The sequence below is a fragment of the Scardinius erythrophthalmus genome (assembly GCF_964197995.2).
Source record: "Scardinius erythrophthalmus genome assembly, chromosome: 17".
Classification (NCBI taxonomy): domain Eukaryota; kingdom Metazoa; phylum Chordata; class Actinopteri; order Cypriniformes; family Leuciscidae; genus Scardinius; species Scardinius erythrophthalmus.
In genome coordinates, this window is record NC_138237.1 from 37,319,165 (window position 1) to 37,391,253 (window position 72,089).

General features: G+C 37.7%; 2 protein-coding genes across 3 annotated transcripts; one reads left to right on the top strand and one right to left on the bottom strand.

The window, feature by feature from the left end:
- The first annotated feature begins 5,828 nt into the window (after positions 1 to 5,828).
- On the top strand, positions 5,829 to 59,479 carry camk2a (calcium/calmodulin-dependent protein kinase II alpha). Of its 2 annotated transcripts, XM_081389946.1 has the most exons (19): positions 5,829 to 5,999; positions 7,718 to 7,812; positions 27,631 to 27,690; positions 31,443 to 31,497; positions 32,611 to 32,676; positions 33,078 to 33,150; positions 34,540 to 34,642; positions 38,415 to 38,498; positions 40,146 to 40,240; positions 40,326 to 40,448; positions 40,712 to 40,795; positions 41,845 to 41,887; positions 45,176 to 45,216; positions 48,420 to 48,452; positions 48,773 to 48,821; positions 51,316 to 51,391; positions 53,059 to 53,153; positions 54,631 to 54,872; positions 57,434 to 59,479. In XM_081389946.1, the coding sequence occupies exons 1-18, from the start codon at positions 5,938 to 5,940 to the stop codon at positions 54,861 to 54,863; spliced, it is 1,470 nt and encodes a 489-aa protein (XP_081246072.1). In that variant the 5' UTR covers positions 5,829 to 5,937; the 3' UTR covers positions 54,864 to 54,872; positions 57,434 to 59,479. The 2 variants fall into 2 exon arrangements, with proteins under 2 accessions (XP_081246072.1, XP_081246073.1); XM_081389947.1 differs by lacking the exons at positions 5,829 to 5,999; positions 7,718 to 7,812; positions 27,631 to 27,690; ... (8 more) ...; positions 41,845 to 41,887; positions 48,420 to 48,452 and having other exon boundaries at positions 45,049 to 45,216.
- A 3,257-nt stretch (positions 59,480 to 62,736) lies between these two features.
- On the bottom strand, positions 62,737 to 71,560 carry sra1 (steroid receptor RNA activator 1). Its single transcript, XM_081390578.1, has 5 exons — positions 71,471 to 71,560; positions 68,597 to 68,713; positions 67,442 to 67,650; positions 66,127 to 66,235; positions 62,737 to 63,415 (listed from the first exon to the last, which is right to left on the bottom strand). Exons 1-5 carry the CDS (start codon positions 71,493 to 71,495, stop codon positions 63,234 to 63,236), a joined length of 642 nt encoding a protein of 213 aa, XP_081246704.1. The 5' UTR covers positions 71,496 to 71,560; the 3' UTR covers positions 62,737 to 63,233.
- Positions 71,561 to 72,089: the final 529 nt, after the last annotated feature.

A 72,089-nucleotide genomic window follows, 5' to 3' on the forward strand; every position in this document is an offset into this window, starting at 1 on the left:
CAAGTGAGAGGATTTCTCGGCCTCACAAGCTATAACAGACGATTCATTCCAAATGATGCATAAAAAGCAGAGCCACTTTTTAAAGAAAGGAAACCCTGTTCAACTGGGGCGACATTTGTCAGGCTTCGATGGATTACTTGAAAAACAGCCATACGTCTGAACCCATTCTGTGCCTCCCAGATTTCTCACGCCCATTCTTCATCCACACTGACGCTTGTGACTTGGGCCTTGATGCAGAAGGAGGACATGGGGCGAGGTGTGGTTGTAGCTTTCGCGAGCAGAATATTGCACAAAGCGGAAAGACCGTACTCAACACCTGAGAAAGAGTGTTTGGGAGTGATTTTTTGGCTCTGAAACATTTCAGACCTTACATTGAGGGCCTTCATGTAACCAATTATACTGACCACAACAGCCTGAGGTGTTCCCAACCCCTCTGGGCGACTAGCAAGATGGTCCTTGCACTTACAGGATTTTGACTCTATCACGCAGCCCACTGCCACATTGTGAGGGCCCTATTGACATTCTTCTGCCGCATGCAGTCATAGCTGGGTTGGATCTACGCAGTCTCTCCTCGGTCACGATTACAGACAGAGCACAGTTGAGGCCGTAACAAAATGGTGGGTGACCCAGTGGTTGGCGGTCTTCTTTGAAACCTTGAAGGGGGCGGTACAGACGAAGAACATGTCATTAATGATGGTCTGCTTTATTTCATGGACTCTAAGGCTGCGTTTTCACTTGGCATTAACATGCGGCCTGTATCCGGATGATGTCCACATACACATTGAAAAGACAAGTGTAAACGCGCTTCTGATTGGAATGTTATCCGATCAGCTTGTCCAGGTTCGGAGGTAGTCGAGGACACATTGTGATCGGATCTCAGTGTAATGTAAACGCAATCCAGCCATCGTGTCTGAATTCACAGGTGGACATCACACAAAACCTCCCCACTGTCATTAATATATGAGCGGGGCACAACCTAACGCTTTTTGACTTTCTCCATTTCTGTAAACCTGTTCAGAATATTTATGTTTTCCCACATTAATTTCACACGTCTAGTGCATTTATGTAGTTTTGTTTTATTAATACAGTGTATACTTTTTTCTTGATATACCCCAAAAGAATTGAAGTGAAATGTGACAACATGCCCTAAAGGTGGGGTACATTGTAACATGACCATATGACAGATTAAAATGCTATGATCTAATCAAAAAAAAATACAAGACAAACTAAAATATTTTCTAACTTTTTCATATAAAATAATGGCAATTTTTAATAATTAAAAATAAAATAATTTTTGAGTGACAACGAACACACCGGAAAACAAAGCTATACAACATAGTTCAAATCATTAATAATTTCTGAACATTGACTGTCAGTCTTTATTCACCTTTTCCTAATGTTTTCTCAATAGAATTCATAAAAGTATAGAATAGAATAGCATAGCTCTAATAGGGGCTCATTGTAACAAAGTGTGACAACATGCCCCATCTGCACAACTGGGATTTAAACCCGGCGAGTGTCTTCTGCTAGTTATAGAAGCATTAAAGAACCATATCAACTGTTAAATAACATATTGGAGATTAAAATAATATCAGATTTGAGATGATAGAGATGAAAAATGTAAATAAGAAATTTACTTTTGCTATGGTTAAATAAATGTTTAGTGATATCTTCCAAAGATTTCTGAATTTTGGCACATTTTTTTCTCTATATTGTGTTGATATGGCAACTAGAAAATACACCAAGTTTCGTCATGCTAGCATGTGTGGAATTAGGCCTATTTGAAACAAGGGTGTTACAACTAGCCCAAGTGTAAACCTAAGACAACCTGCACCCTCCACCCAATGAAGTAGCTTAAGTTACATGTACAGTAATGTACACAAATATCATCACGATCATCCTACAGCTGGCCACCTTCATTTTTAAAAACATCAAAACATTATTACAGCATTTGTAGCTGCAGGTTAAATGCATTCATGTCCCTCTGAGCTGCATTAAACGGTCTGAGTAAATGCATCTAAACGCCTCTTCAAATGCAACTTCTGTGTTTCCTCTGCACTGCAAAGATGCATTTTGTTGATACTGATTTCATGTGATTGGTAACAACCCTGTAGTGTCTTATTATTCTAATTGAATATATTAAATGTAAAAATGAACACAAAAGATTATGCATATATTTATGTAGGTTAGAAAACAAACTTTATAACGATAAAATGGCGATTAAAGTTAAAAATAAATTTTAACTTTTTGGAAAAAGATAATTTCTGTCACTGCTGCGAACTGACCACTGTACAGAATATGAAGAACAACACTTTGGGGGTCAGCTGTTCACGGCAGTCCTAAACCTGCCAAGGAACCAACACAATAAACACACTATCATTATCGAGAAAATCCCAGAAAATAACGAGATAAAAAATTTTGTTAATATCGCACACAACTAATGGACTCCAACACCTGCGAGGACTTCAAATTCTGAATCAACATGCACCAGTGCAAAACAATTCTATATATCCAAATAATTTTTTAACAACATGTTTTCATTACATTTATGAGCTCATTGTTTTTGCCTTAAATGAAAACATTGTTTAAATTAATACATCACTGCTTGATTTGTATATGTACATTTCTGAAATACATAACTTGGACACAGTCACCTCTAGTAACAGATCACTCTAAATTGTAATGTAATGTACACTTTTCTGTAACGCTGCTTTGAAACTGTGAAAAGCTCTATACAAACAAATCTGAATTTAATTTAATTGAAAATTTAATTATTTGTGAACCACTGGCCTGGTAACCTGACCCTATGAGCCACCTTGGGTAAATTGTGTATTTTTATCCACTATTTTTCCCTCTATATCCTGTATCTCTTTAATATTTAGATAGAGAAAATGCCAGACATCATTAAAGGTGCTCTAAGCGATGTCATGCGTTTTTTAGGCCGAAACATTTTTTGTCACATCCAGCAAGCATCTCCTCACTCTCCACTAGCTGCCTGTCCCCGAACACACTGTAAAAAAAAAAACGCGGTCTCTGTAGACAGCCCAGGCTCCACAAACGGCAACAAAAACAAACTGGCCCAGCCTGGACCACGAAACATAACAAACAATGTTCCAGCCAATAACTGACAAGATTGATTTGGGGGTGGGGGTTGGGGGGTTATGGTGCGTTCAAGTCATCTCGTAAAGATCGTATTTACGAGTTGAGCGCACATGAACGCCACCACAATGTTGTAAATACGAGTGGGAAGCTCGGGATTTTCTTTAATCCCCGATCTTTACAAGTTGTGGGCGTGTCACTGAGAAACATGGCGGAATACCACGAAACTTAAAGGTATTTAGCAGTGATATTGCTAGACTTTTCTATTTACAGCGCAGTAAGCTAATTTCCTGCACAGAATATGATGGCATTATAATATAACAATGTAATATGTAATGATAAAGTTTGCAAATTAATTAAAAAGATTAAAAACCAAAGCACACCTGATGCACATTTCTTTGTTATTAATTTTCTAGAACTAGAGTTTAAGAACCTTGCTCTAATTGTGCAGTTAATTAAGAGAAAGTGCACTGCCATCTTACTCCGACGAAAGTGACTTGAATGCACCGGCCGTCGTACCCACGACTTCCCACCTCGTAAGTACGAACTTCCCAGGAGGACTTGAACGCACCATTAGTGTGCGAGGACATGAAGGGGGGGTGTGGGGGGTGGAGGAGAGAGAAGCATGAAGAGGGCGAGGGGCGTTAGCTAGAGGAGAGATGTCCTAGATAACGACAGCGACTAACGTTAGAAATATCCTCTTGAATTTTGATATGGCCGACACACGACCAAAGAGACGACGCTCCGATGAACAAATAGCAAAGAAGTATATTGTTAGAAGGAAGCACGGGAGGGAGGGGGAGGGGACGGGATGAGGAGGAGGGAGGGTCGAGCTAGCCTCCGTTTTGTTTGACAATACTTCGAACGTCAACAAGAAGTAGGGATGCGCGGTATACCGGTACTGCAAAAATACCGGTATATATTATATTTCAAACGGTACAATATCATAATTTTGCTCAATTCGGTATTTAATGCGCTGCTGTTTCGAAGTTCACCGCTAGGCGGCAGTGCGCTACCCAAACTGACGCGGGTCACGCAAACGGTGACAACGGAGGAACACGATGAAACAAACAGATGAAGCTCATTCTACACGCCCGAAATTAAAAAATAAAGAGAGCAGTAGGACTAGGAGTGAAATATAGCATTACTTTGCCTACAAAAGTAATGAGAAAGGTGAAGCAACAGACCTCAATGCACCACTCTACAAACACTGCTTTAAATTTGCGACGGGAGGCAACACATCAAATCTGGCTAACGTTGAGCACTTGTCACTTGATCATCCTGACTTGTTCAAAGAGTTCAGAGATCGACAGGTGAGTCCATCATTCAACTGTTTTAATTTAGACTTTTATTCATAGCGCACATACATAAAAGCTTATCAATTAAATATGACACGGTAAACACGAAAGCTCAAATGTGCTTGCATGACACGCTAGAACCAATGAAGTTTAGGTCTCATAATTTTTGCACTTTCAAACAATCATATATTAATTGAATTTGAATGAATAAAGAGATTAGTGATATTAATTTTAGTATTAGTGATAGTAAAATGAATGGCATATCACTGCTGCTGTGGCGAGTGCGACCCCTAGAGGAATCTAAGGAATCTAGAGTAATAGTAGTAATATGGATATTACTAATATGAATGTTAGAGTAACACTTTACATTTAAGCTACATTTGTCAACATTCATTAGGTAACCTGACCTAACCGTATTATAGCATTTATTAATCTAGATCAATCAGTAATTATTATTTAAATATACTAATACATGTTTAGCATGTTAACATTACTTTATATGCAATGCATTAAACTAATATGAACCCAAACACAAACCAAACAGTAATCAAACCAAGATGAATAAATGCTATAAATGTTGATAATTCTCTGTTAATGCATGACAGCTAAAAATTATTCATTTCATTATTCTATTATTATTCTATATTAATCAATTATTATAGATATTAACCTATTTTAATTGTATCATTTCAGGTTTCTTTCTTTCTTTTTTTTTTCAAAATCAAAATTTAATCTACTGTAAGTTCCCTGACTGTTTTGTATTTATTTATTTATTTTAACATTTTGATACTTTTTGTTTGCACATTCAGTACTGCAGAGTTTCAAGCAGTGTTTTTTAATAAAATTGTTTCAATTCACTTAAATTTTGAGGCTGGTTATTTGTCACCTGTGGTATCGATTTAGTATCGATACCGAGGTATTAGGTTCTGGTACCGTACCGAAACCAAAATTATGGTATCGAGCCATCCCTAACAAGAAGTGACGTCGTCACCCGACATCGCTCAGAGCAGCTTTAAATCTGCATGCAGGGGAATTTCTACTTATGAGTAATAAGGAATCACAGGCCCTACTAATAACATCTCGAATTAGTTAAAAGATATGCTGCAAAGGTTGCATTTTAACAAAGGAATTTCAACTGATTACTAATATAAAGAAGTGAACTTTCCCCATCATTTTATCCGAGAGCCTTTCAAATAGCTATTTTGGACATCTATTCATACAGTAAAAGCAGACTGCTGTGAAGTAACAGTGTGATGCACACTGAAGGTGTGTGGGTGTGTTTTACTGTCTGCATGGCTTCATGTGTGTGAGCATGTGAGGAGAGGAGGAGGATGCGGCTGCCATGGTAACGAGGGCTGTGTATGGAGAAGAGCAGCCAGTCGCAGGCAGCCACAGAAAGATCTATCTTTTTTTTTTTCCTCATTCCACTTCCACTTTTCCGATATAGAAAACGATCTCCAGACCAGGCGTTTGATCGCGCTTCTGTTCCTCCTGCCTGACGACACTCTCATCAGACGCAGGAAACACACACACTTCAAGGATGGCAACCATCACCTGCACACGCTTTACTGAGGAATACCAGCTGTTTGAGGAACTGGGAAAGTAAGTTGGAATTGCTTCATTTCTTTAAACCAACGTGACATGTTTAAGCTGGCCCAAGATGTTATTTTCAGTCAATAAAAGAATGCAATGATTTTTTTTTTCTTTTACAAATCAGCTAATGTTAAGATTTTTAATTGTTAAACATCTTGTCCCTTAAAGAATAAGGACAACATATCTGGAAAATGTCCTTGATAGATTCTAAAATGATGGAAAATCCACTTTCCAGTTTAAATTTAAACCAATTACAAGGCAAATTTTGGTTTGAATGTTTTAGAATATTATGAAATCAGTGCAGTCAGAATGTGTGGAAATGATCCATGGGTATGTACTAACTTGAGAACGCACACAACGCAACTTACATTACATAACATAACAAGGCAGACATTGGCCGAGTGAGATCCACTGAGGAAATTACCTAAAAGTTCAGACGCAAGATCTGATGAGCAATTCTAGCATTATGCATTAACAGTACAGTGAAACGATCTTATGCTCACAGAGAGCGCATGCTGAAGAACAAAAATCCCTATCTAGTGTCTTTTTTTATTTAATTGTAGTCAGAGCCTAATTAAGTTGCAGTCGGCAACCTAACTGGGTTTTGCAAAATTCAGTGACTGCTCAATGCAAAAGAAGAAACATAATATACTGACTGCACACAACTCATTACCAACATCGAGATTAACGTTCATCTTTAAAGATGGCAGAAGAGAAAGTCAGAAAATGCCATATATATGCTCTCAAATCAAGAAAATAAGTATACAGTGCACTCGCTCTGGAAAAAATGCTGTAGTACAGAGTGGGTGGATGGAAAGAGGGAAGCAAGCAGATATATGTATACACACACACACACCCACACACAGTATATTGCTAAGTAAGACATGTTCCTGGGTCAACATATTTTGTTGATCCTGGAACAACATACCTGTCCAAAAATGTAGTCCTTACCCCTAAATCTAACCCTACCCATAAGTTATTCCTAAAATCAGAAGGAAATGATTGATAGACTGGTGTAGAAGCACATAACCCTTGTTCTAAAACTAAACTTGACATAAACTATAAATGTGTCCCTCAAATCTGACTGGTTGATTGGAACGTTGCTCAGGGATTAAATAATTATTATTTTTTTTAATTATCCAGGAACACATTGTACTTGGTGAAATCAGATTCACCTTTTATATATCTATATATCTATCCATCTATATCTATAAAACACAATACAATGAAATGAAATTGGTGAGTAATTGGACCGTTACACACTATAAAATGTAGATATTCCTATATCAATGCATGTAGTGCCAGTAACAATGCTCTGAAATGTTGAGGCAGAAGTACAAAAAAAATCTGCTTGATTCCCTCTTTCCATCCACCCACTCTGTACTACAGCATTTTTTCCTGAGCGAATGCACTGTATATTTGTTTTCTTGATTTGAGAGCATATAACACCTCTACAGAGATGGGTCTTCAACTCCATCTGGCCTTGTGCCCACTGCTCTACTCCCACATACACCCTCATACTGAACACACACACACACACATCTTTTTCTGTGGGCAGTCAAACCGCTTACATAATTGCCTTTGTGGGTGGCAATTCAATTCAGACATTGAAATATTGCATAATTCAATATATTACTGCTTGCCTATCAGGTAAACCTGCCTTTCTTTCTTGAAGTTTACATTCACAGAAACATGCAGACATTGCTTCCATGTTCTCTGATTTTTAGGGGAGCCTTTTCTGTGGTGCGAAGATGTGTGAAAGTTCTCTCAGGGCAAGAGTACGCTGCTAAGATCATCAACACAAAGAAGCTGTCGACTCGGGGTAGGTGCACAAATTAGTTCAAATGCATTAATACCCGCAGGTCTGTAAGCAATCAACAGAACATCAACTGTGGACTCGATTTACAGTTGATTTATTGCCAGTGTATAGATGATCTGTAGTCAGTCTAAAGACCCCATTTACAAAACTGGTGATTTTTTTTTTTTTTTTTTGATTGACTCATTCTGTGTTATCTGGAACAGGAATTACTTAAAGCGATAGTTCACCCAAAATTTTTAATTCTGTCATTAATTACTCACGCTCATGTCGTTCCAAACCTGTAAGGCTTTCTTTTATCTTCAGAACACAAATGAAGATATTTTTAATGAAATCTGATAGATTTCTGTCCCTCCATTGACAGCTACAAAACTACCACTTTGATGCTTCAAAAAGTTCATAAAGAGATTATGAATTGAGTGGTTTGGTCCAAATTTTCTGAAGAGACACAATCGCTTTATATGATGAACATATTTAATTTAGGCTTTTATTCACATAAACATTTATCAACTCACACAACAGTTACGGTAAACGGAAGCTTAAGCATGTTTGCTTGAAATGTGAGAACTATTGAGGTTCATTCTCGTGTTACGCAACACGTTTGAGCTTTGGCAAGAACCAATGAGGTTCATTCTCGTGTTACCCAGCACGTTTGAGCTTTGGCAAGAACCAATGAGGTTCATTCTCGTGCTATGCAACACGTTTGAGCTTTGGCAAGAACCAATGAGGTTCATTCTCGTGTTACGCAACACGTTTGAGCTTCTCAAGAACCAATGAGGTTCATTCTCGTGTTACGCAGCACGTTTGAGCTTCAGCAAGAACCAATGAGGTTCATTCTCGTGTTACGCAGCACGTTGGAGCTTTGGCAAGAACCAATGAGGTTCATTCTCGTCCTATGCAACACGTTTGAGCTTTGGCAAGAACCAATGAGGTTCATTCTCGTGTTACGCATCACGTTTGAGCTTTGGCAAGAACCAATGAGGTTCATTCTCGTGTTACGCAACACGTTTGAGCTTTGGCAAGAACCAATGAGGTTCATTCTCGTGTTACGCAACACGTTTGAGCTTTGGCAAGAACCAATGAGGTTCATTCTCGTGTTACGCAACACGTTTGAGCTTTGGCAAGAACCAATGAGGTTCATTCTCGTGTTACGCAGCACGCTTGAGTTTCTACAAGAACCAATGAGGTTCATTCTCGTGTTACACAGCACGTTTGAGCTTTGGCAAGAACCAATGAGGTTCATTCTCGTGTTACGCAACACGTTTGAGCTTTGGCAAGAACCAATGAGGTTCATTCTCGTGTTACGCAGCACGCTTGAGTTTCTACAAGAACCAATGAGGTTCATTCTCGTGTTACGCAACACGTTTGAGCTTTGGCAAGAACCAATGAGGTTCATTCTTGTGTTACGCATCACGTTTGAGCTTCAGCAAGAACCAATGAGGTTCATTCTCGTGTTACGCATCACGTTTGAGCTTTGGCAAGAACCAATGAGGTTCATTCTCGTGTTACGCAGCACGTTTGAGCTTTGGCAAGAACCAATGAGGTTCATTCTCGTGTTACGCAACACGTTTGAGCTTTGGCAAGAACCAATGAGGTTCATTCTCGTGTTACGCAACACGTTTGAGCTTTGGCAAGAACCAATGAGGTTCATTCTCGTGTTACGCAACACGTTTGAGCTTTGGCAAGAACCAATGAGGTTCATTCTCGTGTTACGCAACACGTTTGAGCTTCTCAAGAACCAATGAGGTTCATTCTCGTGTTATGCAGCACGCTTGAGTTTCTACAAGAACCAATGAGGTTCATTCTCGTGTTACGCATCACGTTTGAGCTTCGGCAAGAACCAGTGAGGTTCATTCTCGTGTTACGCAACACGTTTGAGCTTTGGCAAGAACCAATGAGGTTCATTCTCGTGTTATGCAGCACGCTTGAGTTTCTACAAGAACCAATGAGGTTCATTCTCGTGTTACGCATCACGTTTGAGCTTCTCAAGAACCAATGAGGTTCATTCTCGTGTTACGCAGCACGTTTGAGCTTCGGCAAGAACCAGTGAGGTTCATTCTCGTGTTACGCAACACGTTTGAGCTTTGGCAAGAACCAATGAGGTTCATTCTCGTGTTACGCAGCACGTTTGAGCTTCGGCAAGAACCAATGAGGTTCATTCTCGTGTTACGCAACACGTTTGAGCTTTGGCAAGAACCAATGAGGTTCATTCTCGTGTTACGCAGCACGTTTGAGCTTCAGCAAGAACCAATGTAATTTTTCAACAATTTAATCAAGGTGGATGTTTAACTGTTCCTTTCTTATTGTGACCAGAGGTTTCGTGATAGACAACTAGATGTCTAAATTATTAGAGTAAGACTGAAGATCTTGGAGTAGCCTAGGTACTGTATATGCATTTGTCATTTAAAAAAAAAAATTCTGTACAAATGGTGATTGTTGTATGATTGTCATAGCTGTAAAAGAAAGGCTTTTTTTCTCCCTGGAAGCTGATATTGTAAAAGCTGAAAGTCAAGTAGAGCAGTAGGAGGCAGTGATATACCCTGAAGGCAGCCGCACACCTCCTACACCATGTTGCCAAGCACACATCATATTATATGCTTCAAATAGTAGCTACTGTACTTGCATTGTTGTTTTAATGGGTTTTTAAACAATAGAGTGTGCATGAGATCCATTATTGCTTCTAACAGCTTCTTCATCAGCCTTCAATAGCCATCCATTTCAAGCACATCATATGTGTTTTTTTTTATTACTTTATAATAGTAATACATATTCTGTGAAGGTATATTCTATTTTGGACCTGTTTCTGTGCATGTAAAAACAGAGTACATTTGGTGAGAAAATTATGTGAAAATCTCCTGAAGAGGGGAAGAAAAATCATTCTGTTTTTTTTCCTCTTCAGAACATGGCAGTGGTAGCAACAAATACTGGCATCCTTGCACTCAAAAAAATAATTGCATAATATCTTCCAGAATTAAAACATAATTTGGTATCCGAATATGTATGCATGCAGTTGAACAAAACAGAATTACCTAATTCCACAGAGAAATCCTAAAATGACCTCGAAAATATTAATGATGCCTTTTAGAGCAAAGATATTCTTATTTACTTTGGAATTTAACTTTCTTTTGGTGAGTTGAAAGAATCATGAATTCAGCCAGTTTGAATAGAGAAAATGTTTATCTCATTGTTTGTACTGCAATGGGCATGAACAACAGAAAGAAAACCAGAGAATTATCTGATGTCGTACGCAAGATTAAGATGGACAATCTCAAGGCTCCAAGAGCATCTCCTGAGACCTTGCTTTTCCTGTTTCCACGTACTTAATGTTAGCAAGAAGGCACTGTAGCTGACCGCACTGGACGAGGCCACAAGAGGAAACTTGATAGAAGATTGCAGTGAAGAATCAGTGGTGGAGAAAGCACTTTAGTCCGCTGTTTTTTGCACCGGCACACAGCTTGCGCCATCACTCAAAGAAAGAGAGTTATGTGGTAATGGAAACCCAGGAGAACCACACTGACTGGCATAAGAAAGCCAGACTGAAATTTGCCAGAACACACCTGAATGCACCAAAATATCTACCCACGTCTCGCAATCTTGCAAAACATTCCCTAAAAGTTCTCTAAAGGTGACGAAAATCCCAAACCTTTACAGAACAATAGGGATGTTCCTACCTCTTGTGGTTATGAAAGTGCTGCAGTTCAAGGTTCCTTATATGATTTTATTGGGATGCTCCATTTTGGTTATTTTATGGTCACATAAGAACGTTACAAAGAGGACATTTGGGATGTTAACAGAACGTTCCCACGTGGTCCTCTGTTGGTCATATAATAACATTCCCGATATGTCTTCATTGGGATGTTCCATACACTAGTATGTATCGCGATGTATATCGGCTACAATACTCCAAGTAAAAAGTGTTAGTCTGGAGCCCTGAGCTTAGATAAACACGAAAATGACTGAAACCAGCTGCCTATTAGTGGGTACTGAATAATACCCAGTACTCGGTACTACTGTTACTACTGAAATGCTGGGATCGTCACATGTAAAAAAAAAAAAAAAAAATCAGTACCGACTTGGTACCAAAGTACTGTACCTTTACTTGTGACAACCCTAGTCGAGACCTAGAGGGAAGGTCCTATAGTAATGGTCCCCTAAACATTCCCAGAACGTCTTGAATGTTCGTCTTGGAACATTCTGGGAACGCAACCATGCGACGTCCTTGATACCGGGCACATTCTGAGAACTTTCTGGGAACATTACATTTCCAAATAAAATGTGGTCCCATAAATGTTCCGTAAACATCGTGAATGTTCCCTGAAGGTCCGCCAAATAACGTCCCCTAATCCTTTAAAGGGATAGTTCACCCAAAAATGAAAATTCTGTCTGTAATTACTCACCCTCATGTTGTTCCAACCCCGTAAGACATTCGTTCATCTTCGGAACACAAATTAAGATATTTTTGATTAAATCTGAGAGTTGTCTAACTCCTCCATAGGCTTCTAAGGGACTGAAACTTGCTGGCCCAGAAAATGTATTAAAGACATCGTTAATATAGTCCAAGTGACTCCAGAGGCTCAATCTTAAGTTTATAAAGCGACGAGAATACTTTTTGTGCGCAAAAACAAACAAAAATAACGACTTTATTCCACTTTTCATTTACTACTCTCTGGGCCTTGGGTCTTTTTACGTAGTGTTTAAGCGTAGCGCGTCTGTGTTGTACGTCACCACTTATCACACATGACCAGCGTCGGCCAATAGTGAGCCTACGTGGTGACGTGCAACCAAGCGTGCCGCACAAGCCCTGAAAAGTGAAGCCAAAACGTCTTGATCGCCGCCCGGTGATTGGTCCTAGTATAGGTCATAAGCCCCGCCTCCCCATGTTATTCAACGGGACGCGAGACCAACTAAACAATTAAATTACACTTCAAATATCTTTTTTCCAAAGGTGGTTTCTTTCATTTGCTGTCGTTTTTATCACGCTGATGTAAGTTCTAGTATCTGTTTCCAAAATAAGTTGGTTTTTAGTTAGTTACGTGATGCGGTGGTGTAACGTCATGATTGACAGCTGTGATTGACAGGTTCTCCGAGCGAAGTAGTCACTGAAGCACCAACGGACATTTTTTTCGGGATCTTCGGAGGACTGAGGAGATTGTATTTACTTTATTTTAACAAACCTCTTGTCGTACTGCAATGAATTTTTAAAAAAAGTGTGCAGAATGCACTTTCCCTGCGAGAGTGAGGGTGGAGCTCTGGTGGAGCGTTGATTTCGCGGCTTTACTTCCCGCTCACTACTGCGCAGGTCTGGTCCCGAAATCGCTACTGCGCAGACTCAAGTTACAATATGTCAGCGCCATATCGGGACTCTGGCGGCTTCAGTTCTCACCAATGGAAGAGAGCGAAGGGGCGTCGTCCATATTTTTTTACAGTCTATGCGTGCAACACAGACGCGCTACGCTTAAACACTACGTAAAAAGACATTACATTACTAGGCGACTTCCTTGACACCAGCGGGGATGTTTTGAGAACGTAAAATTTCTAGCGGGTATGGAATAATGTCCTGACAGATTTTAAATTAGAGCTTTTGAGTTAACCATGCCATCACAGAAAACAAAATAAAGCTTTCAAAGAAAAGAGAAGGTTCCCTAGCCTAGAAATCTAGACGCACCCTAGCGGCAGCAGAATGTATTTTGCAGCCAGGGCAGTCTAGCAACTCTCCATTGACTTTCGAGCTGCAAAAACCTAAATTGGGTCAGGCCAATCACGTCGTCTATAGAGTAGGCGGGGCGGGCTTAACATAATAACGACAGAGTTGCGACGGTTACCTGCCACTTGAAAACAAAGAATGACGGCTGCTGCTGGAGAACATCTTTTGAATCGGCTTTGTCCGTGACTCTGGAGGACTTGGAGTTAAGTTTTTCTTTGAGAAAAGAGCAAAGAACGGCACTTAAGTCATTCTTAAAAAAAGGAAGATGTGTTCGTAGTTTTGCCGGCCAGATATGGCAAAAGTTGAATCTATCAACTAGCTCCGCTGTTGGGAAAACGCTCTGGTTGGTTGAAGCGCTGTCCTATTGCATGCAGAGGTAATTTGAAAGACAGCCGTTTATCCCGCCCCTCGGATTGAGCCGTATCTATGGTGAGTTGCCAGACCCAACATCTTGATGTAGGTCTGGCTTGCCAGGCTAAAGGTTCCCTACAGTCAAACATGGAGGTGGTTCACCAGTGTTTTGGGGATGCTCTGCTGCCTCTGGCACTGGCACTGAGTGTTTTTGTGTGCATGGCATCATGAAATCCAGTGAAAAGGGTATTTTGGGGCACAATGTTGGACAGAGTATCAGAAAGCTTGGTCTCCCTTGAAAGTCAAAGGTTTTTATGTAGGGCAAAATGCACCCAGGAATCACTCAAGACAAAATTCTGCGCTGTTTGACAATGAGTCTAGATCTAAATCACATTGAAAGCTTGTGAAAACGCCAATTTAATTTGGGGGAACTGCTGGAGCAGTTTGCACAAGAGGAGTGGGGCAAAATTACAGTACAGCGGTGCAGAGAGCTTGATGATCATTTTGGAAAGTACTTAATTGCAGTTATTTTGACCAAAGGCTGTTCTACCAAATATTAAAGGGGTCTCATTATGCTTTTTCACTATTTCAACATTAGTTGGTGTGTAATGTTGCAACGGGTGTAATGCATAAAACGATCTGCAAGGTTTCCAAGTTTAAATCCACTCCAAAGGGAGATATTTTATTTAACAGAATCCACTTTCCAAGAACTACAACGGCTCTTTTGGACTACAACACAGTCCGGGCTTTGTGAAGTCATAATGTTACTCATTTAAATAATCCCCGCCCAATGACTACGCAAAAAAAGGGGACAAGTCCTGGTTGAGCTGCTATTGAGAAGACAGTGTTGTCGTTGTCAAAGAGACACGTTTTTTTTCCACCCTGTTTCTAAAACTCATTTCGACCTTCCTAAGGCTAATAAACTTATTAGTGTTGATATAGTGTTTACTGGAGCTTCTGTAAGCTCTCGCTTTTGTACGACTGTTCACCGCACCTTAGGAAAATTAACCATGGTTTTGTGATCGATTACTGTTTGTATACCATAGTTTTCCGACAAGTTATCATGATTAAATGGTGTATAACGTATCTCAAATGTATAAAAAAAAAAAAATTATAAAATTTGTTTTTAAATCCGTGCTTGCTTGAAATCCGTTCTAGACAATCCTCTTGTTTGTTAACATTCTTAACTTTGAATCAGGCTTTAATTGGTTTGAATTTGACACCATCCTTAATATTTACACCTTACCACATTTCCTTAATACCCGCTAAACGCTATTAATCACAACACACTGGGCCAGCCAACCAATCACAGCACATTACAGAAGGAGGGGCTTCATCGAAACAGGAACTATACAGCATGTTTGAGACAGACTAGGAAGAGGGGAGCTGTAATAATGTAAAATATATAAAAAATAATGTGTTTTTTTAACAATCAAATATAAAAGCATATTCTAGTACACCCTAAAAACAAAATCAAGACTTCGTAAAAGGGCATAATAGAGTCCCTTTAAGTCTAGGGGGACCAAAAATTTGGTCAGTTCTGTCTATTTCCTTATTTAAATCCATTAATTAAGTTCTGAATAAAAAACAAATATCCTGTATTATTGACAGTCAAATAAAGAATTGTGGAGACCAAATACTTTGTTAAATTTAAACTTAATTTTAGAAATAATTGTGTGTTAAACAGGAAAAAAATTGCATGAGTGTCAATGAGTGTCAAATTTAGTGACATTACAGAGGCTTAAATCATAATCATTTCACATATAGATCTGACCAAGCTGTGTCAATAATAAGGCACACTTAAAATTGCCAACATTATGTTTTCGGTTGACTGAAAGTGGATATCATGGGCTCCAGGGCTGTGTTTCTCAAAAGCAGGGGTCACCAAACTTTTTTCTCTGGGGGCCACATTATCGTTCCTGACTGTGATGGGGGGCCGGGGCCGGGTCAGCTATATAACATAGAATTGTATGACCCAGACTAAAATGACCACCAGCAGGCCTCATTGTGTAGTAGAGATTACTAGCCTGGCACAGCCATCCCCACTACTATATCCACACTACTATATCAACACTTGATTCCTGGCACATATTTGTTTATCTTTACTAGTGGTTTGCAAAAGTTGTAATCGAGTCTTCACACTTTGTTTTATTTAAAGTTATTCTTCACAAATAATCGTTGGTCCACTGTTCTTTGAAAACTCTGCACTCTCTTTTAGGGGTGGAACGGTACACAGAAGTCACGGTTCGGTTCATACCTCGGTTCAGACATCACGGTTGGGTACAATGAAGGGAAAAGCAAAACAAAAATGCAGAAGGCTTGTGCATGTCTCAGGCTGGACCACCAAAAGAAAAATAAATGTCTTAAGCCTTGTATTTTTTTTAAATAAGTTTTATTAATAAAGTAAAGGCATAGAACCAGTTTATTTGTAGTGCACTGACAATAGTTTTATATAATTAGTTCATTAATTCAATTAATAAAAATACCTTGATATGTTTGGTAATTGTACCTGAATTAATTGAAAATTAATCTGCTACATTTCAGATTAATATATTTGTTTTCCTTAAAAATGTAATTAACAGTATCTTAAACACTTTGCAGTTTGAATGATGTCCTGCATAAACTAAATGACGGAGTATGTTTTTATTTTTCCACTGTTCGATCACGGCCGCGCCACACACACACACACACACACACACACAAATATAAGTAAACACTTTACGACTTTTCGATCGCGGCCACACCTCTCTCTCAACATATTCCAGCATTGCAATCTTTACACCGCAGCCTGCTTCAGAGCTTCAGAACTAAGGCGGAGCTACAGATTAGGTGTCCCTAAGAATCCGCGTATCTAACAGTAGTTCCACATTACATTAATTAAATTGCACGCAAGTTTTATTTATTTTTATACCGTGTATTCTCCGTGTAAATATATGGACCAAACTGTGACGCCCGTACCATGACGTACCGTCCATGACGACTTTTGGGGATTGCCTCATAGGGCCGGTTCAAGTAGTGGGGGCAGAGGGGCTGGGGGGCCAGTCAAAGGGGGGTGGCGGGCCTGAGTTGGCCCGCGGGCCTTAGTTTGGTGACCCCTGCTCAAAAGCATCACAATCTAAGTTGATTGTAGAGTCCATTGGTTCTAATCTACTTTAGAGAAACGAAGCCCTGTGCAGTTTCCGCAGTGGTTATTGAAGGTAAACTAATTTTCTAAGATGACTAGATCAGTAGTTAAGACGTAACTTTAACCTTACCTCTCTCACGCACCCTATTAAACCAGTTACAGCGCACATAACTCGTTCATACGCCCTAGTAGTTGATTTATGACTTATGACGCATGATTCAATATTTATAAACCATCCCTGTCAGTCATGGGGTTTGGACAGATCTGTTCTCTCAGTCAATCAACTTTAAAATGAATTGAATTGAACATTTTGTTTTTGATTTTTGCAAAAGGTTTTTTGCAACCAGGGCAGGTTTCTGTGCATAAGCTCTGATGAAATCCTGCAGGTAACTCTGAATATTAAACAAAATGCTTTATATCTTTATATTCTATAATTTATCTTGCTTTCATCTCTATTCTATCCTGTTTTCAGAACAATCTTGGCACTTTGCATTATAGCCCGTCTCATGTTACTGCATCCTTAAGACGAATCACTTTGCTGTTAAGATGAATTACTTCACTTCCCTCATTTGTATGGAACCTTTGATAGAAAGGTAAATAAATGTACTGTAAATGTAACGAGAAGTATTCATGTGTCAGAGGAAAGGTGTAATCTACCTGACAGGTGTTCACAGGATCACACTTCAGGCGACAAATCAAACCCTTATGCAAAAACATCTTATGTAAGGAATAATTGACTCCAGACAATTGAATTATTGAAAAATATTTCATACTCTGCTGCCACCTCAACATTTTTTTCAATAATTTAAAGGTATGGATTGCTTATTCTGCTTATAGGTACGACGGTTACCACACCTTTCAAAACAAGTGTTTAGCGGTCTTTAAAAAATCCACATTAAATTCAAAATAGTTAACATGTTTGGCAGAGCTAATGACTGTCATTTTGAAAGATGTCTAGCTGGATGAGAACAAAATTTGTACCAAGTTTGGGGACTGTAAGTTAAACAGGCTAGACCATTTTAGTCACAAGATGGCGCTACCGAACCAAACTTCCCCATTTCCCGCCACACTCATTTCTTAACGACGAATTAGATTTAAAGCAAATCAATAATCTTTTTATCCAAGACATCAAAAGTCCTTTTGCAGTTTAACATCAGCCATGTCTAATATTTTTTCGGACCAATTTTGACGTGATTCGGATAAATATTAAGTCTGTCGTAAATTAAATCCAAACTGGCCAACCTCCTGTTGGATAGAGTAGTGAATGTCAGTGTAAAAGTGGAGTTAAAATACCCACAGTGCCATCATGGGCCTTTTTTTATCTTAACCACATGAAACAAAGGAAGAACAACGATTTCAGTCATTTTAATATATTTTTAAATAGCACTTCTGAGGTACGATCACCCATGTGTTTCTAATGTTAAACAAATCAGTGTTTCTCATTCTGTAATATCCATGTCATGTTCAAGAGCCATAGTGTTACAATCTCACTCATTTTGGACTTTGTTTCTGTTTGCACTTTTCCCCTGTTGAGTTTGTTGTCATGGTTGTTAATTTGATTTCGTCATTCAGTTCAGGTGTGTCATTAATTATCCTCGTTTGCATGCATACTTAAGTTCCTCTGTTTCTGTTTATTGCTGTCGGGTCTCGTTTATATTAGATGTGTTGTGTGCTGTTCTCTTTATGTGGATTATTGCTTGTGGATTTATTAAATACTGCCTTTTGCATTCATTATAGTGTTTGCGTGCACTCTACTAGGGACGGGCTAATTAAGCCTCATGAAGCTCTGAGGCTTTCCCCTGATTGTTCTGGGAAAAGATTCGAAGCGTCATGACTGTCGAAAACCTTACTCTTACTGGAAAGGTCACTCAGGGCAAGAGAGAGAGAAACAATCAGAAATACACACACACAAAAATTATATGTCAGCTACTAATAAAACAGGCAGTTATCCCCTACCTACCATTAATGCCAATAAATATTCTAATCTTCAAACATCGATATAGATCTTAATCTTCAAACAGAAACCTACAGAGGGTACGTATGCAATTAAATCTGGAAGAGCAGCCAAGATATTAGTGACTCCCCCGCAGCCTCAGATGTGCAGTGCCTACTTGTATGATGCTGTGATACTGTTCAAGCTCAACTATAAGAAAAATGCATTGCTATCCCTAATTGGGGAAAAACTGAACTGCATTTATAAATATTTACAGTTCGTTTTTGAGTCACCCCCCAGTTCTTGCATAGGTTGACCAATCGGAAGCCAAGGAATTGCAGTCCATCGACTGAAAGAACCCCCCCACCTGCTGAAGATTTCATCCTTAAAGATGAGACAAATTCACAGTGTTTCTGTTTCGCAATGGGAAATGCACGATACACTTTGTGAAACAGTCGGCCATAACTAAAGAAAGTACTACCATTGTTGCTTTTCGAAAAGTGGCCCATCAGGTCGACCCCAAGCATATATCCTGGCTCTTTCTCTTCTGTCGAAGAAATCCTTGGGGTTTTATAGTTGGGGGTTTATACTACTTCCATTTAGAACACGTTTCCAAACATTGTTACGAACAGGGCTTGACAAACTTGTTGAGAAACTCGTTCGTCTTAGCCATTTACCAACTTCGGGCAGACAACACTGAAATGTTCACATTTCTCAATTAATTCCTCTGTCTCCCTAGCAGAGACAAAACTAGGAAATTCTAGGTTAATGGGGGTCTAATATTGGAAGCGACTGGCATATTTGAAGGTGTCATTCTCTGAAGAGGTTGCTACAAATGGAAAATGGATCACTGGGGTGCTGGTTTTCCTGAGATGAGCCACTTCCTATTTCCATTGCTCACCCCTTCTTTGTAGATGATGTTTCACAACTCCTTGCTCTAATTTGGCCAGTGATTCATGCATAAATGTTCAGAGTATACAGTATATCTTCAAATTGCTGAATTGCATTGGGTCGCCTTACAGCGAGAAGGTCCGCAGTTTGAATCCCAAGTGAGCCAGGTGTGTGTGTTATTCCTGTGATGGACTGGCCATCCGTCCAGGTTGTTTCCCTGCCTATACGGCCTGAAATACTGAGATAGGCTCCAGCATCCTCACAACCCTACATAGGCAAAGCAGTTTGGAGAATGAATGGATGGATGGACTTAAAGTCCCGCCTGTAGTCAATAATTTTATCCCTTAAAACTCATCTTTGAAAAAAAATCTTCATGCCTTAAAATATCTTGAATGTAACTCGACACCCTTGCCTCATTTAGTATACACGGTTCTATGAATATGCAATTGAGCCCCGCCTCCACTCACTCACTCAGCTCAGAGATCCACTGGTTGACGATCACACGTTGATCTGATTGGTGTTTGTGACGTCAGAAACACCAGCGATTTCAAAGCGTGTGTTTGAGACTGTCTTTGGTTCACTGCAGTTTTAAGGAGGAAATACTCAGCAATGCTGTCGACTTATGAATTTACACATGGTTTGTCTTAAAGCATATTAAAAACACCACACAGACACATAAACAACATTAAAAGCAGGATTTTCACCACTGGAGGACACCGTATCGTAATGGTCTGATGAGACTACACGATATGTGTCAAGCTTTAAAGATTTTTGTAGCTGTAGGTGATTCTGTAATTTACATGCATGTGTTTATAACATTCTGTCTGATCAAGTATAGAGGATCAGTAAAATTGTAAATGTTGCATTTAACTGATCATACAATGTTGTGATGGTATAGATAGATTGCTGCTTTATATTCAGATCTACTTAGCTAGGTCAATATTTAGCAAATATCCCACATCATTGTTATTGACATATAGTAAAAAAATAAGAAGAAAAATGTGGGGGTGTAAAAAGCAACAGTTTCACAAATCTTTTAGAAAAAAAAACAATTTTAAAAAACATTTCCATTCCATCATCATAAATATAACAAACACAAGATATGTAGTAGAAGCCTAAGTGAACTAAACCAGAGAAAGACTTAGGGCCAGACTTTTTGGTGCTGTTAAAAAAACTAATATCAGGATGGATTTACTAAAGACACACAGTGAAAAATTAGTGCAGCTGACCTTGCATAGGCTATACATTTGTTGAAGTTTCCCTTTCAGACACAAAATTTATGTGAGGAGAGTATTTAAATGAAACGCACAAGGTGATTTATTTAGGTTTGCGCTTGTCAATTTACTGTTATTTGCACCGTTATTTAATGCCCAAAAAAGCATGTCTTAAACCAGACGCTAATTTGCGCTGCTCTCTGTAGATTGTGTTGGTCATTATGGAAATGATCCGACTGCATTTGTGTTGTTGAATTGGCGCGTCTTCAGTAGATCACACGCAGAACTTTCCAATCCCATCTGCACTGTTATGGGATTATAGCGCTTTCACGCAATAAAAACCGTTTCATGCATTTTGGCCGTTCGTTTACACGTCAATAGCGTTTTGGGTGCCTGAAAACGCAAACTTTAGAAAACGGGTTTCAAAAGTGTATAAGTTTTTGAAAACGGTCTCCTTGTATACAGCAAAAACAGGAATCTCTGACGTCATGCACATGCGTATCACATGTTCAGTCTATAGTGTTTCATTGCTGCCATCTACTGGCCTGGCAGCAGAATACAGCATTTTTTGCGGATCCGTGTGAATGGGGATCGTTTTGACAATGGTGTCGTCTGTACGTGGAAAACTCAAATGGAAAACTTCTCCATTTTAAGCATATTGTTGTCATGTAAACGTACCCTTAGTCTGCCCTGAATACTTCCCCTTCTCTGTATAGTCAAAGTAACCAGCTGTCCACATTCCACACTATTAGTAGTGTAACTGAGAACTGGGGAAACCAAGAGGGAAAAATGAGCTTCCCAGCCAGAAAACCCTGACACTGATTGCGTTGTGCCGAGTCGTTGACAGTAAATGACACCCAATTCTATTTGTGACATACTAAACGCTTGCTCTACTTTCAACAACATAACAAATGGATGAGGAAAGACTTATCATAAAATGACCTTATTGGAATGAACATTCACTTCGACACATCCAACATTTTCCTTGCCCCAGTCACTTTTTACTTGCTTGCATGATCTTATCATCAGTGGGTTCATGGGAATGCATCTCAGGCCACAGGCAGGGAATACCTCAGACAGATGGCCAGTTCGTCACAGCTCTCTCTCACACACACACACACACACACACACACACACACACACACACACACACACACATTAGCACAGTTTAGTTTCTCCCCTTCACCAATGCTGCATGTCTTTGAGGAAACTCCTGGCTCAGTCGGGACTTGGGTTTTCCTGCTGTGAGGAAACATTGCTGTCCAGAGAGCCACCATGATTTATTCCTTCTTCAAGAAGAGTTTTACCAATTTGCTTTTTCCAAATTTAACCGAGCATGTTTTCAAGAAAAGTCTAAACACAAGTCTTGGTGGCTTTAATGTATTCTCAAGTACAGATTACTTTGGAAGACTCTCAAGCATTTTTTTTTTGTTTTGTTTTTTTGTGTGTGTAAAGTAATGTGTATAAAATGCTTATTTTAAAAGGAATACTTTATTATATTATATATATTTAGTAATGTTTACTATAAGTATTTGGTAACACTTTACAAAAAGGTTCAATTTGTGAACAAAACCTTTATAGATAATTTATTAATCTTAGTCATTGCACGTCATTATACAAATCAAAAGTTGTATCTGTTAATATTATTTAATGGACCTGTGCTCAAAGCATATAGACCCAACCAATATTCACACAGTGCTAGTGTTCGTATTTCATTAAACATCTGCCTTTATGATGTTAATGTGTGAAGAAATACACTTAAAGACAATTGTTTTCAACACAGATGTACTTTTCTAACAAATCCAATCTCAGATAACTGCATTAGTTAAAGTCCCCCTGTGGTCAAAATCCAGTTTTTAATGTTGTTTATATGTGTAGTTTTTAATATGCTTTAAGACAAACCATGTGTAAATTCATAAGTCGACAGCATTGCTGAGTATTTCCTCCTTAAAACTGCAGTGAACCAAAGACAGTCTCAAAAACACACTTTGAAATCGCTGGTGTTTCTGACGTCACAAACTACCTTGTAACCAATCAGATCAACGTGTGATCGTCAACCAGTGGATCTCTGAGCTGAGTGAGTGAGTGGAGGCGGGGCTCATTTGCATATTCATAGAACCGCGCATACTAAATCAGGCAAGGGTGTCGAGTTACATTCAAGATATGTATGACGATTTGTTTTTCAAGGGAAAAACGTTTAATTATGTAATTTTGGTGATCAAAGATGAGTTTTAAGGGATCAAATGATTTACTACAGGGGGACTTTAAGCTGATTGGCTCATTGGCATGTAAACCCAACTTGGTTAGCTATATTAGTAAGAGTTTAACTCAGTAACTTGTTAACTTGGTTGTCCATAACAGACCTTAAGTTAGCAAACGTTTGCCAAAACCCTGCTATTATCCAGGAGAAAATCATGTTTTGTGTTTTTTAATCTTTGGATGATGCTAAGACACTAATTCATGCATTTATTTTTTTCCTGTCTTATTGTAATATACTGGTAGCTAATACAAAATGCAGCAGCCAGAGTACCAATGAAACTAAAAAGGACAGAGTATATTACACCGGTTTTAAAGAAGTTGCATTGGTTCCAGTTCACTATAGGTTATTTTATTAACTTATGAAACACTGCATAATCTGGCACCTTTATATGTTACAGACTGTCTGTCAAGATTCCAAATTCTAGTTTAAGATCCTCTGGTCCTTTGGCACATAGGCTTGTACAGTAAATCTTAAACAGTCTGGTGGTGTTTCTTTCACCCACTATTGTCTACCAAATGAAGCGAGAGAGGCAACTAGCATTCATATTTTAAAAGGCAGGTTAAGACAAATCTTTTTTAAGTTGCTTATGGGTATATTGATATTGTGTAAAATTGTGTGAACGTGTGTTTATTTTACCTTGTGAACCTTTTATGGTTGCTTTGGAGTATTTTTATATTTATATTGTGTGTAATTGTATTGACAAAATTTGTTTTTACCTTGTGAAGCACTTTGAGCTACCTTTTATGTATGACAAGTGCTAAACAATAATAGTTTATTATTATTATTATTATTATCAATAACTTGATAGTAAGAAACCTGTATTAACCTGCACCATGACTTCAGAAAGTTAACTACTGAATGTCTTAATAACTGAGTATTGTTGATCTCCTTCCTTAAGTAAAATTCCCTAAAGCTTCGGAGGAAAAACTTCCATTGGACAAGCCTATCTGTATTTTGCTGCTCTCTTAAAAATAATTGGTACTAATCGAAAACCATGTGTCGGAAGCGATTGACGAACACACAGCCTCAAAAGGACGGCTAAATGTAATCCACCGGAGAGTTCTGCATTTGTGCATCATCCAAATGAGTAGGATGACACTGCAGTGATTTCAGCACTTCTCTGAGGAAATAACCTTATTGTGCCCACCCAAATCAAAGTTTCTTTTCAAAGTAGAGATATCTGAATATTCTTCCAAAAAGTTAGTATTATGAAATAAAAAAATGACTCTCCGATCTAAGCACTGATATAATGTTTCGCCTAAACTGACAAATGTGAAAAGTAACTGAAGATTCCACATTTTCCACACAGCTCCAGATAAAAAGTAAAGTATGCATTTTCTTTGAAACATATAATTTTTCTTATGATTTCGGTCCTGTTGTATTTTAAATTAAAAGAACAAGTGCAGGCTTAAAGGGTGATGTGATGATTGAGAGGTCAGTCTGGGTCAGGGTTAATATCTGATCTTATGTTGGCCCAAACTATGCAAAGTGTTTGAAAATGGGAGAAGGTTGTGCTTAATTTCTCAATTTCCAGCTAAACTCCAGTTAAAGGTAAATGCACATTGCACATATCATCCCCAGGGCCAAAACTCTGCAGATTTGAGGAAATTAAGTGAAATACTAAACAGAGATAAGTCCTTGCAATCTACGAAAAAGTAATATAAAATCTGACTGACTTTAAAGGATTAGTTCACTTAAGAATTAAAATTTCCTGATCATTTACTCTCCCCCACGCCACCCAAGATGTTCATGTCTTTCTTTCTTTAGTCGAAAAGAAATGAAGGTTTTTGAGGAAAACATTCCAGGATTTTTCTCCATATAATGGACTTCAGTGTAGTCCAACGGGTTGAAGGTCCAATGTGAGTTTCAGTGCATCTTCAAAGTCTCGACACGATCCCAGCCGAGGAATAAGATTCTTAACTAGACAAACCAGCGGACATAAAAAAAATTAAAAATAAAAACATTTATATACTTTTTAACCACAGATGCACGTGTTGCACTAGCTCTGCGATGCGCCGCACATTACGTAATCACGTTGAAAGGTCACGCGTGTTCCTTTTCACGTTGAAAAGTTACACGTAATAAAACTAAACAGAACATGACTGTGACACTGTGAGGTTTGATGGATGTTCAAAAGAATAATTAAACATACTAGAGCAGCAGTGATGGCAGTTGTGAAGAAAAAGTTTTGTAGAACTCGACACAGAAACCGTATGGCCCTGGGGTCTTATCATTCTGCATATAGTTTAATTGATTCCTCTATTTTCTGGGATTGTAGAGCAAAACTTCCAACATAGAGTACTCATTTTAAGGGAATTCTAATGTGTATAAATCTAAGTATTATTTTTGAAAGGTATAGGTAATTTCATGGGGATCTACTGCTATATTTTGAGTTGTTTTCCTAACATTAGGCACTGTATATGCTGAGATGCCACTTTTGATAAACAAAGGTGTTCAATGAGAATTCACTCCCACACACCCATATTTAAAATATTTGTATAGTCCAGGAGTGTCCAATCCTTATTCTGGAGGGCCACTGTCCAGAAGAGTTCAGCTCTAACCCCAATCAAACACACCTGAACCAGGTAATCAAGGTCTTACTAGGATTACTAGAAAGGCAGGTGTGTTGAGGCAAGTTAGAGCTTAACTCTTCTGGACAGTGGCCCTCTAGGACCGATTTTGGACACCCCTGAACTATACAAATATTTTAAATATGGGTGAGTGGGGGTGAATTCTCACTGACCACCTTTGTTAGTCTTGACCTATAAACAGCTCTGTGTCTTATGTATTGTTTGAAGTCTGTCACATCCTTCCCAGACAGCAACAGCGGCTCAGATCTGGGCCACATCTGGTACATGTGGATTCAATGCATACCAGATGTGGGCCGGATCAGGGCCGACACTATATTACTGCTGTCTGGGTTGTTGTCACTTACATATACCCGTCCCTAAAACATATGTCATTATTGTGATTTAAGAGTGCTTAAAGTTGCTGCTATTGTAGAAACCTGTGCTGCATGAAAGGATTGAGATGTTAAGATCTTCTTATGTAAGTGTTGCATAGCAAACATTTTCATATACTGTGGAATGATGGGTTTTAAAGCATGGAAGTGGCTTTAAATCCACTTCCTTCTGAGGGGAATAAAATTGATTTTTTTATCTTGGCGTGATAGTGATGAAGGATGAACCTGTTCCTTGTTTTGTGTTTGGACTTTTATGTTGAAGTTCTTTTGACATTGTTCCCTGCTAGCTTTGTATATGGACTTTTAGTTCGTAATGTTGTTCTGTTCCTGTTTCCTGTTACCCTTTGTGATTCCCTGATTGTTCGCACCTGTCTCTTGTTAGCCTGATTATTCCTTGCGTTTAAGGCAAGGTCGAAATGGGAATTTCCTAAATACTTGAAATGTCCCACTTCTGACCTCTGTGAGTTCCAGTCAATCACACTTCACATATGTTGACCACATGATTTTGCCATATCACAATAAGAACACGTTGTGTAACATTATATCAAAGCTGATGAAAAGCAAAAATTAAGGTATCAGTATATAAACTTAAAGTCTTAGTGTGTTCTGTGATTGGTTGGCTGGCCCAGTGTGTTGTGATTGGCAGTGCTTAGTGGGTGTTCAGGAAATGTCACGGCACTTACCATAACCGCAAGTTTTATCTGTCCGAGATCCGCCCACAAAGTTACTTGCGTTTCGCGTTTGATACTTGCGTTTCAGATCGTTAAAATAGGGTCCTATGATTGTTAAAGATGCCGTCATCTTGGAAGTGGCATGAGATGACAGGACTCGCTAAGGAAGGGATTGATTGATCTGCCCTGAGTTCACAGGTCAAACGGCGTCCCACATGTTGTTTTCAAGTAGGAGGTGGAAAAAATCTGAATTCCAAGTTGTCTGGAGGGTAATATACGCCCTTGTGTTTCCTCTGTTCAGGGTTAAGTGTTGTCCATGGATGCGTTGGTGGGTGTGCTCAGTTCTGGTTCTTTTTTATTTATTTTTTCATTTTTTGTTATTATTAAATGAAAAATGAATACTACATTTGGGTCCTGCTCTACCTTGAGTTCACCCCAACCTTACAGACTGTGCCATATACTTAAATGCTTAAGACCAAAACAGACCACTTTAATGAGGTTTATAAGAAGCGTGACTTGCTTCTTTAATATAAATGATAACTTTCACAAAAATTAAGAAACTTTACTTTCATGGGGTGTACCATCTTTTCCACTGCACAGTAAAAAAAAAACGATGTACTCTTTTATATTTTCCATTTTGAATGTTGAAAACTAGGAAGTACTCATGCTTTTATTTTAATATATGTGAAATATCTCTTTATATATATATTTTAGATCACCAGAAGCTGGACAGGGAGGCTAGGATCTGCAGACTGCTGAAGCACTCCAATATTGGTAAGTTATCAAGCCATCTAAATGAGATTGTAACATAAACTTGTTTTTATATGAAGCCAATTGAAGGCATGATGAGTTTGAGGATCTGAGACCATTTTCTATTATCATTTGTAATGCTGAGGTAAATGGAGAGTAATAATAACTAGCTACATTTCGTAGGACATTAGCCCAATAGGGAAATATGTAGAATTAATTATGATCAATAAAAGCATTTGGATCGAGTAACTGATTTGGGGGATTCCTGACAGAATCAGCCTCAGACATCTGACTATCAGAGTGAGAATGTCTATAGACTATAGGATATAACTCTCTTGGCCATAGACAATAACATGCTCTAACACTTTTAACTTTCACATACTTTAGCTGTGATCGGCATGATTAGGGACTCTAAACTCTTAAATTATTCTAAATCACACACGCAAACACAATTTGTTAGAGTGTTCAAGCTGAAGCAGAGTGGAAAATCAAAAGCATGAAGCTTTTCACCTTTGTGAAAAGGTGATACTTAATGTATCAATTAATAAGACGTATTGTCTGTTTGAAAGAGAGTCCTGATGCAAGTCCTGTGTTGATGAGAGAGAACCAGATGAAAAAGGTCTTTGGTGAATGGAAAGGCAAAGCCGCAGCCTGGCACAAACAAACATAAGGGGACCTTCGAAGACTTCTAGCTCAGCATTCATGTCAGAATTTTAAAATTCTTCCTTTTCCCACTGTATTCATAGCCAGTGATCTTTTAAAGTGTGTGTATGTCACACCCTCAGGAGCTGAGTGAGCCCGTCAGGAGTTGTACTTTCAGATCGAAAGTTTACCATCCTTTGTCTTTTATCAGGGTGCTTTGCATATGAAATTGGATTGGGTGTTAAGAGAAAAACTTCTTATAATAGTAACCGAGTTAGCAAAATATAATGTCAATTAACATACAGGAAATTAAAATTGCAGCTCATAGATGCTAAACATGTTATTGTCAGGATGTTATGTTTTGTTGTTTGTGTTTGTGTTTGTGTCTGTCTTGCCAATTGACCTAGTCCCCTTAGTAGGCCTATGTGTCAGTTTGATTCAGTTCACCTGTTGTTGATTAATTAATTAATTAGTTCCCTCAGTTGGTTGTGTGTATAATGATGCTGCATGCACGCCATGTCGTAATTATAGTAGTTTCAAGATGACAACACGTGACGTTATATTTGGAGCTGTTCACGTCCTCGGACTGGGAATTAAGCGTTTGCCTAAATGACACATGGTACAAGTAGGAGCTCTCAAACAATTCCCATCTTACAAGTTGTAATTATGAGCTCTACGAGGACGTGAAAGCTTTTTACAAGTTGAAATCATGTAATTGCGGTAATTGGCGTGGACGCACCTATACTCCCTGATGTGTTCAGTTCTTTGTCCGGTCTCGTTGATGTAAAGTGGTTGGTTTCTTGTCTCCTGAGTTTCTATGATCTGTGATCTGAAGAATTTTTGGATTAAAGACTTTTTGTTTGTGTGAAATACTCCTGTGTTGTGCGCTTTGCTTTGTACATTTCCTAAAGAATATGTGTGTATTGCTTCAAAACTCACTGCCACATGTTGACTCATATAGTTCCCTTTTCATGTGTATGTAACAATTGTGTATGAGTCTTAGTAAAAAGACCACCCCATGTCTCGTTCTGTTGCCGAAATATGGCTAGGTCATGTTATAATGCGGTTGCTAGGGTGCTCTGAATGGTTGCTAAGGCATGGCAAGGCAGTTGCTATGGTAATACTGACTACTTGCTGAACTGAGCGAATAGAGTGAACTCTAGTCTGCATGACACTGAGAATGGTTTAGAGGAATATCTTCGGATGTACAGTATGTACGACTCTGAAAAAAATGCTTTCCTTCACACTTTTTCTTTTTGGCTTATATCTGCTAATCAATTAAATTATTTATTTATTTATTTTTTGCTAGCTTTTTGTCAGTAGCCTTTTGAGGTGCATTCTAAAATATTATATATTTGGCAAATGGCTTATGACAAGTTAGAGTAAGTAAGAGAGGCAGAGAGATTTGAAATGGATGTGCACATGGGCGTGGAAGGGTTCAGAAGCTAGATCATTTTTTTTGTTATAGCTCTATGGCTGCAGAGTTGACTTTAATTAGTTTTACAGCGCAATCTAATGGCCGATTCTCACCAGATTTGGTACACAGTCTAATAAATACGGTCTCTAAGGATCTGACAAATTTCATAATCATTAGTCATTCACAAACTGTAGATGCAGGAATTTGATTGGCTACCGGCGGCCATTTTTGTTGCTTTGTGCGATTAAGGTTTTTAAAGCTTTTATAGGACTTACCCCAAAAAAGATACACATCAAATTCTATTTTCCTTGATCAAACAGTTTGAAAAAGCATAAATGGCTTTGTAAATGCAAATGACCCTAGCCTAGATATTTAAAAAGTTATTGAAGTCAAGGCAACATTAAACGCTGAAAAAGCATGAATTGCATTGTAAATAAAAATGCAAATTAATTTTGCTTGAACCCCTAATAAAAAGATTACAATATCCAAAATACACTTGAACAATGTTATATATTTTGTTGACTTGTGCATTTATATAATCCCAAATGTTTCCAACAATGTTTAAATCAAGAGAAATCCGCTATTTTAACCCGTGTAATGGCCCGTGTCATTGCGTCGCCTGTCAATGATGTCATATCTACCCTTGCTTCCAAACACCAAAGACGCTTTTACCTATTATGTGTTTTATTAGACAGGTGAGCAACAGTTTAGATACATTTATTAAAAGAAAACTAATCATTGTTATATAAATCAACACAGTTAGTCTTATTGTTTCTTGTTTTGCCTTTTCTCCACCAGACAATATATTTGTCAGCAGCAGGAACAGATGATGAAGTTCAAATGTAGTTTTTAATAATCCACACAACAATAACACACAGAAGAGAAACACCTTAACACAAATGTGACCAGGCTACAAACAGTGGAAAAGGATGAACTTAAGGACTGACACAATTAAAGGTTATTAACAATACACAGCTGAAACAAACAAACTCATGATGATGGTGACCATGGTAACAAAGAAACAAAAAATTCAAAAAAGGAAGACATGTGACTAATGAAATCATGAATGTCCATGAAAGCTAAAACAAACTGATCATAACTGTGACAATATTGTAAATCTAAATGCATGCCACTTAGCAACACAAGTCATCCAGCTTTTATTATTCTCATATCGATCTAGCTTAGCCTACTGCAGTGTGCAACAAGTATCACAGCCACGGAGTGAACACACAGTGTAGCGTCATAACATAACTTTCAACACACTTAAATGTATTTTTTAATAGTATGATTGTTTTGACCAAGTAAAACAGCACTGTGTTACTCCATAACTTAAATTCATCACATAAAGTGACCTGCAGTAGTAATTCAGCACTTGCGGCTGTTTCATTAGAATGAAATAAAATAATGTGAATTTAAGTGATCAAACGTAACTGTAACAGGTTCAGGGAAGTAGGAGGCAAGAACGGCAAATGTTAAATGTCACTTTAATAATAAAATAAACAACAAAACAAAAGGAGTAGTCCAAGTAAAACGTACCTGTGGCAACATTTTTGCAAAATGTAAAATACGTTGCGTCGTACGCGTTTCACTACAGTTTTAAAGTGAAATGTTCAGTGAGTGAAGAACAAGAAGGACAATCCTAAAAACTATATCTGTAAGAAAATGACTTCTAGATCATGTTTTCTCTTTTTCTCTTTTCCATGCAAACCACAACCAGTGCGACTGCATGACAGCATCTCAGAGGAAGGCCACCATTACCTCATCTTCGACTTGTAAGTTTCTCTGACCAACCATACCAGTTAAAAAGCATCTTAGCATTTGATATAAACTATAAATTGGCCTAAAAAAGGCCCATGTGAGTAAATGCATGATTTGTTTTTAGAAATGGCTGAATACATTTACTTGCCTGTGCTAATGTGGGGGTTTATGTTGGAATAGCTAATGACTTTGGGTGGATACAATAGATATCTTTCTTCATATTGAAATAATTACAACACTTACTGCATGACACCTTCATAAAACTATTGTCTTAAAATTGCCAGATGTTGAAAAGCATAAGGGTGTTTCTTAGACTTCAGGCATTTTAATCTAACAGTGATTATTAGAACTAACAAATTTCAGCTTTTGGTGACACTTTATTTTAACATGCCCTTTTTACAGTTTAATTACACATTGGTACAGAGTAATATTAATTAACAACATGTAGCCTACTTACTATAGGGTTAGGGTTTGTTTTAGTGTTAGTTGCTTGTAGTTACACATAATTTACTGTTAACACTATAATAAATACATGTAACGTGTAATGAGACGACATTAAAAGAAAGTGTTACCCAACTTTTTTTTTTTTTTTTTGCAACTTCATATTGCAACTGCTTTGGAAAAGTTTTACCACATTGACAAAGTCAACATACCTATGTTGTATTTATTATGTACACTATACTACACAGAAGACTAGCATGTACATATATCTAGCATAGACATATCTAGCATAGATATTTTGAAAGTTATGGAGTCAAGGCAACATCGTTTCTAAACTCTTTTTACTTTCATTGTATGGATATGAAAAGTAAACAGTAAAGTTTGACCTAAAACCATTAGACTGGTTTCTTTGTCCGTGGGCCGTACCAGGTCGAATGATTGGTACTGTATTCATATGGTTAGGAAACTTGGTATTTCATTGGCACCATGCCCTTAATAAGTTCAGTGCCAGCACCACCTAGTTGCCAAAATATAACAATGTTTAAAAGTGCTTATATACATTTTTTTTTTCATTTCTGTTAAACTAGTGAGAGTGTGAAAAGTGAAAAGTTCACAGGGTCAGACGTTCCTATAGAAGTTTAATAAATAATCCTTCAACTAGTGCTGATTCTTGTCGTCTGGTCCAGAGTAACGGGTGGTGAGCTGTTTGAAGACATTGTTGCCAGGGAATATTACAGCGAAGCAGATGCCAGGTGGGTGGGCTATCATCAGCATAACACAAACTCACTCTATGTATAAAAGCATTACACAAATAATGTCAAATATGCAAATGCATAAATGCACACTAACTAAAATAGTCCAAAATTAAGTGTCCTTGCCTTGACAAGAGCCAGATAACTCACAAATTTTGCACAACTATCCATAAAACTGCCATTTTTGCATTTTCATAAGACTGCATAAAATTCACTTTAGTAAAACAGAAAATAGCTTTCTTATTGTTACAGTAAGCAAAGCAAAAGAAACTGGAATGTGTACATTTGACAGGTCAAAATGGATAACATAGTCACGTGTCGAAGTCCAGTGTGGCCAATATATTCCCCTGTATTTGAGTAAAAGTTTTCTCTCTTTTTCTTTTCTTTTTTTTTGCCTGAAGCCACTGCATACAGCAGATTTTGGAGGCTGTTCTTCATTGCCATCAGATGGGGGTCGTTCACAGAGACTTAAAGGTATTTTATTATGATTAGCACTCATTATGGGCCGGCCGAGCACAACAAAATATCATTAATTTAAAAAAAAATTGAATCGGTTTGAATGAATGATTAAATATTTCACTTGTTTCATTACTGGATGAATCAGCGTTCTTGAACAAATCTCTTTAGTGAATGATTCAGTGACAAACAAATTTTTTTAACAGTCTTGTCGCCACCTACTGGTGTAATGATGTAATCGATACAATCTTTATTTAAAGTGTCCAGTTACTTTTAAAAGGTGATTTTGATGGCTTCCGTAGACATCAGTGTTTATATCCGAACTCTAAACTTCTGTACTTCTGTGATAAGTAGAATTATTGAATAACAGAAATAATGATACTGTGTGTTTGTGAAGATGTTTCTTACTTAAACATGACAACTGCTCTCTCTTGATCAGAACGCAGATCTGAATGTTCGCTGTGATCGTACTTGTCAAAGGTTCAATAGACACAGGCGAATCATTGTCATTTAGGAATAAGATCGCGTGCGTCTTTGAATCGAGATCGCTATCTTTTAACGATTAACAGTGCAGTTCTAATCTAAGTGTGTAATAATATATCAACTGATCTTACTGTTTAGAGACATAACAACTAAGGCCTATTTTACATACAGTATACTGCATAAGCAAAACGTTCTCATTATAGCGGCCTTATCTAACAGGTTAACACATTCACACTGGGAGTGAGAGACATGCAGTGAGATCCCACAAGTGGCTCATTTTTATCTTTTCTTCAGTACGACTCATGCTAAATTCATAAGCTCTGACTATATCTAGAAGAAGAAAAAAACACTAGGAAACTTAAAAAGACACAAATATAATTCTAAAATCTGAAGCAGCCAAGACTCAGCAAGTTGGGGTCTCACAAGAATTAATCTGTGAGTTGAAAAAGTGGTTAAAAAATAAAACTACTTATAATACAATTGCTCACACCTTTGACCTTATAACCTTTTGATTGTGCTGTCTCCAAATGGTTGTGTCTCAAACCTGTGTATTCAGGTACAGAAGCCCCAGTGACATTTAAGTCTTAGATCTGGGAATTTACGGTCAATCATAACAGCAATGGTCATTGACAGAACAGTTTCTGCTCTGCAGATATTGCTTAACACCAGTAAGATATACAGTACACATGGCAGTACATTGAATATGACTAGCCAAGCATAAAGTGATGTTAAGATATCATGATCGGTAGTTTTAAAAGCTAATAACATCAAGGCAACTCAATTTACAAAATCGGCTCAAGGAGAATACAATTGTATTGCCTTTTATCAATTAACTTTAGTGAAATACTACTCCAATATGTATGTTCTAATATGTTGGAAGTTTAATATTTTTCTTTTTTGTCCTGTTTGTTTCCATGTTTCTAGCCAGAGAACCTGCTTCTGGCTTCCAAATCGAAAGGCGCAGCTGTGAAGTTAGCAGACTTTGGCCTTGCCATTGAGGTTGAAGGGGAACAACAGGCCTGGTTTGGTATTGACCCATTTATTATACCACCAAACAGCATTAATATGGAATTGCAAAAAAAAAAAAACATAGATTAACGCTACAAAGATATCTTCAAATAATATAATATAATATAAATAATTTTGGTGCTGATTTAAATCTTTACACATTTGATACAATTACTGTATACAGGGTGGGCCATTTATATGGATACACCGTAATAACATGGGAATGGTTGGTGATATTAAAGTCCTGTTTGTGGCACATTAGTATATGTGAGGGGGCAAACTCCTCAAGATGGGTGGTGACCATGGTGGCCATTTAGAAGTCGGCCATCTTGGATACAACTTTTGTTTTTTCAATAGGAAGAGGGCCATGTGACACATCAAACTTATTGGTAATGTCACAAGAAAAACAATGGTGTGCTTGGTTTCAACGTAACTTTATTCGTTCATGAGTTATTTACAAGTTTATGACCACTTATAAAATGTGTTCAATGTGCTGCCCATTGTGTTGGATTGTCAATGCAACCCTGTTCCCCCACTCTTCACACACTGATAGTAACACCGCAGGAGAAATGCCAGCACAGGCATCCAGTATCCGTAGTTTCAGGTGCTGCACATCTCGTATCTTCACACCATAGACAATTGCCTTCAGATGACCCCAAAGATAAAAGTCTAAGGGGGTTAGATCGGGAGACCTTGGGGGCCATTCAGTGTGTGAAGAGTGGGGGAACAGGGTTGCATTGACAATCCAACACAATGGGCAGCACATTGAACACATTTTATAAGTGGTCAGAAACTTGTAAATGACTCATGAACGAATAAAGTTACGTTGAAACCAAGCACACCATTGTTTTTCTTGTGACATTACCAATAAGTTTGATGTGTCACATGGCCCTCTTCCTATTGAAAAAAACAAAAGTTGTATCCAAGATGGCCGACTTCTAAATGGCCACCATGGTCACCACCCATCTTGAGGAGTTTGCCCCCTCACATATACTAATGTGCCACAAACAGGACTTTAATATCACCAACCATTCCCATGTTATTACGGTGTATCCATATAAATGGCCCACCCTGTACATTTTAGGAGAATAAGAAAAACAATATGAGTTTATGTTTTCTTTCATATGAGTCACTTTAACGCTTGCCTTTAACTTTAACGTGTGCGTTTTGACGTAATCATTGGGCCTTAGCACCATCTCGTTCAGATTTCTGTCTTCAAGGTTGCAATTACATCTGGTTACTTTGCAAGCCTGACTTGTTTTCCTTGTCAACTTCTCTTGATTCAGTCACAATGACAGCTCATCTTTAGGGTATACATATTAGTGGTGTAATGGTTCAAATTGCTCACGGTTCGGTTTGTATCACGATTTTAGGTTCACGGTGTCGGTACAGTTCGGTATGTGCCATGTTCAGGGATATAATGATTACTGTCAAATAAAAATAAAGAACAAAAAAGAACAAATAATCAGTACAAATAAATATAATATAGCACAGATACTAATAAAATAAACAGTCATTTTAGGTTTTTCAGGTTTTCATTAGTTTTTCAACCAAGGGCTGCTGTCCCTTTAAGACATAATGCACAGATTCAGTAGACTGATACTGTTACATTTCCTTTCCTTTCTCGACCGTATAAGTTCACTTAAGGCATAACAGACTATGTCTGCTAGGATACTCATCAGGACGGGCATGTTGACATCATTTTTGTGTGAATTTGTCTGTTCAAGCAAGACTTGAAAGAGAACTCAGTATTTGTGTGCTGTCTGAGATGTGAATGTTTAAATTGGCAGAGCTTAAATGAGTTTAGTTTAAACACAGATAGCAATGTGTGCTGTTCAGGTCTCACACTATCAACAACTGGGTGATGACGGCGTAAATGACTGGTCATGTTCAAGCAAATGGCACTCCTATTGAACAAAGTTTACAAAGAGTAAATGACGATAATTTTTTTGATCATCGCTGTTGTAATGTATTATTGGGGAGCCAGAATGTGCATCCATCAACAGAAACATACATACTATATGTAGAACTGTCTGTTTTAAGCGTTGTTGTTTTTTTTTTTTTACAAACCATATAATAGATGCGTCATCAGATTTGAGATGTACCGCGTTGCAAATGCATCCCGAACCGTGGGTGAAGAACGGTGCGGTTCGATTTTTTACCGAGAACCATTACACCCCTAATACAGTACATATAAGGCAGTGGCTTACCCAGTTTCAGCTAAGATAATGGCTGTTTTTTCAGTGCCTGTTGGAGTTTGGTGGACTTGCCTGCTGCTGGCTTGTCAATAAATAGGTTTTACTGTTACCAGTGCTCGAAGTGGGAAATAAATAAGTGCCAGTACTCCCGAGGATGGGGGTTTGGGGGTCTTCCTCGGTTGAAATCGTGTTCAGGGTGAGAGGCTACTCACTGCAGTGCCATGGATGGACTGTGAAGTCTCTGGACATCCAGCGCCTTTCTAGATTTAAAATTGGGTGTAATTAGTGGAGCTAGAAGGTCCAACCACTCCATATCCCCACCCATAACTCAATCCCTCCACCCATTAGATAGACAGAGGTGGAGCTGGACTAGGTCAAGCTCAACCCATGACGTCCAGACAGGGGGAGCGTGGCTCTGCATTGAAGCACCACTTGTTGCAGGGAGTCCTCCTCGTTTGAAAGTACCAGCAACTTGTGAGAAGTGCTGGTACGCAAGAAAAAGTGAGAGTACGCTACAGATTAAAATATAGAAGTGCCCACTTCAAGCACTGACTTTACCTGAATATAGAATTTGTTGGGTACCATTTATGCCAGAGTGACACAATCCATGTGATAGCATAGCTATACCATAGTACATGGTGTTTATTTATAAATAGATAAGGATTTTAACATGCCTTACACTTGCACATTATAATGTGATGAATATAATGAGCGGGTTATAAACCCTAGCATAACTCTAGAGTTCAGGAATGGAGGCGGTACAGGGGGTGGGACGGTGGTTCAGGACCAGAATCCAGCACCAATACAAGAGCCAGGGCAGAGCCAAAGACCAGGAGTCATAACCAAACCAGACAAACAAGGAGCAAAGGTAGAGCTGAAGGCCACGGTGGAGCCAGCAGGACTATCCTCCTTGTTTGTCCCCGAGGTACTGATCAAGTGGAGCCAGAGGACCGAAAGGTCATTAGAACATTCTGAGGACAAAAAACACAGGTGAAGATGAAGGGATGCAGAGCCAAAGTGACAACAAACTAGGCAGACCCAGGGGATCGGAAGACCAAGGCAAAATCGTTGGGAGCGAGGACAAAGGCAGAGCTGGCGAGAAGGAGGAGCCCAGTGCAGCCAAAGGGGTGGAGGGTGACGTGTAGCCGGGATCCTGTATATCTGTGGTGGTACTAGAGCAATGACTGACCAAGGTGGTCAAGGGACCCCAATGGAGTCGCAGGGATTTCAGACCACGGCAAGTCGAGGGACCGGCGAGCCACGGTGGAGCCGGCAGAACAAAGGACCAAGGAGGAGTCATGGACCCTGAACTGAAGTGGAGCCAAATAGTTATAAGTCTGAGTTTATCGACCATCGGAGGCTGGGCAGACCCGATGAAAGTGGTTGAGCCGGTGAGGCCAGAGGGTCACCGTGATTTGCATTTTATGGGGTCCTTAAGCTTGACTGGAGACTTTTCTGGTAGTAGTCTGGGAACTTAAATTGTACAAATGTAATTATCTTCAAATTTTCTTTTTTCATGTAACTCATTTTCCATTTTTGAAATATATGCTCAAATAAAGGTTATAAATGCTTTTTTTCTTCTTCTGACATTAGGGTTTGCTGGCACTCCTGGTTACCTGTCCCCTGAAGTCTTACGGAAGGACCCCTATGGAAAAGCTGTGGACCTGTGGGCATGTGGTTAGTGTCTCATATTTTTGCATCAAACACTGAAAGGATGCATGATCCGTCCTTCGAATGAGACGTTAAACCGAGGTCCTGAGTCTCTGTGGTCATTAAAAATCCCATGACACTTCTCGTAAAGTAGGGGTGTAACCCCGGTGTCCTGGCCAAATTCCCTCCATTGGCCTTGGCCAATCACGGCCTCCTAATAATCCCCATCCATTGAATTGGCTCTATCACTCTCTTTCCTCTCCACCTATAGCTGGTGTGTGTGTGGTGAGCGCACTGGCGCCGTTGTTCTGCGGCTGCCGTCACAGTATCCAAGTGGATGCTCACACTGGTGGAGGTTGAGGAGAGATTCCCTGATATGATTGTAAAGCACTTTGGGTGTACAGTAGTAGGCTTACATATGAAAGTGCTATATAAATGCCTCATTCATTCATGATGATGCAGTATGGTACCATAGCATCCATTGCAGAGTGTTGCATTGCAATGCTACATTCGCTTTGATGTACAGCGAATTTTGACTTGCACGTCTGTAACCAAAGCTGAATGTCTTTTGCCACACTGTAAAAAATCACATATATTACAGAAAAGTTGTTCCAATAATTGTTCTGAAATTGAATGATTTAGTTTTTTTATACCGCCAGAGCTTTCCTTTATTCTGTGCTTTTATTCACACAGATCACAGATAGCCCTGGGAAAACCAAATTACATCACAATAGTGATGGCAATCCTTTTTATGTGAAGGACTTTTTTTCCAGGATGTGCTCTTTATGCACGCTCCCGAGAGCCTTGCCTTTTTGCCTCTCTCTTCCGCTCTCTACAGCGACAACCGTGTGCAGCACTAGCTAACGTTAGCTTAGAGACGGAGCCCATTAACGTCGTCAACAGGCAGCCGGGTCCCTGCGCAACTCAGACTCCCACACAGACTCTTTACTCCAACACAGAAAAACTGCTGTTTTACCACAACAGCAAACATAATGTTAATCTATAATGATTTAGCGATGTCAACTACAATGACACATGAAACGAATGCTTATACAATGTTCAGGATAATGCCAAAGAGCCTGCATAGCCAGATCTGTCTCCACACTTTGTTTTAGCCCTGTTCCAGCACTGGAGAGTCAAGTATAGTCTATAATCAAACTTTTTAGATATATTTTATTTTTAAGAGTGTATGCAAGGATGAATCATTCACAATTATAATAATATTATACGCTATTCTATGAATATGCAAATGAGCCCCGCCTCCACTCACTCACTCAGCTCAGAGATCCACTGGTTGACGATCACACGTTGATCTGATTGGTTACAAGGTAGTTTGTGACGTCAGAAACACCAGCGATTTCAAAGTGTGTTTTTGAGACTGTCTTTGGTTCACTGCAGTTTTAAGGAGGAAATACTCAGCAATGCTGTCGACTTATGAATTTACACATGGTTTGTCTTAAAGCATATTAAAAACACCATATAGTTTTAACAACATTAAAAGCTGTGTTTTCACCACAGGGGGACTTTAAGGTGTTAAATGCTCAAAAAGTACATTGAAAATAAAAGTCTCTCCTTATACCTTGTATTAAGTGCCTTGCTCTCTAGCATAGATTATATATAATGCATGGATTAAAGCTTAAAGTTTATTAACATCCATCTTAATTTCTTCTTTAGGTGTGATTCTCTACATCCTGCTGGTTGGATACCCACCCTTCTGGGATGAAGACCAACATAGACTCTATCAGCAAATTAAAGCTGGCGCATATGATGTCAGTGAAAGCGTCCTTCATATAGTGTTGATGATAATGCCAGAAGAAATGATGTGTGTCTGATTCATACTTGTTGCACCCACAGTTTCCTTCACCTGAGTGGGATACGGTCACTCCTGAGGCAAAAGATCTTATTAATAAGATGCTGACCATCAACCCAGCTAAACGCATCACTGCTGCGGAGGTGCTCAAGCACCCGTGGATCTCAGTGAGTTCATGACTGTCCATCAGGAATGTACAACAAACATGCATCTTTTATTGCAAGTTGAGAAAAATGCCTCATTAATGTATTCACGTATTGTTACATTTGACCATTTATATACCGGTTAATTTAGCCAGCAAAGCAATTAATTAATTGACAAAGGTCCGAAGGGAATGTTTTTTGAATGATTAATTCAGAAGTATTTTATCATGTTGAGATTACATGTTCAGCCTATCCTCATGTTTTACCGTGCCTCTTTTTGCTTTTAGCATCGCTCCACTGTTGCATCTTGCATGCATAGACAGGAGACTGTTGAATGTTTGAAGAAGTTCAACGCCAGAAGGAAGCTTAAGGTAAGTTTATATAAGGCTGCAAGAAACTCTCGTACTGTGAGATCGCATTGACTCTGTTTAGAATAATAAGAAGGATGTAAAGATCTGGGCTGGTACCCAAAAAGTTGCAGGTTTGAACCCCACAACACTCTTCAGAAAATTGGTTCTAAACAGTACCAAATTAGGGTTCTTTGGCTTGTATTTTGGCTTTAATTTGCTGAACTTATATCAATGGCAGAATCCTTTTTATAAGGTTCCATAAAGAACCATGCTTTTGAAAGTGCTATATGCTGTAGGACCTTAATGGTGTTATAAATAACATTTTCAACAATATTTATTTTCATTAATATTAGTATCTTCATATTATTAATATTACTATTATCAATATTATTTGTATATATTAATAAAGAATAAAGAATAAAGCTGGAATAAAGAACCCTAAACTCTAACGCAAATAACCATTTCAGCATATAAAGGGTTCTTCATGATGATACGGTTCTAAATAGAATTGTTACTACATGTAAAGAACCTTTAAAGAATCATCTTTTTTTTTAGAGTGAAGGGTTGTTCCATCAACTATAAACATTATTCCACTTTAATACATTTTGGGTGAAAACCAGGCAATTCGGAATCCTTAACAGTTCCAAATGGAATTCCAAAAAGCCTTTTGAATTCCAAATCAATTTCTAGCAGAGGTAGCATACAAGATGTAGAATTTTAAAGTCCGAAGTACAAATAAAAATGAAGTCAAACATATAAAATAAAAAAAATTACCTGAAAAATAAAGTTTGTCTTGTTTGGCTTGACAAATCCCAGACAGTGACATAGTGTCGGCCCAGATCCGGGCCACATCTGGTACATGTGGATTCCACGCAAACCAGATGTGGGCCGGATCTGGGTCGACACTATGTTACTGTCTGTGATCTTGTTTGAAAGTAAAAAAATAAATAAAAAATCAAAAGCCAATTCCATTCAAATTCCTACTTAATTTTGCATACTGTAACTCTGATAACAAAACACCACTGTTACTGAGGAACGTTTGCTAAAAGATCCTGTGTTTTTGCCTTCAGGGAGCTATTCTCACTACTATGCTGGCCACCAGAAACTTCTCAGGTGACTCGAAATATTATATTTCTGTTATCAACTGTTTTTGTTTCTACCCTGTGTGAAATGAGTGTGTATGAGTATGTCATGATCAGGAACCACACTGGAACTGTTTTGATTCACGTTGCAATGAAGGTTTGTAGAGATGCTTGAAAATCTTGTCGTGTTTGAGGCCCTTTACTGAAAGATGGCTGATGCTTATGAGTCTGGCCATTTGCAAGCATTTGGAATTGAAATTGAACAAACTAATTCTAATCATTGGCATATCTGTCCAAGCCATGTCATCTTATCAAACACAGTCCAAGAACTGGCCGAGTGATGAAACACACAGCAGTCCAGACTAACTATCCAAACATGCTCAACAATGGTGCCTAATGTCCAAGATCATGGTAGAAAGAAACTTGCATTTCTAATACAGTAAAGGAATTGTGCAGAGTCAAGTCACCTTTATTTATATAGCGCTATATACAATACAGATTGTTTCAAAGCAGCTTTACAGTGATAAACAAGAAAATAATGATTCAATGATGCACACAGAGTTCAGCTCTAAAAAGAAAATAGTGTCACTGTCATAGAGTCATGTGAGAAAGAAAGTACCCCCCTTTTAATTCTATGGTTTTACATATCTGAGGGCATAATAAAAAAATATTTTGTTTTAAGCAGGTCTTAAAATTAATATTAAATATTTAACCAACTATTTAATTTAAAATTATGTTTTGACAATTTAGTCGAATAAGTGAATAACTGATGACAGACAAGGCACAATCCCACAGTAAAAGAGATTAATCTGAAAGGTACATTTATTCAAGGACATAAATAAAGGTACATGAATATATAAATATTTAATTGCTCATATTTTACTTTATTTAAGTCATAATAGCAACAGTGATTTGAAATTCAATTATAACACTCAATTAGCTTATAGGTTTTAATGAATGTCTTGAATGTACATCTAACTAAATTCAATGGAATTATTGAATAACAACCCCATTAATTACAATAAGTGTTAAATAAAAAATAAAAACACTAATTACAGTGAGCTACTGTGCCAATTTTGGGCATCTTACCCCAAGCTTTGCTTTCATCTTTTCCCTTCAAAATGAAAACAATATTATCCCTCATTAACAAACAGACACAAAAACCTTTGATATTCAACATAATAAAATGTCAGATTTTCCAGTGACACAAAATTAGATACAATAATAGTGTTACGACTGACTAAATCTCAAACAATTTTGCTGTTCAGAGGAAATGAATGAAGGAGTTATCTCACTCCATCTTGACCTACTGTATATAGAGTCTGATTAATGAATGGGAAACCCTTGTGAGAAGCAAGGTTTCAAACACTCAATATACAGATGACCTCTGGTGGTGAGATGACGGGAAAACTGCTATGGCTCATAATGTATCTAGATAAAGCTATAACAATTTTACTATACACCTCTTTCTGTCTAAACTGTGATTCTGCTAGACAGATGAAAAATGTTATGTTAAATGAATGTTAGTTTATTTCCAGTTGAGTGGTTGCAGCAGTCCTACAATATGTGCGTGGGATGCCTGATCCAATGCCTGTTCGCTGAGAGTTAACTTATTGCTTCAGGCACAGACCTTCACCACTGGCATGACCTCAAAAACCCAGCATCTGTAATCCTCTCGCCATATGTAAACCCAAATATGGGACCCTGGCGAATGCCAGTTTGCAGATGCTGGGGTTTGAATGACAAGAAGTTTTTCTTTAGATACATTCTCAATTTTTCAGGTGTAAGTGCACAGTCACATTAGTCAAACTTCAAAATTTTGCAGGCAAAATGGTTCCATTGTCCATAGTGAAGAATTGCTTATTCAGATGTCACTTCATAATAGGCTACCTTCCGTCAACATAACCAACGTGACAACCTGCTTGCACAGGGAGCGTTGGAAGTTACCGAGCTGGGAACTATTTTCAGGCGCTGCGTCATATCATTACGCCTTTTGCACTCATGGTACGGCAGTAAAGTTTCTTGATTATTACGCAGGAATGAGAGTAGAGTTCCTAGCCATATCAGCCTAGAAAATCGCAACTTTACATTTTCCGTCGGTCTTAGTGCATGATGTAACTACAGAACAGTCAAGTTTTAAATAGGAAAAATATCTAAACTCTTTGGTCATTTTTTTTAGAGAAATGCTAATGGTCTTGACCACTTAAATGATGTATGCTAAGCTATGCTAAAAGTGGTACCGCCAGAACCGGAGATCGGCTGAATGGATTCAAAAACGGTAAAACTCAACTGTTTAACTCTGGGGGAGTTGTAAAATGAGCCTATTTCCAAAAATAGTGGAGTATCCCTTTAATTGCTTCTACATCAGTGTTATTCATCTATCATTTCCCTCTGATTTTAGGAATAACTGGTTCAGGGGTAGGGATAGGGTTAGGATTGAATTTACCATCAGGAATGTTGTTCCAGGATCAACAAAATGAACTCTAGAGTGAACATGTAGTAGATGCCACAGATTCAGGGGCGCCACGACACCTTAATCCGATCCTGTCTGAGAATTATTTTCTTTTTTAAGTATTCTGTTCCTTGTGGGAGTGTATGTCATGTGGGTGAGGGTCTGTAAAAGGTCAGCTATATCTAAACTAAAATAGATAGCTCCACCTGTTCAAGTTTAGCAGCCGTAGCTTTTGCATAGGCTATTCTATCACTCCCAAACACTCTTGATCATTCATCACATTCAGTCTATTTTTACCCAGAGCGCTCATTCTCCACTACTTAAGATAATGTTCAGTGGAAACATACTGGCTTGAGTCAGCAGTGCATTTTTAGTGTTTAGTACCTCTGTCTGTTATTCAATGTGAACATTCAAACTGAGATGTAGGTCAAGCATGACCAAGACTGATAATTCTAGTTTCCTATAGAAGGTGAGAGAATACCCATCCAATAATAGTTTCAATAAAAGTCTGACTAATTTCAGCTATCACGAATCTTCCATTTTTGGACTATATCTTAGATTTTCTAAATTATTCTCAAATGTATTTCGATTTTTGAATTAGATGGGTTTACATTTTGTATTCACTCACAGTTCCTGATTATTTGTGTGTTTTGAGCAGCCATTAAAAGTGAGCACTTCCTGGAGTGTGGGAGTGTGTGATTATGTATGCTGGAAACTCCCAGCTCCTATTTTAAAAAGTCAACAGATCTCCAGAGCCAAACTTGAGTTGGAGAACAGAGCAGAGCAGTGCTATGCCTCTCACTATGCTTTTCTGGGCTTTTGTGCCCTTTCTTATAGCAATTTCACTCTTTTTCTTTGTCTCTTCAGGAGGAAAGAGTGGCGTCAGCAAGAAGACAGATGGTGTGAAGGTAGGGTGGAAATCAGATTTAAGCCTAGAATTTACACACTGGATAACTTTATTTTGTTATTATATTTTTTTACGTTATGTTATATTATATTACATCATAGACAACAGTTCACTCCACTTTTGACTGTTTTTGTGTGTTTGTGAGCGAATCGTTGAATCATTCACATAAACAATTTATTGAAAACACTCAGGAACAAAACATCACAGCTGATTTTGAAATAGCATTCTACTTTCACTATTTTTTGCCATATCATATCCCAGACAGCAACATAGTGTCAGCCCACATCTGGTACATGTGCATTCAACGCGTACCAGATGTGGGCCGGATCTGGGCCGACACTATGTTGGTGTGTGAGATTAAAGTCCTGTCCTCCAATTCTTTGTCTGACTACACCATACATCCACTTTGCACCTCCTCTCATCCTGTTAGCGAAGGTAAACTGGTTTGTTAAATGATTTTTGCCTTTAACTGCGATTGTGGCAGCTCTTGATGCCACTGCCTCTGAAGAAAGATTGGTATTTTGCTCGCTACACAGGCACAAGGACTTAATCAGCGAATCTGTGCCACTACCTCCCTTGTATATCGCCCAGCTGTCTTGAAATTGAGTCCATTGTTCCTTTTTTTCAGAGAAAGCCTAAATATTTTGTAAAACATTCCAATTCCAATTCCCTTTTATTCTCATTGAATAGAGTACAATGAAGTGAGATAGCAAACCTTACAGTGCATCTGCTCATAACAGGACAACAGCAATAGGTATAACTACGACACAATAAGTATAGCACATTTACAATACAATACAATAACTTTGGCAAATGAAGTGAGGAAATGCATGTTAGAATATTGCTTATCATTAACTTGTAGTGGCCCTATGTACAATACGTGCAATTGAAGTATGTCCATTCTAAGTGCAGCTGAGAGTTTAAAAGCCAGTGTTTGACAGAATTTAGTTCTTGCATGGCTCTGGGGTAGAAACTGTTCTCGAGTCTATATGTCCGTGATACTCTGTACCTGAAACGCCTACCAGAGGGCAGCCGGACAAACGGACCCATGGTCATGGTGGAATGATATGTTAGGATTCAGTATGTACCAATTCCACAGTCCCTGTTAATATATAAAGGCTTGAGAACTGCACTGCTATTCTAGAATTTTATTATGAGTTCTTTTGTTTTTAAAGAGTTCAATATGAGAAGTCTGAGTACCACACTGCCAATCTTTGAACTCCATCCCTATAAGCTGTCTTGTCTTCTCCTGAAATAAGTCCAGCAACAGTTGTGTCATCTGTGAACTTAATAATGGTGTTTGTGGGATGGGTGGGGAGACAGTCATGAGTGTAGAGAGCATAGAGAAGGGGGCTCAGCACATAGCCCTGTGGGATGCCCATGCTGAGTGTGAGGGCCTAGTCTAACAGTCTGAGGGCGATTTGTCAAAAAGTCATTGACCTCCATGACAAATGGATTGGGAAAAACCCAAGGCATCAAGTGTGCTGGCTAATCTGCCTAGAATGATCATTGACATAAAGGCCCTTTATCACTTAAATCTGGATAGCTGCAGTTTGCATTTATATTTAAATCTTAAAGTGGTGCTTACAGTGGTTTTATGTTGTCCAGTACAAAGGAGACTTTAATAAAGCATGAAAGACGCACATATCTCTAAATAATGTTTTATCAAAAAACTTTTTTTTCTTGAGTCCCACCCTTAAAGCTACCCCACATTTTTTATTTACATCCAAAATTCAACCTCAGAAGGAACTAGAGTTGTCAAAAGTAAAGACTTCGGTACCAATCAGAGACATATATGTTGAGCACCTGAACACAATGGCCAATCAGAGGTTTTTAAGAATCCTTTCAACTGCACTCAAAATGCTGGTATGTCACATTTTTAAATTTCAGTACTGACTTGATGCCAAAGTCTGTACTTTTTGACAACTCTAGAAGACACCATGAAATACACCATTTACAGTGCAGCTGAAGAGCCCACACCAGCCACGAACCCCCTTAGCTAGAGGCAGAGGCCATTTCCATTCCAGAGTCATTGCTCATTGAACTGTCCTCCCAGGAGTTAGTTCCGACCCTGAAACCCACCCTAAAACCTACCCTAAATTTGTTCCTCCTCCACCGGTCCCATCCGGCTTGTGACTTCCTGGTCCTTCCTCCTCCGCTGGTTCCTTCCAGTTCCCTAGGCTCCACCTCAGCCCTCCAATCCCATGATTCCACCTTGACCAATCGATCCCTTGGCTTCACCTTGACCAATAGATCCCTCGGCTCTACCTTGACCAATAGATCCCTCGGCTTCACCTTGACCAATCGATCCCTCGGCTTCACCTTGACCAATAGATCCCTTGGCTTCACCTTGACCAATAGATCCCTCGGCTCCACCTTGACCAATCGATCCCTCGGCTCCACCTTGACCAATAGATCCCTCGGCTCCACCTTGACCAATCGATCCCTCGGCTTCACCTTGACCAATAGATCCCTCGGCTCCACCTTGACCAATCGATCCCTCGGCTCCACCTTGACCAATCGATCCCTCGGCTTCACCCTGACCAATCGATCCCTCGGCTCCACCTTGACCAATCGATCCGTTGTCTCCACCTTGGCTCATCAATTCCTCGGGTCCACCATTGGTCTGTCATGCCTGTCATGCCTACTCCATGGTTACTTCTTTTGCCTGCGCCACCATGGGCGTCCTTAGACCTTCCTATCCCTCCCTCTTCCAGAAATCCATTATCACTTGAAGTATTGCAATAGTTCATGCTAAATAAAAAAAATCCATCATATCTACTTACACAGGCTTCTCCTTTCAATACAAATTGTATGCCATATTCCAACTATTCTAAAACCATAGGGTTGCTGTCATGAAATGGAACAGACTGAAATATACATCATTAGTTACTGAAAATCTCTATTTGGACTCAATGGCCAGTAGTGGTCATTTCACCTGTAATATCACTACAGTGATATTACCTGCTGTAGATTATTTCATATTTTGCAAAAAATTATACTGAAACAAGTTTTTGATAAAAGAAGGTATTAGCACTACAGATACTCCTACGAGTGCTTTCTTAAGCATTATAAGCCAAGGAATAGACACAAAAAGAGGAGGACTGTTTTGGACTTTAGTCACATATTCACGACTGTACCTCTCATCTCCCTCTGTCGATTCAGTGTTTGTTCCTGTCTAACCTCTTCTCATTTCTCTTCCAGAAAAGGAAGTCCAGTTCCAGCACCCAGCTGATGGTGAGTGTGAAACAGGCTCTGTCCTGTTGACAATCTGCCACAACTGCAACGGCAACCTAACAATGAGCAAAACATGGCTGCCATGGAGCTGGACTTTCTTTTTGCTGATGTTGATGTTACATCACATCTGTAAAGTTGATGCAAATCTGACACATTCATTATTGCAGGACTGATGTCAAGTCAGCAGCTTGACACCTCTGATTTTCACTAACTCTTTCTTTCTTGAAGTCACAGAGAAAGCAGCTGGTCAACTATGATCTTGCATTATGTGATCCTGGCTTTGAAATTAACAATAAAACCCTGCATCCTATCCTTTCTAGGAATCATCAGAGAGTACCAACACCACAATTGAAGATGAGGATACTAGAGGTGAGACTATCTTTCTATCCATCTATTCATCCATCCATCCATCCATCCATCCGTATATCCATCCATCCATCCATCCATCTGTATATCCATCCATCATCTATCCATCCATCCATCTATCCATCCATCCATCCATCCATCCATCTGTATTATCCATCCATCCGTATATCCATCCATCTGTCCATCCATCTATCCATCCATCCATCCATATGTATACCCATCCATCCATCCATCCATATATATATCCATCCATCCATCTGTATATCCATCCATCCATCCATCTGTATTATCCATCCATCCGTATATCCATCCATCTGTCCATCCATCTATCCATCCATCCATCCATCCATATATATATCCATCCATCCTTCCATCTGTATATCCATCCATCCATCTATCCATCCATCTATCCATCCATCCATCGATCCGTATATCCATCCATCCATCCATCCATCTATCCATCCATCCATCCATCGATCCGTATATCCATCTGTATATCCATCCATCCGTTTATCCATCCATCTGTCCATCCATCTATCCATCCATCTGTATATCCATCCATCGATCCGTATATCCATCCATCCATCCATCCATCTATCCATCCATCCATCCATCGATCCGTATATCCATCTGTATATCCATCCATCCGTATATCCATCCATCTGTCCATCCATCTATCCATCCATCCATCCATCCATCCATATATATATCCATCCATCCTTCCATCTGTATATCCATCCATCCATCCATCTATCCATCCATCTATCCATCCATCCATCGATCCGTATATCCATCCATCCATCCATCCATCCATCTATCCATCCATCCATCCATCGATCCGTATATCCATCTGCATATCCATCCATCCGTTTATCCATCCATCCATATGTATATCCATCCATCCATCCATCCATATATATATCCATCCATCCATCCATCCATCCATCCATCCATCTATCCATCCATCCATCGATCCGTATATCCATCCATCCATCCATCTATCCATCCATCCATCCATCGATCCGTATATCCATCTGCATATCCATCCATCCATTTATCCATCCATCCATCCAGATGGAGTCAATTATAGGACAATTCTAGAGGAAAACCTGCTTTAAGACTGAACCTGAATGTCTTAAAACGGTCAAAGCCCAGGCTTCTGTCCCATTAAGAATATATGGCAAGACTTGAAAACTACATGACAGAACTTTAGCAATTTTCATTAGAATAAGAAAAGATATACTCATAGCAGAGCGTAAATAGCAGATGCTAATGACACTAAGTGCAAATAGTTGTAATTTCTTTGCACTAACTGCAAATAGTGTTAAATATTTTTTATACTTAGAGCAAATTGTGGCAGATACTGTTTACACTTCTGTGTAATGTAGCACATTATTAAAACAATACGCAATAATAACAAGAATATATCCAGTGTATATTTATTTAAATCTTAAACGGATACTGTTTTATTGGGAAGTTGCTTGTCCCTAAAGCCTGCCCATCGGAAAAGAAATATCTCTGTACATTAAACTGGGCTAAGAGTGTCCTGTTTTCCAACATCCCAAAACATTACAAGCAAATGAGACATAAAGTGAGAAATCAGATTTTCCAGTCTTGCTATCATGCACCAAAAATGTCTTGTTTTGAAATGAGCCCCATCCTGACTTCATGATGCAGTTCTCATTTGCATATACCCGTCCATTAAACACACATCATCATTGTGGTGATAGAATACTTACAGGTCCACGAACACTGAAAATGGCTGAAAATGACTGTAGAAACCTGTGCTCAACGAAAACATTAATCATGATGCATTAGGTGTAAATAGCCTCTGCCATTATGTAATCTGTTCTCAACTGTGCTCACACACTGGTAAACTGTTTCATTTCTCATTTTAGAAAATCGTGCCAACATATTCATAAAACCTTTATCTTAATTTCGAATTCTTATAGTTTTGCAAAATGTACCCATAAATTTGTAGCCTTTCCTCTCATATTAGCATAAACACACATGAACTCAATGACATTAGGTCTGATTATTCATAGATGCATTTTTAATTCTGACAGGTAACACTTTATTCTGATGGTCCTCTTAAGACATTCTACTAACTATAAGTAACTTTGCAAATACATGTCAACTTATTCTACTAACACGTAACAGTCTACTAACACTAATGAGGGACGGTTGACATGTAATTGACGAGTTACTTATTAGTAGTTAGCAAAATGTCTAAAGTGGACCATCGCAAATAAAGTGTAACCTTCTGTTGTCACTTTTATTGACCATTGTTGGTTACGCATTAATTTATTAATCAGGTACTTTTATCAAACTTGACATCCTTAGCAAAGAGAATGATTATACTTATTTCAGTTTCAACTCAATAAGTGAACTTAAGTGTAAATAATCATTTAAAGAAAATTACCCTTATACAGTGGGATCTAACACGAACTGCACCACTGAAAACCACCTTTAAAATATTTCACTTTCTCCTTTGCAGTGAGGAAGCAAGAAATCATCAAAGTAACTGAGCAACTCATTGAAGCCATCAGCAATGGAGACTTTGAGAATTACACGTGAGTTTGGGCAACATTTGTTTTTCATCCAGTCCTTCAATATTTGCATTTGCTAATCATTAAATATGAATGTTCTGTTGTGGAGACATGGGGACGGTTGTAACACTTTTCTTAATGTCTGTAAAGGCCTGTTCACACCAAGGATGATAACTATAACAATAACAGTAGCACTTTATTTTATAGTCTTGATTCGGCATTTATATACTTATGTACTTGTTATAGTAATTACAATAACTGGGTAACTAATAACTAGGTACTAACCCTGAACTTACCCCTAAACCTAACCTTAACCCATGTAGTTACCTTATATAACCAGTACTTTCTTGGGTAAATACACTGGAAGTACATGTACTGTAAAACAAAGTGTAATCACAATAACTATAAAGCTTTTTATTCCAGCTGATGAATGATACAATGAATCACTGACAGCCAATCAGAATCCACCTGAAAAAGCCCCAGCATTTAAAGTCAAACTTTCTCCTTCTTCCTGTGGCACACAATACCTGAGACCTTTAAACTGGACCATTTGTGCATCCGTATAGATTTGATTGGAAAAATTAATTCAGGAGAATTTGTCAGGCGTGGCCTCAAGATGAAATTGGTTAAGAATTCGACAAAATATGTAGGAGTAGTAGCATAAAATATTTTTTGTTTTTGATTGTTAGTCAATTTTGCCTTTCCCCAAATTCTCCGGTGTTTTTGGAGCGCAGTGCCAAGGATGTGCACCAAGTTTAATTTCAGCACATCAAAGTGTTAAAAATATGTTGTAGTTTATGATGAAAAATTGAAAATGGCGAATAGACAAAATTGCCGAGGTATTGATATCACCTGTTTCAGCACAATCCAAGGAATCCTTTGGGCCTTTTTAGGACAAATACTCTCTTGAACAGTAAGTGGCGCTGTACTAAAACTCAGAATATCTTCCAAGGTGCCAATGATGCCAAGATACAAGTGTTACCTAGATACAGCCTCACTACCTGTCAGCTACATAAAAATGCCTTCCTGAAACTGTTTTAAAGACTGCCTGAGAGAAAACAGTGATCCACAGTATCAATTGGTCTAAAATTGTTGTGGACATAAGGATATTGTGCATTTATGGTAAATTAAAATGTACCAGTTGTGTAGAATTGGTTGGGTGTGTATAGTTTGTATTATATGCATGCAAAAAGTGCGTATTATGTATGCAAAAAAAAGCATATCAGATGCATGTACAAGGTAATTTCTGCGTATAAATTTAGCGCACACAAACTGAAAGCATGAACTTGTGCTATGGATACGCAGTACAAGAGATTGGGCTCATTTAAACTTGTGTAACTTAATAAAAAAACTGTGATGTTAAAAAGCAGATGGCCTCCTGTCATGCTTATGAAAGAGTAAGTTATTGTTTCAACGTTCCAGATGTTCTGGATCTCTTTTCCTGTCACAAGTTTCATAGGCTGGTTATAAAATGAAGTTTTAAAGAGCTCCACAACCAATAAATCAATGTCAAAAAGACTTTATTCAATATGATATATTATCTTATTAGTCGGCTGTGTCCGAGACATGCAGCAGGACGATAATGGTTTAGCCAGTTAAACTATCAAATCACTTCAAATAATTCTGTATGTTTGTATATTTGAACCACTGTTTGTGTTGTGAGTGATCCAGTCAGTGATGTTTGTGTGCAGGAAGATGTGTGATCCCAGCGTTACAGCGTTTGAGCCCGAGGCCCTGGGAAACCTGGTGGAGGGCCTGGACTTCCATCGCTTCTACTTTGAAAACTGTAAGATGAAACATATGCCTATATGACTATAAAATAAATATATTAATCAAATGCAAATTTCCAAATAACTTCTTTATTGAAAAAAGCTCATTTGTCAAAGCAGTATGTGATGTGGTGTTCAATTGTGACATCCAGACAATCATTCACAATATTTGGAATTAAAAATAAGGGGTGTTTCTCAAAACCAAGAATGCAAAGAACGGACTTGTGTTCTTGGGGAGAACGCTCTTGCTAGTTGTTCTTGGAATAATGAACTCACAAGGTGATGAGCACACAGAACGCCGCTGACAGTTTGAGACGATGTGTTCTTGCTGGTATTGCGCAATAACACCCCCGCACAGACGCCGTCTGCAGCACCCAAACATAACGAGAATTATTGACGATAACAGCCAGGCTTTATCGCCCAAGCCTACCCTCAGCTCAGTCGAGTCTGTGAGCAGACTGGCCGGTTGGCTCGCTAGCTAACTTAACACCCGCAGGCGCTTATGGAGATTCTCACTTCCGAAAACGTTTGAGCACATTTTCGATTCGCCATAAATTTTCGTAAAAATGTCAATATTTGAAATCTACACAGGTAATTTCTCGCATCAAATGTTCTCAGAAGTGAATTTAGTTATGAAACAGCGTACGAAATTGTAGAAAAACGACTTGCTGTATTGACCTGCCTCTCCTTCCTCGAATGCCAAAATGAATGCTGGGATATTTCTGCTGTCAAGTTCACACAAGTTACCAACCGATGCATCCTCGGTAAAATGGGCGTGTCAAGAACACTTCCGGGTTTTTTAACCGTTCTTGCTAAAATGCAAACTTGTGTATTGGGACAGTACTTGGGCCACAAAAGATGACGTTTTACAAGAACACAAGACACACAAGTACAGACAAGAACACAGATTGAGAAAGGCCCAAGAATATATCCAGCATAGACAAAAACTTTTTTGTATACTTCACATAGCCTACTACTCTATCACTATATGTTGGGGTATAGAAGCCTTTCTTTCTTGGATTACAATGACTGGATCACATTCAAGAAGGCCACTGTCATCTTGTTTCTAAACTAAGTCTTCAATGGTAATGTTAATCTAATGTTAATCTAATCTTTAATAAATCTAAGTTGCATTCACAGCTAAACTAAAGTCAGATAATGTGCATTATGCACCAATCCATGTTTTTATTTTGTCAGTCATATAATTTTGTTGAAACATGCTTTGTGGCACAAGTTCTGCATTGTTTCAAAGACCTTCGGCAAGTGGTATTTGTACAATTATTTCACAAATCAAAGTTCTGTGTGAAAAGGGAGCACTTGCATTCTCTTTCCCCTTGATATTTAAACGGGGAAAAAACTGGTTGAAAGAAAGATTAATAATTACACTGCAGACTCTGAGGATTCGGATCCTCCAAGCATCTCTGTCCATACAGTATGCAGCACCTCTCTAGAGATATTTATATGAAAAAGGTGGTTTTGTTTGTTTCTGAACAGTGTGGTCAAAGAACAGCAAGCCAGTTCACACTACCATCCTGAACCCTCACATCCATCTGATCGGAGAGGACGCCGCCTGTATCGCCTACATTCGTATCACGCAGTATCTCGACACAAACGGGATGCCATGCACCGCCCAGTCAGAGGAGACGCGAATCTGGCATCGCAAAGACGGCAAGTGGCAGATAGTCCATTTCCATCGCTCAGGCTCTCCGTCTGCCATCACTAAATAAGAGAGTCAGGTAAGACGTGTCCAAAATTCATTTATCATCGGAGCAAGGCATTGAAGGTGCAAAGGCCTAGTTACAAAGTTGTAAATTGTATTCTTGTTCATTTTCGTTGGCAACGAATATCTAAAAAAAAAAAAAATCTATAAATCTCTGGTGCTCTTCGGTCATTTTTTAACCAAAAAATGTATTTCATCGGAATGGTACGAAACTTGGTAAAAGTCTTCACACCTGGTCTGTGAACACAAAAAAGAAAATCATGGACATGATTTGAAAATGGAAATGGTCGAAAATGAAATAGTCACGCTTGTATTGTTCGTCGTCAAAAATGAGCGCATTGGAAATGAATGGGAAGCGAATTTCATCTAGTGGAAACCGTTTGGTGCTGCGCCCAAACAAAATAAAAAATTTTAAGATATCGACCTCAAACTTTTCAGCAGGTTATGCTCCAAACTTTTTTTGAAACTTTTTTTTTTTCTTGTGCCTTCTTTACAAGACTTTCAAGAATTCAAGATTTACGACAGTTTTAATTGGAAATGTAATTTTCAGGTCCATGTGAATAAATGGATTATAACTAGAGCATAAATATAATTTAGTACCATAACATAAAAAAAAATAAAAAACATTATCAAATTAAAATATAGTACATTCATTTAATTGATTTTTTTTTTGACCACCACACAAAGAGGACCAAAGGGTTAAAAATCTTTATCCAGTTATAAAAAATAAGTTTCTCATAGCAGCCACCGAGCGAACGCACAGGGTAACGTTATGACTTAACTTCCACACTCTCAAATGTATTTTAGTATGATTGTTTTGACCAAGTAAAACAGCGCTGCGTTACCCCACAACTTTCATTCATCAAATAAAGTGACCTGTAATTCAACACTTGCAGCTGTTTTATTAGAATAAAACAATGTGAACTTAAGTGATGAAATGTAACTGTAACAAAGTTCAGGGAAGGAGGCGGACGTTAAACGTAACTTTAATTGTAAAATTAACAAACAACAAAGTGAAAGGAGCGGCGACTGTGGCATACATGCATAATAAAACAGCAAAATAAAATGACCACAGTAACATTAATAAAACTTTATTACATTAGATCACCCATGAACATGATTTCTGCCCGAGTCCCATCGGCTGTGGAGGTGAAGACGGCAAATCCCATGATTCCACGCTCATTCACGGCGTCATCAAGCCACGTCTTTGTTATTGTTTTGAAATAGTGACCTCTAGCTGCAAAACTTTCTTCAAAGTTCTCCAAAATGAAAATATTCGGATAATGTACAGATATTCGAAAAGTTCGAAACGACAAATACTTCAATTACTTTCTACACTGACTGCAAACCGATTAATTGGACTTAACAGTCCTCATATATCAAATATATGTCGCTAATAGAAAAAATTATACTGAAAATATTGGAGAACAGACAATTAATTTTCTGAAGAGATCCACATTCCAGATTCCAAATCTAACAGGCCTGAAAAATCTGAGCAAAGTCTTTTTATTACTTGACAGGAAGTTGTTCTGTGTGTAAGATCCTTATTAAATGTGTATGTGCGCCCGAAAGCCAAAAATGGCGTGAGGCAAAAAATATTCAGACTTATAAAAAGCGTACGCCAGAACCTGTGCAAAATTCCCTTTATAAGTCAGTGGAAGATTGTGCGCACGAAGTAACCATATGTGGAGCTTACAGCGCCTCGTTTTACTATGCATATCCTCATCTGCATATCATTTGCATATTCATCCACGCGATACGTTTAATGGTACAAGACATTAGGAAAATATGAGATACGGATGTGCGTCACATTACATTGTTGAAAATCATTTAGTAGCCGATCCTTGCCTTGTTTTTGAATAAATAAATCAAATAGTATAAAATACATTTTAGAGAGAGTTTTTCTCAATCTTTTCCACTGGCCAAATAGTATTTTTAATTCCTTTATATTTTTATGGAAACAGATAGGCCTTATTGTGCATTATTGATCACTATTTCGTGGAAATATTTCTGTTCTGCTATTATCATGTGCTAATCAATCCTCGCTGTCGTTAAAACGTTAAAGCACAGCATGCCACAGGAAAAGTGTTCAAAAGCAGCGCATCACAAATATTTATATTTATTAGAATCTAAAAAATGTTTTCATGATTTCATGTAAGTGCTTAACTCCATTCATGAGAATGGCATATGTAATCTAAATGTGTATATCAGATGTAAATCATTATTTTATGTATTTAAACTGTTATTGTGAACATGTACTGTATTTATGATTAGGACTCATAATGAAGATTTAAAGTGGTTTTCCTTCATCTGCCGTCAGTGATTTCTCAGATCACCATTGGTGTCGCTAAATTTCCCAGTCAAGTTTGTTTTTATAAATAACAACTTGTGCGTTCGTACGCAGCGGTTACAAATGAAGCCCCAGATCCGGTCCTCATCTGGGACGCGTGATGTACAAGATGTGGGCCGGATCTGGGCCGACACGATGTTGCTGTCTGGGTTGTGGATTATATTCATAACAATATTCTGGCTCCGTTGCAGTTTGCATACTGACCTATCTCTCTATTTCTGTCTTAGTTGAAAACATCAAAGTTGCAGGATCACTCGCTTGAGGATGTACAAGCTCCGAGCTTCTCATCTTTTCCTTGAACTTCATTGGCTTTAGTGTCATCACATTCACATCAGCATTTATTCCTCATTGCTCAGAACACTTCTTTATGGATAAACTATGATCAAGCCACTTTGTGCTGTGTGGTATTAATTTTTTCAGTAGTTTGGGTATGTTTACAAAATTAGCCACCATGTTTCGACCATAAGTGTGCTTGGACAAATGAGATATTCGGGACAAGGATGGAGCAAGCACGACATTCCAAAAGAGATCCTGTTTCCTGCGTTTTATAAAAAGGACACGGGTATCTAGATATACTCTTTTTAATCGGTAAACATTTAGACATTCGTTTTTCAATCTCTCTCTCCTATGCCTGTATTAGAACTCGATTGCAACAATCCCATGTACTATTTTAAAACTTTTAGATATTTGAAATACCTTTACAATTCCACATGTGTAACTGCTAGGTAAGAATATTGTAATGAGTTTTTCATGTGAATATCGATGAACAGCTTGTTCTCCAGAACTCTTTCTACGGTGTATTAGTCAAGCACATTGAACAACAGTGAATTTCAGTATACGTTTAGCCCTTGAAATCAAAGCTGCATCGATGGCGCAAAAAAAAAGAGAAGAAACAATCCGCACTGCAAGAACAGATGGATCAAGAGGGCCGAGCGACTCATCCAACGAACCGTTGCTGAAAGTGAAAGATGGAGCCGACGGTGGCACTGTCCCGAGCTGCAGTGCATTGTGGGCCTACAGTATCTGCATGCGAGACCTTTTTTCTTTTCCTTGATAAAGTTCTTCCAGTAGAGCTGGTGTATTTGTTCTTCCTTTTGTATTTTAGGATTCAGGGATTTTTTCTTTTATCAACAAAAGGAAGTCTCTTGAAGTCATAAAAGCTCGATGTCTAGGCTTAACGTCTATTCAAATTCAATGGGAGAATGTTGTTAGAGAGAGAGAGAGACAGAGAGAGAGAGAGAGAGAGAGAGAGAGCTTTCAATAATCGGTGTTGTTAACAGTGAGGGAAGTGTTTATCTACTGATGTTGTTTTTAAAAATACTTGACAACAGAAGGCGTTAATCACTCACAAATGTGCTTTCATATTTATTAACAAGTACAATGGAATCACAGTTATTAAAATGATTCAAGGAATAAGGTGGACATAGTGATGCTCAACGACCTATAGCGTTTTAACTTGTTGATATTGTATTCAGACTATTGGAGTATTGAATATCTGCTATTCAACTTAGTCTTTCTGTCTTATCTAAAAATTTGTAAGGTATATTAACACATTTTGCATCTTAAATGCACAGATTAATATATGTTTAGATTTATTAAACCATTTACGTTTTACTAGTAATACTGTATGAGCTGATAAGTCAGATTTGTCAAATATTGCTTAGTATTTATTTTGTAAAACAAGAATATATATGTGATGACTGTATGCATGATTTTTTTTGTTATTTGATCTAAACAAGGTTGTATAGAAACGTTTGGCCATGGCTGTATAAAAACTGCTATTCATCAGGCTGGATTTTGTGTCATAATACCATGAACAGAAAACCGACTGCAATCTTCACAGTTCTTTAGTTAAATCTGTAACACATTTAGGCTACTTGTTGCATATCCGACAAAGATTCACTCGTAATATATGAACGATTGAATTATTGTTCAATTGTCATTACAGAGCTAAAGTTTTTCAATGATTCCCTCTTTATTTACCTTCTCAGAAAGACACATTTAGAATTGAAAAATAAAATGCATGGAAAACAACGGTTCATTGTAAACGGCTACTGGTGGCCTCTTTGATGTTCTTGTCTTCTCTATTGTTTCAGCACAGTTTATGAAAGGCATAACAGCATCTTTTTGACGTATATACTGTGTTTTGTTGAGGCATGCTGTTTCTATTGTCAAAAGTGGGTGGGTACGATAATTGTTTTCTGAGTAAAATGTACTTTTTGCAGTTTGGCTCTAATGCAACCGGGCTAATAAATAAAAGTGCTTTACAAAGTGTTGTAGTTGTCATTGCTTGTTTGTTGTGAATTCTCTTTTGTTGGCAAGTTTTGAGGAGTGCATCTGGTAACACTTTATTTTAAGGGGATGTAGTTATTACATGTACTTACTATAGTAATAACAGCAAATTACGCATAATTACAAGTAACTAACAAGTAACTAACAAATTACAAGTAACTAACCCGTAACGTAACTCTATAGTAAGTACATGTAGTTATTTAATATTACTCAGTACTTATTTGAGTAAGTACAATGTAACTACTTCACCTTAAAATAAAGTGTGCATGTTAAGTCGGTATGATACGGCCTTTAACTATTTTAAGCTGTTACATTGTGTTACAGGACATTGTTACAGTGTAATTACACAAATAAGTACTGAGTAATATTAATTAACTACATATACTTACAATAGGGTTTGGATTAGGGTTAGTTGCATGTAATTATGCATAATTTACTGTTATTACAATAATAATTACATATAGCGTGTAACAAGGACACTAAAATAAAGTGTTACCATGTAAGGTTAGGGTTAGTTACATGTAATTATGCATAATTTACTGTTATTACAATAGTAATTACATATCGCGTGTAACAAGGACACTCTAAAATAAAGTGTTACCATGTAAGGTTAGGGTTAGTTACATGTAATTATGCATAATTTACTGTTATTTCAATAATATTTACATATAGCATGTAACAAGGACACTACAATAAAGTGTTACCATGTAAGGTTAGGGTTAGTTGCATGTAATTATGCATAATTTACTGTTATTTCAATAATATTTACATATAGCATGTAACAAGGACACTACAATAAAGTGTTACCATGTAAGGTTAGGGTTAGTTTCATGTAATTATGCATAATTTACTGTTATTACAATAATAATTACATTTAACGTGTAACAAGGACACTAAAATAAAGTTTTACCATGTATTGTTAGAGTTCGTTACATGTAATTATGCATAATTTACTGTTATTTCAATAATATTTACATATAGCGTGTAACAAGGACACTAAAATAAAGTGTTACCATGTAATGTTAGGGTTAGTTACATGTAATTATGCATAATTTACTGTTATTTCAATAATAATTACATGTAACGTGTAACAAGGACACTAAAATAAAGTGTTACCATGTAAGGTTAGGGTTAGTTACATGTAATTATGCATAATTTACTGTTATTACAATAATAATTACATTTAACGTGTAACAAGGACACTAAAATAAAGTTTTACCATGTAATGTTAGGGTTCGTTACATGTAATTATGCATAATTTACTGTTATTTCAATAATATTTACATATAGCGTGTAACAAGGACACTAAAATAAAGTGTTACCATGTAATGTTAGGGTTAGTTACATGTAATTATGCATAATTTACTGTTATTTCAATAATAATTACATGTAACGTGTAACAAGGACACTAAAATAAAGTGTTACCATGTAATGTTAGGGTTAGTTACATGTAATTATGCATAATTTACTGTTATTGCAATAATAATTACATGTAACGTGTAACAAGGACACTAAAATAAAGTGTTACCATGTAATGTTAGGGTTCGTTACATGTAATTATGCATAATTTACTGTTATTTCAATAATATTTACATATAGCGTGTAACAAGGACACTCTAAAATAAAGTTTTACCATGTAATGTTAGGGTTAGTTACATGTAATTATGCATAATTTACTGTTATTGCAATAATAATTACATGTAACGTGTAACAAGGACACTAAAATAAAGTGTTACCATGTAAGGTTAGGGTTAGTTACATGTAATTATGCATAATTTACTGTTATTACAATAATAATTACATTTAACGTGTAACAAGGACACTAAAATAAAGTTTTACCATGTAATGTTAGGGTTCGTTACATGTAATTATGCATAATTTACTGTTATTTCAATAATATTTACATATAGCGTGTAACAAGGACACTAAAATAAAGTGTTACCATGTAATGTTAGGGTTAGTTACATGTAATTATGCATAATTTACTGTTATTACAATAATAATTACATATAGCGTGTAACAAGGACACTAAAATAAAGTGTTACCATGTAATGTTAGGGTTAGTTACATGTAATTATGCATAATTTACTGTTATTTCAATAATATTTACATATAGCGTGTAACAAGGACACTAAAATAAAGTGTTACCATGTAATGTTAGGGTTCGTTACATGTATTTATGCATAATTTATTACTTCAATAATAATTACATGTAACGTGTAACAAGGACACTAAAATAAAGTGTTACCATGTAAGTTTTTTTCCTAGTAATTATGCATAATTTACTGTTATTACTATATTAAGTACATGTAACGTGTAACTGACGTTAAAATAAAGTGTTACCGGATTTTGTGATAGTCTTATCTTCCCTATTGTGATGCACATCCGAATGAAACTGTTTCCCAAAAATGACAAGACTTGATCGGGAACTAATAGGATCATTGTCATTTGCTAAATATTACATATTGTTTTAAGTTATGTGCACGGATAAATCATTTCTAATCAACACTAAGAATTGTCAATTTTGATCTCATAGTGATTTTAATGAAGCAATATGATGAAAAATGACACTGGGCTATACTGTAAATGATGTGGTATGTATGTCTAATATTCTTAAAAGACTGTAACACCAAAAAACTAAAATGTGTACAGACAACAACGTTGTCAAAATGATCCCCGAAAACGACTTAAAACGCTGTATTCTGCTTCCAGGCCAGTAGTTGGCGATATCACTTTGTAAAGAAACCTATAGGCTGAATACACAAGACGTTTTCACAAAATGACGTTTTTGTAGTTTTTATGTAGACAGTAACGGTATCATTTTCAAAAAACTTTGAAACCCATTTTCAAAAGTTGGATTTCTCATTTTTCCGGAAATTTTCGTGTAAACAAACGGCCGAAGCGCATAAAAAGTTCAGTTTTTATTTACACCCCTGAGGGAGCAAGTAAAATGTGTTAATGCTAAGTTAAATAGCAATTGAAGAGAAAGACGTTCAGTCATAAAACCAACTGTAAAGTGTTCATGTAGGTGTCAGGCATGACACACACCTTTTATATTGCTGTTTTTCACTACTGTATATGATCATACACAAAATATACAATAATTAAAAGCTCAATAGCATTTGAAGAGAATGACTTACGGATATAAATTATTGAGCTTTAAATTGTTGCGAGCATCAATGTTCCCAGGTTTTCACGGTGCATTGTGGGACTTTTAGGGAGCAAACGTTACAGCGCACTGGAGGGATTTCACTATTGAGAATGTCCGACTCCCTAATCAGTGCCCTGACTAGTAAACTACAGAGCAGATTGAGACATATTGCAAAACATACCCTTTGCCAAAGAATTTAGGCTAGGTTTCAACATAATTTTTATTGCACATTATAACAGTACTAATCAAATCTGTTTTATATATAGTACAAATTCAATACATTATCAGTTGAGCCTGTGAAACTGAGGGCTTTATTCAGGCTGAAAGAGTTGGAAATCAACCCTGTTTTAAAAGCAGATTTGTATATACAGTACTTTATTGTAGTTTTTTCAAAATACAAAGAAAAATTACAATGAGGTATGAAAGAAAGAACTGTTCCCCAACACCACCCTACAAAAATAGAAGTAATATTAGATGAACTAGATGGAAAGGGAAGGTTTTTTTTATTTTTAAAGATGGATTATACAAAACTTTACATAAGTTAAGACAAATCACTGGCAACTTGTGGAATGAAACATGAGTTTTCAGAGAAGCGCGGGAGACGCTGGATCATCAGTGCAGTTGTTGACTGGTTGTGGGCTCAGGCTTCGAGCTTCAGCGATGAGACGTTTGACTCCCACCATCCACTGACTGACTTCAGAAACATGATCCACCATCAGGCCTCGGTGGATCTCATCAGCCCCATCCCAGTTTTTACTTTTCAGGGCTGAAACGAATCACATCCAAGTATGTTTTCCTCACGTTTACTCTAAATAAATGAATAGTGCATTTCAATAATGTCTTAAATTCTGAACTAATCCACTAAATCTGCTAAATTTCCAGGAGCAGGACTGGGCTGTTTATACCATGCAATGGTGGAAATCAGGCTTGTGCACAATTCAGAATTGAATTGAGAATGACTCCTTAATTCCAATTCAATTCTTGAATATGAATTGATGTCAAAAACAGGATCTAGAATTACAATTCGAATTTGAATTAAAGGAAGCAGAATTGCAATTCAATAAAAATTCAAAGAAATTCATATACATATTTTAAGTGAAGTGTTTAACAATGAAGCTTTACAGTATATGTCAGATATGATTGCATTATAAATGATATTAGTTTGACTACTTGTACAGATTACATTAAAAGGATATGTTTTTCTCCAGCAATGAATGTTAAAAGCAATGTTAAAAACAAAACTAATTAAACAACATTAAGGGGGTAATTTATTTTAGAATTTGATCAATATCTATTTTAGAACAAAATGTATGCAGGGTTGAGGAGTAAATAGTTATGTGAAATGAAATTTCTGTTATTAAATTACAAAATTAATGTATTTAGTTGTATTACTGAGGTAAAATGTTTAATTCAATTAGTTACTAATCAACTTAAAACGAAATTGCTTTGCATTGATAAAGTTATCCAAATAAAGTAATCCAATCCACATTTATAATGGGTAACTAATAACAGTAAGCAATAACATTTCCAAAGTAACCTTCCTAACACTGAATCCACTTCCTGTCATTCCAGTTCAAATTCAATTCAACGTCCTGTGGGGCGGAGTAAATTCAATTCAAATTCCAACTCATGAATTGAATGGAGGCCAATTCTGAAAAATTCTGAATTTTGCACAAGCCTGGTGGAAATGTTTCAGCTAACACAGATTTTGCTATATAACGTGCTGGAATTTGTTTGACTGCTTCATGTTATTTACATTTGAGCAACAAGAAAGATGATGGGAAGTGTGGCAAACAAGTTAAGATTAAATCATAAGAAGTCTAGATATGCATGCAATATGTGTTATTATATGTGTTATAATATGTTATTACAGTGTTAGTCTCAGAGCTAAAATGTTAATAGTTATAAGTGCATTTGAATTTCTCCCACTTTATATTAGGTTTCTTTTTAACTATGTACTTTTTAAAAATGTTGGGTACAATGCATCTCATTTTAAAATCTTCCCAGTCTACTGCATACCTGTCAACACTCCTGTTTTCCCCAGGAGTCTCCCGTATTTCACACCCATCTCCCGTTTTGTTATTTCTCCCGTGAAACTCCCGTTATTTGTATGGCCCAAACCTCGTTATATGAATAATCACATCAATATATTATTCCAAGGTTGTCCAGTTGCCAGATCTTGTATGAAACCCATGCTACTCGCGCAATCAACACATCATTCAAATTTCAATCCATTTGTGAGCTCAACCTGGCAACTACAACCCAGTTGTGCCGTCGATATCTGCGCAGGAAGTAGACGCGGGAAGCTGAATAAGCGTTACTGGTAGAAATGGAAAAAGACTCCGTGTAAATATTTAACGCAATTAACGCTATACAGAACATATAGAACTATACAGAAAAATAAAAAAAACTACGTACGGTACGGTACGGTACGGTATCAGTGAACAAATTCATAATCCGTGCACGCTTTTGCATTGTTTTTTTGTAAATCGTTCTTTCGCAATAGTTGATTGTAATATTCAGTTCATGTGAAAAATTGTGAAATGCTGTTCCAATAGGTGAAGTTACACAACAATATGCGGACTGATTACATTACAATACAATATTTGGATGTAATATTCAGTTCCAGTGAAAATCTGTACCAGTTAATGTACCAGTTAATCCAGTAGGCCTACAGTAACTCCACCCGCTGGAACGGTTTCTTACAGTAACTGAATATTACACAACATCACCTGTTCAGTTTTGAAAACAGTAACCAACTCACAGATTTGTGGCCTACACCTTATTTTAGAAATCTGTTTTTCTGTATATTGATTTGTTGTGTATTGTTAAGATGAATACAACTGTCTTAACTGATTTGGCGATGGGGTGTGTAATGTATGACATGAAACCGCATGTGGTTGAACTGAAACCCCCCCAGGTCTCCCCTATTTTGGTACCCAAATGTTGACAGGTATGGTCTACTTACATTTGTTATGACATCCGCTTTATAAATTATGATGCTCATGATCATACATTAGCATGAAATATCTTTGCTAATTCCTTTCTAGAACAGACAAGGGCTTTCTGCAGCTCGTATCAGCAGAGCATTGCACCGTCCATAGACCGCAAAACACTCAGCGGATGGCGGGCGGGTGCGGCTTTGAAATTTGGTCAAAAAACGCTGGTGCGGATGATGAGTTTTGTGATGCGGTTGCGGATGAAATAATGCCCCATCCGCGTATCTCTATCGATAACAACACTGAACACGACACAAATATTAATTTTATTTTTTTAATTTAGGCGATCAAGTAGCTAATCAGTGTCTGCTCGTTTATTCAAACTAAGTTGTCCTACGTCGCAACTGTTTAATCGAACTTGTAGAGTAATTGAAAATCCACACATCACTTTGCCTACTACTGTACACATTTACAACCCTTGTTCTAAGATGTTTTACCACTGAACCAGTGAATAGAAGTGAACAACACTCTGACTCACCTTGGGACAATCCATGCATCCTACGTTTAACCAAAGGAGAGAGTTTTCCACTTTTCCACATGTCCTCAAAAAGCTTCAGACGCCTTTCAACATCATCACAGATCTGTTTCTGAAAAAAAAAAAAAAAAAAAAAAAGGAACATAAATGTCCACAGCTCTATTACACCTGCCCGGAAGTTTCCTGAACGCCCCGATTCAATGGTTCAGGTGTGTTTAATTGGGGTCGGAGCTAAAGGTGAGAAAAAGGGTTTTTTTTTCTTGGAAAGACTCTTTCTTGAAAGATACTTGCTTTATGTTATGTGACTGGTACACTGGTTCCAAACTCTGTATGTTTTAGATTGTTAAAACCCAAACAATAAATGTCCTTGTTTTGAAACTGCGCAGATCAGGGTTTGACATTCACTTTCTTGCGGCGAGTGGTTTTCCAAAGTTACAACCACTCAGCATTTTCACTGGCCACAATTTTGACATCGATACCATGGGGGAAACTGTCCTATAGATATTGTTTTATATTATCTCATAATTTGTCAGCAGGTTTATTAGGCCGCTGTCACTTTAAGACCTGATGTACGGATCCATTATACTGTGACATATGCGTTTTCTTTCTCAACTGTTTACGTTCACTTAAAACATGACTGACTGGGTTTACGTGAATACTCACCAAGACCGGGATTTTGACATTATTTTGTGTGTATTCGACTGTTTAAGCAGCAAAAAATAACTCAGTTTAGTGCTGAGAGGCGGCTTTATGTGTGCAAACTTTGGTTGTGAACAAAAACTGCGGGAATGAGTAAAATTATGCACAATATATGCATTCCCACTGCGAAATTTAAGCCCTGTAACAGGAACAATATTCATCAGGAGCAAATGAAACGAGTGAGTGAATGGAGGCGGGTTTGTGTGTCACTCGCTGTCAGAGAGATATGAGAGAGAGAGAGAGAGAGAGAGAGCAGCTGGTATCGTTTATCTATTCTCTGGATAATGAGTATTGGAAGAGTTTCAGATATTTCAGTATCGATAAGCATTAAAAAAAATAACTATATTTTTTACAACACTGCATTGCACTTAGTTTATCATTTCAGATGCCTTTTTAAAAGACTACAATTGAAAAATGTATATATTATATATGAAGTGTCTTGTAGGAGAGACTGCGTTACACTCCACTGCTGAAGTACACACACATTTGCCAGGTTGGCGGGTATTAATGTCCTGGTGAAGAACCAAAAATATTTCTTAGTCATTTTACTCCATTCTGCCAGGCTCCCATTGGTTTATGCTCTGAACTTTATTTTCAACATTTCACACAATGACTTTACCTTCACAGTATGTCTACATGCATTCAACGCCCAATACAGCGGCTCTTGCACATCCTCAATGCATGGCTCTGTCTCCAGCTCTGCTCTTATATCTGAAGGGATTCTGGGACTCATGGAAGGAGGAGTGATGCTGTCCATCGGAGGAGGGTTTATTCCCCGGGGAGGCGTAATCCCCGCTACTGGTGTCGATTGCATCTCTGATCCTGAACCTACAGGGGCATAAATAATCAAGATTACGCTTTATTAGGTTAGACATTCTACTAGTTAGAAGTAACTTGTCTAACTAAATTAGAGTATTAGCAGACCGGTAGGGTTGGGGTTACCAGAATAGGTTGACATGTAGTTGCAAAGTTACTTATGGTCAGTAGAATCTCTGAAGTAGACCATTGAAATAAAGTGGTACAATAGATTATAATTCGTTTTGTGTTGTAGTGTTGTGAAGTTGCAGTTGAATTACCTCATCTCATTTCTCATCCTTGCACTTGTAAATTTGGTATTTAATATGTATTGTCTGTGGTAAAAGTGCTTACAGATGCGAATTGTTTTTTAAATTCATCCAGAATGTGGCCCTATAATAAACCACTTTACATTTATGCTAATTTGAGCTGTAATGGTAAATAAAAAAATCCTCTTAATCCCTCAAAGGCCAATGAGTCATACGTGTAATAAGTTCCACAAGAAAAAATGTATGTGCCTTTAATGTACATGTACCTTGTAACATGCTCTAGAGAACAGTTTTTGTTTCGAGAGGTGTCCATTAACACCTGTATAATCAAAATTTGTTGTGCGCCATGACACAAAGATGGCCAGTGTGGTTAAACCAAGTAAAATTAAAATAAGAACTGGGAAGAATTTGCAATACCAATACATAGAGGTTTAAAAAAAAAAAAAGGAAAATTAGAAATGTTTTTAAAATATTAATTTAATAATTTATTAAACAAACAATGAGATGGACTGACCCTACGGATTTTAATGTAAAGTGGGATTATGTAGCACCTATAATATTATTAATCAAGATTAAACAGACAACTTTGTGATGAATTAGTTATATTTTTTAATCAAATCAAAGGCCAAGAAAAGATGACAAAATCCATACAGTATAATAGTTTGGCAAGAGGTGAATCAAGAGAAGGTTTAATCAGGGATAAGCTTGACCTGTAAGTTGGGGCGCATGTACCCTCTTGTTGAGAATATTTCGCTTCGGTCCTCCTGGATCCTTCTGCAGGCCGTAGGAAAACTGTGGTGGGTCGTTCCATCCATGCTCCTGATTGCCTGAGAAGAAAGCAACATTATTTGAGCAACATTACATGATTTTCCACAACAGAGAGCGAAAACATGACTTATTTGTGTACACTGATCCTGGTGTCTCGCAATCATGAACCCTAAGGTCATTTATTATTATTCTGCACTGAATAAGCACGGATCCAGACTGCACATAAAACAGTCCAAAAATATGAATTTGAGAGTTATAAAAAATGTTGCCGAGATAGCCACCTGCGACGATATAAATGTACATTTTATGAATGATTTAAAAAATTGCATGCCTTTTTAAATGTGTGTTCTGCGACGATTAGCCCTACACATCTTTTGTTGTGTTGACTTAATAATGAATTGAGATGATGCGCATCGAAGTTTAAGCAAAAAAACCCTGTGTCAATCACTGACTTGTATACGCACATGGGAGAGCGAGGATCAGCTTTCCACGTCAGAAAAACATGCCATGAACTGAGGGAAACTGAGGGCTTAAATACACAAGAGGGAAGAAATAGGGAACAGGTGAGCACTAATCAGAAACCATGGCAACTAATAATTAAATAGAACAAAGGCAAAACAGTGGCAAAGAAAACCAAGACTAGTAACTAAGCAGAAGAAGGGCATTTGCAGTTTCGTTGTATTTTAAATGCAATGACAACAAAGTTTTCTCTTCTATTCTAAGACAATGAAACTAAACCTGAAATGATTGTGCCATTAAAGCTGCCGTCGGCAAGATTTTTTTTATCATATTCACTGAAACCGACACTATGCTCCGACAGAGCAACATAAATCAGCCAGTTTTAGAAAAAAAACGTGTTTCTACCTCCACCTGGAGCCTGTTATTTGTTTAGCAAAAATCTTCTGGTCCAATCAGCGTAGGGCTGTGTGAGATCTGACTGTCAATCACAGTTCGTGCACACGTCACAGATCCCCCCTCCCCCTCCCCTCTCGCGCACGTAACAATATCACATGCACCCGCCTGAAGTTCGCAGGTGTGTTGGATTGTACGAAGCATGATGGCGGAGAGAAAATCTACTAACAAGTTTCCAATTCCTCGGTTAACAACCAGAGCTAGGAGGTTCAAAACAACCAAGGAAAAGAAAATGATCTTCTTCTGGTCTTAAAGTGACATAAACCTGCTGCCAAATTATGAGATAATATTAAAAATATCTATATCGTAGTTTTTCCCCATGGTATTGATGTCAAAATTGTGGCCAGTGAAAATGATGAGTGGCTAGTTTCAAGATTATTTTTAGTGAGTTGTGCAGTTGTGTTGTGTGTGGGTTTCCTCTGTCTGTTTGAGTCAGGAAAACCACTAGTAATTTGCTGGAAGAGATCATATGTGACAAAAGTGCTGGACGATGAAGACTTGGTGCTGGGCTGAATCAGCAGAGACTGTTGACCAACAAATATTTCCTCATCCAATATTAACTGAGTGTGGGCGGTGCTCAAATCCATCCCTTCGAACTCCACCGAATGCCCTCCGTGACGGACGCTGTTGCCGGTGTTGTGTAATATTCAGTTCCTGTGAAAAACTGTTCCAGTGGGTGGAGTAAACATTAATATTCATGATTTGTCCCCTGCAACGTGCAAACGAATGGAACTGAAAATATTGGTGCAAGCTCCTCAAATCGCAAATCATTTAGCCTAATTGATCATTTCGAAAAGGGAATGAAGTTTATATGTAAGAATGAAGAAATATGCAAGGACACAGAATTACCTTTTCGAAATAATCCATTAAACGAGTTGTGATTTGAGGAGCTTGCACTAATATTTTTTCAGTTCCATTCGTTTGGCGTTGTCTCAAGGCCACGCCCACAACAGGGGACATATCATGAATATTCATGTGTACTCCACCCACTGGAACAGTTTTTCACAGGAGCTGAATATTATACACATGTTCAGACTCTGAGATGTGAGGAAGTACCTCGCTTTATTTATTTAATTATTTATCCCCTCACACATTTAATTATTTATATATTTATTTATGCAGGAATATGTGGAGTTATATATTTTTTTGCACATTCATATATTTATTTATGTAGAATTGTGTGGAGTTATTTTTTTAATTTTCTATTTATTCTTTTTTGTAACCACCTCCTAAAGAGAACTTATACAGAACATTCTCTAATAGTTATTATTAGAATTTTTTTTAAGTTTTGGGAATCAAAAGTACTATAGCTGGGTGTATATACACACACACACACACACACTTATTAATGCATTAGGGCAGGGTAATCGGGCAAAACTTAATCATGACATTCATTTAGTTTAACAACATTGAAAGAAAGTGCAGTACAAAACATCACTGTTTTCTATTTTTTGGGTGTGAATCGCATTGAATTTTACAATGTTGGGCTGGTTATCTCCCTCAGCTCGGGTTTGTTTTTAAAAAATGCCCAGGCAACACTGCTGTGATTTAAGAATGTAGTTTACAGACTCATTGTGTTGTTACTGTATCTTTAACTGAGACATTAAACACCAGATGCCACGTCACGAGCTGTCACATGGAAACACTCACTCTCATACAAATGTCTTTAATAGTCAATGAGTATTCAGTTGATTATTGTTCTATCGCAGTTTTCTGCATTAGATTGTTCCTGTCCTTGTTTACAACTCACAGTAGATGACACGAAAAGTTGACAGGAATGAATGAGAGTGAAGAAAGACATTAACTTCTGCTGATTACTCACACGAATATGTGACACCGACACATCATATGTAAGCTTATAAATTATATGGTTATAAAAACATGTACTATTATTTATATCTTACCTGGTTTAACAAACCGATCACTCATAGCAGCCTAGAGACTCCAGCACTGTGTGAAGATTCGTGTGAGCTCAGCAACAACTTAGCTTGAACAAAGGCAAAATAAAAGTCACCGATGAATTTTTTTTATATATATATTCATATATAATATATATATATATATATATATATATATATATATATATATATATATATATATATATATATATATATATATATAACATATACTTTTTTTTAATGCATAGTGTGATTCCAAATACTTGGATTACGTTAAAATAGATAATTCCGCTCTGTTTCATCAGAGTAGTTTTCATACCCGAATTCACCACCTACTGGTGAGATAGTGAAAATAGTGAATCGACATTCTACTTTTTTTGCAATCCCCGCAAGGTTTCATTTCCAATTTATTTTAAAATATTACAAAAATACACCACCTTCTTCTTCTTCTTAAATTTAATAAATGCTCTCTCTCTCTCTCTCTCTCTCTCTCTCTCTCTCTCTCTCTCTCTCTCTCTCTCTCTCTCTCTCTCTCTCTCTCTCTCTCTCTCTCTCTCTCTCTCTCTCTCTCTCTCTCTCTCTGTCTCTCTCTCTCGTCTTGCAGCCTGCAGCACTGCAGTAGCAG

Excerpts from the sequence above, each read along its gene's own strand:
- camk2a (XM_081389946.1), top strand. The coding sequence starts at position 5,938 with ATGGCAACCATCACCTGCACACGCTTTACTGAGGAATACCAGCTGTTT. Across the intron at positions 38,499-40,145 it reads TGTGGACCTGTGGGCATGTG|GTGTGATTCTCTACATCCTG; the intron begins GTTAGTGTCTCA and ends TTTCTTCTTTAG. Across the intron at positions 40,241-40,325 it reads TTAAAGCTGGCGCATATGAT|TTTCCTTCACCTGAGTGGGA; the intron begins GTCAGTGAAAGC and ends TTGCACCCACAG.
- sra1 (XM_081390578.1), bottom strand. The coding sequence starts at position 71,495 with ATGAGTGATCGGTTTGTTAAACCAG. Across the intron at positions 67,651-68,596 it reads ACATGCGCCCCAACTTACAG|GTTCAGGATCAGAGATGCAA; the intron begins GTCAAGCTTATC and ends ATGCCCCTGTAG. Across the intron at positions 66,236-67,441 it reads CATGTAGACATACTGTGAAG|AAACAGATCTGTGATGATGT; the intron begins GTAAAGTCATTG and ends TTTTTTTTTCAG.